This window comes from Chenopodium album, chromosome 15 (genome assembly GCF_948465745.1).
Source record: "Chenopodium album chromosome 15, dcCheAlbu1.1, whole genome shotgun sequence".
In the NCBI taxonomy this organism is placed as follows: Eukaryota; Viridiplantae; Streptophyta; class Magnoliopsida; order Caryophyllales; family Amaranthaceae; genus Chenopodium; species Chenopodium album.
Window position 1 is genome coordinate 44,710,545 of NC_137848.1, and position 72,089 is coordinate 44,782,633.

The 72,089-nt window shown below is 35.6% G+C and overlaps 4 protein-coding genes across 7 annotated transcripts in view; all 4 read left to right on the forward strand.

Moving 5' to 3' along the window:
* The first annotated feature begins 29,106 nt into the window (after positions 1–29,106).
* Positions 29,107–39,682, forward strand: LOC145582312 (DNA polymerase delta small subunit-like). 4 transcript variants are annotated; one of them, XR_014099855.1, is made up of 16 exons: positions 29,107–29,235; positions 29,393–29,522; positions 30,501–30,607; positions 30,748–30,874; positions 31,739–31,846; positions 33,811–33,926; positions 34,006–34,089; positions 36,328–36,396; positions 36,498–36,569; positions 36,653–36,744; positions 36,818–36,945; positions 37,715–37,816; positions 37,930–37,997; positions 38,185–38,263; positions 38,343–38,428; positions 39,255–39,681. XR_014099855.1 is itself a non-coding variant. In XM_081639316.1 (15 exons), the coding sequence occupies exons 1-14, from the start codon at positions 29,179–29,181 to the stop codon at positions 38,242–38,244; spliced, it is 1,320 nt and encodes a 439-aa protein (XP_081495442.1). In that variant the 5' UTR covers positions 29,107–29,178; the 3' UTR covers positions 38,245–38,263; positions 39,270–39,680. The 4 variants fall into 4 exon arrangements, 3 of the variants coding, with proteins under 3 accessions (XP_081495442.1, XP_081495441.1, XP_081495443.1); XM_081639316.1 differs by lacking the exon at positions 38,343–38,428 and having other exon boundaries at positions 39,270–39,680; XM_081639315.1 differs by lacking the exon at positions 38,343–38,428 and having other exon boundaries at positions 39,255–39,679.
* Positions 39,683–44,808: 5,126 nt separating this feature from the next.
* Positions 44,809–51,679, forward strand: LOC145582314 (uncharacterized). Its single transcript, XM_081639318.1, has 2 exons — positions 44,809–45,203; positions 51,364–51,679. The coding sequence occupies exons 1-2, from the start codon at positions 44,811–44,813 to the stop codon at positions 51,451–51,453; spliced, it is 483 nt and encodes a 160-aa protein (XP_081495444.1). The 5' UTR covers positions 44,809–44,810; the 3' UTR covers positions 51,454–51,679.
* A 7,688-nt stretch (positions 51,680–59,367) lies between these two features.
* LOC145582315 (putative protein phosphatase 2C 25) lies at positions 59,368–63,070 on the forward strand. Its single transcript, XM_081639319.1, has 4 exons — positions 59,368–59,975; positions 60,826–61,190; positions 62,148–62,384; positions 62,486–63,070. Exons 1-4 carry the CDS (start codon positions 59,594–59,596, stop codon positions 62,738–62,740), a joined length of 1,239 nt encoding a protein of 412 aa, XP_081495445.1. The 5' UTR covers positions 59,368–59,593; the 3' UTR covers positions 62,741–63,070.
* Positions 63,071–70,918: 7,848 nt separating this feature from the next.
* Positions 70,919–72,089, forward strand: part of LOC145582316 (putative plastid-lipid-associated protein 13, chloroplastic) — a 17,896-nt gene continuing 16,725 nt past the window's right edge. The window contains exon 1 of the mRNA XM_081639321.1: positions 70,919–71,381. Coding sequence (XP_081495447.1) covers positions 71,106–71,381 — 276 coding nt within the window. The 5' untranslated portion in view covers positions 70,919–71,105. The remainder of the gene's footprint in view (positions 71,382–72,089) is intronic.

Genomic DNA, 72,089 nt, shown 5'->3' on the forward strand with positions numbered 1-72,089 from the left:
CGAACAAATAAATATAACCTTAATCAATATAAGGTTAACAAATAATCACAATAATTAAATTAAAAACCCCTAACTATATGTACATGAACCTTTTAAATTAATTTTCATAAACATCATTAAAAATCTGATTTTATATAATTAAAACTACTCATAATAATTTTTATAAATCCCCCATAATAATAATAATAATAATAATAATTGAATAAGAGAAGAGAAGAAGAAAAGAGAAGAAACCAAGGAAAAGAGAAGAACTGGATTTGTGTTGGAAAGAATAGGCAGAACTTGCAGAGGCTGTAACTCCTTTGATATAACTCCGAATTGGGTGATCCTTGAGCCTAACCTCAAGGATTTTTCGAGAGGAACAATCTTTTGTGAAACGTCAATACCCCAAAAACTTACCAGAAGTGCCCGAAAATTGGCTTCAAAGATAAACGGGATGATTTGTAAAAAGAGTAGAAGAAAAGAAGAGAATTTGTGTAAAATAATACAAGAGAGCCGAAAATCTTGAGCTTTCCATAGCTCAAATTTTCGGATTCCCTTAGTAGTATTTAGGAAAATTTTTGCTCGGTTTAAGGAATAAAAATAATTGTGTAAATAATATAGAATAATTAATTAAATAATTAATTAATTAAATACCAATTATTCGCCAATAAATAACTAAGAAAATCAGATTTTCTATACATAGAAAATCCGAATTTCCTAGCTAAATAAATGGGAATTTTCGACCATTTAATATAATTAATAAAATATAATTATGCTTTAATTAAAATATCCGAAATATATAAATAATCCGATTTTTAAAATAAGAGAAATGGATAATAAATCTTATCCAAAATAATAATTAGATTTCAAAATACTTTTGGCGCCAAAATTCAAATATCATTTTGGCTCCAAATAATAAATTTACTAAAATACCCTTTTTATAAAATAATTCCTAATTAATTAATTGGAAAATACGTATGAAAATACGGAGTATTACACGATAGGTGGCACCAGCTTGGTTATCTTTCTATAAATACCCAAGCATGTTTCATTATTAAGGTACAATCTTTTTCTCTCTATCTCTTTCTTACTCTTTCATTCTTTTCATGAGATTGCTAACTTTATCACCAGATCGGTTATCCCCGGATAATCCCCCAAGTTAGCTAATTTGAGATGACTGTGCAGGTGCTAAATTGGACAGTAAACCTTTACCAACCCCTGGACTCACAGTACCGGTGTTAATCCGGAAGAGGTTGCGAAAGTACAACGTGAAGAAGCGAAGGATTCATCTTCCGGCGGAATGAACGGCGGTGGCGGTCATAAAGCCGGAGTAGTATGAATATTTACATATGTAGTTAACGTTTTTGAGCAAAAGAGGCCTAACCCCTCTATAGCTTGCTCTAAACTCTTTTATTTGGAGTTTTGGACTATGCTATGGAATTGATGCTGGTTTAATTTTAACAAGCTAGGAGTATTAATTGACTGTCTTCACTTACTAAACCTCATTGAGCCAAATAAACTCATAGGACAGCAGCTCAGTTGATTGTTAATTACAACATCCTCAAGGAGCAAGCTTAAGTTTTGTTCTTTATATTTAAGTCCTAGAGTATGTGATAAAGTTGCAGACTCCATTGCCAAATTGTTCCTTTCATGTAATGAGGAACTAATCTGGATGGAGGCATACCCTCAATTTGTTCTTCCTCTTGGTACTTCTGACAAGGTGGGCATTGCTAATACTCTGTATATAATGCTATTGGTATGCGGTTTCGTAAAAAAAAAAAAGTAACGACGTAGTGTCACTGTATTAAATAACTATAATTTTGGGTGATACTACAACGTGGAAGAAAAAATATATTTGGGTGTCATATGAAAAAGCCAAAAGTTGACTGTTTAGGGTAAAAATACCCCATGTACGTGGACCAATCCCGTAGCGACACGTGGCCCAATCAAAGGGCGACACTGTAGACACCCATTTGTGTCTCCCCAAAACCAAACCCATTGATGAATACCTTTTGCGTCGAATGATAATTGAATAAAGTAAAAGTGTGGAAGGTCAGGTGTTGCAGTAGGTTTTTATTAAAAATTCTTTCTTTCTGTTTTCGAAAAACAACTCTATTTTATGAAAACAGCCAATCCAGTTTAGTTTGGTCCACGAAAAGGGTCCAACAATAGTGTAGTTGGATGGGGCTTGCAAAGAGCTTTCCAACGATATATTATAAGCCCAATTCCGATGAATAATGAGGAAGTTATGACCAAAATACTAAACTGGGCCCGGTTTGATCTTTACATGCGGCCCGATGATTTAGGGAAGGGCCCAATGTTAATGATTATTCCTAAAGTTATTAGAATTAATTATAGTCTTCTAGAATTTTCTAGAGGGTTCTCTTAAGTCCTAATAAAATTAGAATTAATAATTATATTTTGATAAGTTTTACTTGGAATAAAATATTATTTCATACGTGAAAGGTTATAATTTCTGAGGGTTTGGTCCCAAATCTCTATTTCAATTATTTAATTTAATTGTTTAATTTTATTATTTTCCTTGAAGTTACTAACGCGTGTATTTTGTTATTAGAAAGAGATACGAGACATCAAAGTATGTAATCTTATTGCTCTATTCTTGTAGAAAGCATGTTTATTATTTATTAATTCCTAGCATCATGTTAGGATGTTATTATTGCTTTCTAGTATCATGTTTAGGGTGCTTCCTATGCTTTCTAATATCATATTAATATCATGTTAGTATCATGTTAGGTCTAAAGCTTTGATCTTTATTGCTTAGTGACATGCTAGGATTTGTTATTAACCTTTTTAGCATCATGCCTAGGATCTTGCTATTATTATGCTTTAACATGATTATTATTGTTATAATTATTGTTTTTATAATTATGATGATTATTATTATCATGTTTCTTGATGTGATATATTATTGTTATTGCTTGATCACGCCTTTTATGCATGTTTAAAGGGAATTTGTACTTGTAATCACGCTTAATAAGATAATTAATAATCTTGTTTAGGGCTAATATGATTATAATTCAAGTGATCGCCAATAATAGTTTTGCTTGTGCATTAAATTCAACCAACATAGATAAACAGGTTTAGGATTAATCTAATGTTTGCATGTTAGTCAAAAAGCGCACATGAATACGAGTAGAATAAAGTAGAGGCCTATTATTAGGGCGAGTTCTTTCTTTTGTAGATTGGATTCGTACCCTCATCCCCGAACCCTATTTGGTTCAAGACCTTTTAGAGTTGACGATCTCATGGATCGTTAAGGGGTGTAACCTTCACCCTGTGAACGGTATACAAGATCCTAAAACTTGTTGGCGACTCTTTTGCTTTAGCTTCCTTCCCTTTAGACGCCACCATGCTTAAGTGTATGATCACAGTGGGGCTCAAGTTTGGGGTAATGCTTGAAATATTCCCTACAGACACGTGTCGACTCCACTGGGGAGGATTTCTATTTTAATTCCTGAAATTTATTTCAGCAATGATTTAGAATGAGCGGATGAGACTCGAAAAGTTCTAAGTATTTCATGTGCGTAATTTTGATTAGCATTATTGTCATATGCATAAAAAAGGTCCGCATTGGATAGACCATCAGAAATTAGTCAAAAACATAGGATTTTTACACGTAGGAAACTTGAGAAATATCTTTCACAACTAGAATTGAAATGATACTACGAAATCTGGAAAATTCTAAGAACGTAGATACCTGCTGAGGCATGTAGGAACTAGCGTCTATAAAACAGGGCTTGTCGCCTGTAAAGTGCTTCTGCCGCCTGGCGACAGTTCTGTCGCTTGGCGACAGGGGTACTTTTGCGGCGACATTCCCTGTAGTCTGGCGCCAAGTTCTTCCAATACGGAGCCAGAACTCTGCCTTCTTGTTTTGACCATTTCTAGCACTGTTGGCTCGATTCTACTTCCTGATTGAGTTTTTCTCTCTTTTCTGAAACCCATATGTATTCTACATATGGACATAACCCTCTGGGGGTTCACGCTCCATCTACCCAATCGAACGCTCCTGGCAACAACGAGTACATCCGAGTTTGTGAATCCACCAAACCGTGGAAGCAAGTTTTTAACTTGCGGGGTCCCATCCATACGTGCCAACCCTTCCAAAGGTAAGGCTTCCGCGCGATGCATCCGGACTCATAACCATGGACCCTCTTTGACTAACCCATATCCTTGAACTTTAGAGAACTAGAGCCATGGTTAGGTTGCAAACTCATTGCATCATATTGTGACTATTTGAACTATTTGTGCATTCTTTGCTTGTGCATACCCTATATGTGCTAACCGTTTGTTTGACTTGTGTTTAAGTCTAAATAAACTAATTAATGACTAAAAAGGACTTTGTCTAACTAATTAATTAATTAATTAATTTGACTAATTAAAGACTAATAAAGTAATCAATCTGACTTAGTACGACTGTAGGCATGTCCCCTTAGAGTAAACTTACTGGAAACAGTCCCAGATTAATGTTCCAGCAATGGCGCAGAAGTTTGGGCTGTGGCACCGCAGTTTACTGTTTGTCGCCTGGCGACAAATTTGTCGTTTGGCGACAAGCTTCAAACTGTGGCGATAGTTTTGTTGTTCCGGCGACAGTCCAGATTCTTACTCGAGTCATCACGACGAGTCTAATTAAATAGTTTGCTAATCAGTTCGATTATTTTATTAATAAACAGTACCTTTGTTAAGTCCTTAATTGAGTCTAGTCACATAGTCTAGCCGCATGGTCTTACACAAGAGCCTTAACATGTCACATACACTCACTAGTGTTAGCACACACTTTATATATTCACCATGACCATGTCTTAGGTTCATGCATGAGTCGGTTTTTTCCGTCATTTGAGTTGGGGGTACATTATATTCCTAAATTTTTCATATCTCTCCATCTGCATCATCTTTCCATTCTCTACATGCTTTCCCCATATCAAAATATTCATTCTTCCTACCTTCTTCATCTATTGCATGTTGAATAGAGTTGAGTCAAATAATTAACAATGAATATCCCTTAATTTCCCTTTCCACAATACTTGGTCAAGGAGAGAAGGACGATTAATCAAAGACAACACTTTCGTTCAAGTCTCACTTTTTGATAAACCAATCGGTCGAAAAAGGAAAGCTAAGAAGATAATGGCAAGTCAGGAAGAAGTCAACGAACTCAAGGGACAAGTGGCTAACATGGCTAAAATGTTGAAGAATCTGACTCTTCAAATCAATGACCCTGTGAGACAACAGTAAGTGGAGCTCATCCAGGAAAGTTTGAGTAGATTATCCAATGACTATAGATTCCAGGGCATTAGCTCTCAAGGGGTCTCGATGGACAAGGATCTTCTTCCGCAGAAGTTCAATGCCAACGACATCCCGAAATTCAAGGCAATGGATAACCCTTATTTTCATTTAAGAGCCTTTGAAACTGTAATGAATATTAAGGGAATAGATAAGAAAGCTTTTCATTTTGTGTTTTCTCTATCTTTAGAAACTGTTTGTCAGCAATGGTACTTTTCTCTTGATAAAGAGAAAACCTCTACTTGGGATGCTATTGTAAATGCTTTCATTGATAGATATAAATGTAATATTCCAGTCGAAACTGATTATAGACAACTTGAGATGCTAAGACAAAAAGAGAATGAAGGCTTTACTTCTTTCTTTAATAAGTGGAGGGAAACTTCCGCTAAGATGGTTGAGGTGCCCTCCGAAAAAGAATATGTGAGGATGTTTATCAAGAACCTCCAAGAGAAGTATTCAAAACATTTAAAGTATCAACATAATTTGAATACTTTCAAGGCCGTCTATGATATCGGTATTGAAATCGAAGATGACCTCGCAAAGCAAAAAGCTACTAACAATAGTAACCACAGTGGCTGGAAAGGAAAGAAGAACGACAATCCTTCTTCTTCTGGAAACGCCCACTCTAGTAACAATGTTAGCACCTTTGATAATAACGGTGTCTTAGCTATGGATAATCAAGGATATAAAAAGAAACCCAGGAGAGAGTTCACACCCATTGGAATGACCTACGATGCTGCTTTCGATCGTCTCTACGATCGAGGATTAATCAAACCCATTGGCCCTACCGAGGATCCAACGCCAGAAAAGCGATCTTCAAGATGGGATCCCAATTCCTATTGCAAGTACCATCAAGGAAATGGTCATACCACCGATGAATGCTACAGGTTTCAAAATCTCATTCAAGATCTCATAGAAGCAAACAAGATCCCATTGCCTCTAGCTAGCGAGAAGATTGGGTGATGTTGAAGCAAACGACACAAGACAAAAGGCGAACGTCAACGACAAGATTTCATGACCTCTTTTTCTATTTCTTTTTCATTTTTTCCTTTCCCCAATAAGTCTAGCATAGGCACCTTTCTTAGATTTATTTTGTAGGTTTTTTTCTTTTTCCCTATAATAAAATAAGCATTTATTTTCTTGCATATGATCATTTCATTACATCGCATTAAAAAAAAAATCCATGTCAAACTAAGCACAAGATATACCAATGATTTGAGGCACCCCTTGTAGCCACATCATATCACCTTTCACCCTTCAAATATGAAATCCTTTTTTGATAAACCACTTTGAGCCTCGTCTAATGATAGACCTTTCATTTTTCAACCCATATCTACCTAACCTTGAGATGGGATGGTGTGCAACTTATGCAATTTTCAATTTCATAAAAAGCTTGAGTGACTTCAAAAGATTAAAATAGCAAAATAGAAACAATAAAAGTGTACAAAAGGGCAAGTGTTCCAATGTCTTTGACATGAACATGTCTTTGATATGAACACGTCTCAGATTGCGTTTCTTATCGAGTGCTTGGTACCGTGCCTGAGAAACATGAATGCCAAGTGAGTGATAGACCGCATGATCGGGATTGCCCACACTTATAAAAATAAAAAAAAATGCAAAAGCATAAAAAAGAAAAAAGAGTTAAAACACTCAAGCATAAAAATACAAAGATTCAAAAGCAAGGTTGCACACCTTGGGGGCTTACCTAGGGTGTTGAGCCTTTATACCCTTCTTCTTCAAACCTTTAGCCTAACCACGTTACAACCCTTAAAAGACCTTTTTGAGGTATACACACTTGTGCGAGGTTCGGCTAGAGCTACGTTTGGCCTGATTCCTAACGGATACGTAGGCAACCTCACATTGGGGTGCGACCGTAATAAAAATGCATTCACATTTACGTTCATAATTGATCATATCTAAGAATTTCCAATGCTCATCCTTTTCCACTTAGAGCTAGACTTGGGGGCTTGATCCTCACATCATTAGCTTACCTTGCTTAAGAGACACCATAATTTGACTCTTTTCAATATATTTTTCCACACACTTAGCCCTTGTGGCCTAACCTTAGTGTCACTTTTACACACTACACAGATACATGACCAAATAGTCTTTCCCTTAGGAACCATTTGTCATGAAATCTTAACACAACATTGAAGCATACTTTGTCATAACAAAATCACTCTTCACTCATCATTGCATCACAAAGTATGAAGTACTTAGCCTTCGCGCCTAAGTTACCTAAATACTTTCATTATCGAGTCAACCAGGATAGTCTAAGATGTTACAATCCTTGTACTGTGAGAGACAACGTTAACGGAATAAGCTCATTCAACATGCACCATCAAAAACTTCGCTTCTTTCTTTTTTCGCGCCTTTCTTTTTCGGGAGAAAGTCGGTACCCTCCACAAAAATGACGGAAATTTTTGCTCTTTTTTTTTTGCATTTTCGAGTCGCACAATGCACACATGAGTCATGTACACATTGAATCATGTCGTGTTATCACATCGAGTTAAGTCTACGCACACGAGTCGATTTGAGTACATCAAGTTACACGTCGAGTCAAGCAACACTAAGTCTTAGGTCAACCCTAAAGAAAGATAAGCAAAGTCCTATAGTCCAAAATATAAATGCAGGTACATTCTAGTGAGCAAGAACAATTTTTTCGAAAAACCGCGAATGAAAATCTGACTCCAGCGTCAGACGACAAGGCTGTCGCTTGGCGACAAAATCTGTCGCCTGACGACAGAGCGAGGACGCGGCGACAGCGGTTTCCAGCAGGCGCCAGTGCGGCGATGCAATGCATGGCCCCATGTTAAATTATGCGGACCTCATAAAGCAATTTCGGGTTCCTTGGAACGCCAGTTAGCCCCTATAAGCAAATTGACATGATTAGTAGTCGGCTCGATTACAATCGCAGTGAGAGATTGACCTGACGACGATCGTCTCACTTAGCTTAAGCACCTAAGCATTGGCTCATTACGAGCACCAAGGCATCGGTTCAAAAGCAAGCACTTATACGACAATTTTTCCAAGATTGGATTGTCATCCCCAACTGAAAATGTTTCCAAAAGTGGATTGTCGCGCATCTTCTGACAATATTTCCAAAAGTGGATTGTCGCGCATTGTTCTTAAACGACAATTTTTCCAAGATTGGATTGTCATCTCTGGCAAAGTTTTCAAGCGTGGATTGTCGTGCTCCTGCTCTTTTTGGCAATTTTTCCAAAGATTGGATTGTCATACACATAGTTCCCTATGGCAAAATTTCCCAAAGAATTGTCGTAGGTCTCTACTCATCATAAATTTTGGCAAAGGTTCCTCAACGTGGATTGTCATTCATTTCAGCAAGTGGCAAATTTTCCCGAAGTGGATTGTCGGTCGACTCTTTTTTGCAAATGTACCAAGACGCGGATTGTCAATAATGGCAATATTTTCCTAAAAGGATTGTCTCATAGTATTGGCACATTTCCAAGGTGGATTGCTTTCAAGAGTTATATTCCAATATGTGGATTGTCGATCGTAGCAAAGTTCTTATGACAGATTGTTATGAAGCATTGGCAACTTTTCCCAAAATTGGATTTTGGCAAATTTTCCGAGATACGGATTGTCGCTTCATTGTAGCAACATTTCCAAGGATGGATTGTTACGTGGCATTGACAATTTTCCCTAAATCGGATTGTCATACATCATACAAGAGTCGTGTTGACAACTGTTCCTGAAGAAAAGAGGATTGTCGTCACCCAAAGCATCAACAGCGAAATTCAAGCAGCATTAAGGATCGACAGGCGTTGATCCTTGATAATTTTCTTCGGAATATTATCGCAGCAACTGAAGGTGATTTCAAGTGAAGTTATCTTCGATCATGTTCCCTAGCTTGCGGAAGATGGTCACAAGGCGATAGAGGATCGTTTCAAGTGAAGCAATCTTCGGTAGTATTCTCTGGCTTGCAGAAGACTATCACAGCAGAAATTGGAGGCAGTTACACGTGTAGCAGTCTTCAGGCGGTATCACCTAGCTTGAGGAAGATCGTCACAACAAACCGGTTACCTCCAGAGACGTGTGCTCCACGGTGCAAGATACGTGTTTCTTAACTCTTTTATCTGTTTAACTAAAGCTAGTTTGCAGGTATCGGCGTTACAAGAATGATTTAGGATCGCAAAACGTTCTGAATCATTCTCCGTCCCTATCGATACTTTGACTTTCGTTTTCGAAACTTGCGTTTCTCCAAACGCAGTCAAAGTGGGGGCTTCTGTAGACACCCATTTGTGTTTCCCCAAAACTAAACCCAGTGATGAATACCTTTTGCATCGAATGATAATCGAATAAAGTGAAGTGTGGAAGGTCAGGTGTTGTAGTTAGTTTTATTAAAAATTCTTTCTTTCTGTTTCCGAAAAACAACTCTATTTTATGAAAACAGCCAATCTAGTTTAGTTTGGTCCCCGACAAGGGTCCAATAATAGTGTAGTTGGATGGGGCTTGCAAAGATCTTTCCAACGATATATTATAAGCCCAATTCCGATGAATAATGACGAAGTTATGGCCAAAATACTAAACTAGGCCCGGTTTGATCTTTACATGCGGCCCGATGATCTAGGGGAGGGCCCAATGTTAATTATTATTCCTAAAGTTATTAGAATTAATTATAGTCTTCTAGAATTTTCTAGAGGGTTCTCTTAAGTCCTAATAAAATTAGAATTAATAATTATTTTGATAAGTTTTACTTGGAATAAAATATTATTTTATGAAAAATACGATTTCAGTTTTCATACGGACTTTACAAGTCAATTTTGATTGATAGGTGGACTCAGTGTTTGAAAGCGCGTAGGAATCCTGGATGTCGCTAGACGACAGGCCTGTCGCTACGCGACAAGCCTTGTCGCCACGCGACAGAGCTTGTCGCCAAGCGACAAGTTTGGTTTTGCGGCGACAGAGTGGAGTTTTATTCCTTATCAAATTCTACCTATTTCCGGACTGTTTTCTTATAAATAGGGTCCTGAACCTCCGTTTTTTATTCATCAACAATAAAGAATTCTCATCTACAATCTACAATCATCTCTCTCTTTCTCTATCTAAAAGCTAGAAGCTTTCCTTCTTTCTCTATCAAACAAAATTCCTCGTACATTAGCACTAGACATACCTAGCCGAATTCGAAGTTGCCTTCGCCCTAGACGTGAAAGGTTATAATTTCTGAGGGTTTGGTCCCAAATCTCTATTTCAATTATTTAATTTAATTGTTTAATTTTATTATTTTCCTTGAAGTTACTAACGCGTGTATTTTGTTATTAGAAAGAGATACGAGGCATCAAAGTATGTAATCTTATTGCTCTATTCTTGTAGAAAGCATGTTTATTATTTATTAATTCCTAGCATCATGTTTGGATGTTATTATTGCTTTCTAGTATCATGTTTAGGGTGCTTCCTATGCTTTCTAATATCATATTAATATCATGTTAGTATCATGTTAGGTCTAAAGCTTTGATCTTTATTGCTTAGTGACATGCTAGGATTTGTTATTAACCTTTTTAGCATCATGCCTAGGATCTTGCTATTATTATGCTTTAACATGATTATTATTGTTATAATTATTGTTTTTATAATTATGATGATTATTATTATCATGTTTCTTGATGTGATATATTATTGTTATTGCTTGATCACGCCTTTTATGCATGTTTAAAGGGAATTTGTACTTGTAATCACGCTTAATAAGATAATTAATAATCTTGTTTAGGGCTAATATGATTATAATTCAAGTGATCGCCAATAATAGTTTTGCTTGTGCATTAAATTCAACCAACATAGATAAACAGGTTTAGGATTAATCTAATGTTTGCATGTTAGTCAAAAAGCGCACATGAATACGAGTAGAATAAAGTAGAGGCCTATTATTAGGGCGAGTTCTTTCTTTTGTAGATTGGATTCGTACCCTCATCCTCGAACCCTATTTGGTTCAAGACCTTTTAGAGTTGACGATCTCATGGACCGTTAAGGGGTGTAACCTTCACCCTGTGAACGGTATACAAGATCCTAAAACTTGTTGGCGACTCTTTTGCTTTAGCTTCCTTCCCTTTAGACGCCACCATGCTTAAGTGTATGATCACAGTGGGGCTCAAGTTTGGGGTAATGCTTGAAATATTCCCTACAGACACGTGTCGACTCCACTGGGGAGGATTTCTATTTTAATTCCTGAAATTTATTTTAGCAATGATTTAGAATGAGCGGATGAGACTCGAAAAGTTCTAAGTATTTCATGTGCGTAATTTTGATTAGCATTATTGTCATATGCATAAAAAAGGTCCGCATTGGATAGACCATCCGAAATTAGTCAAAAACATAGGATTTTTACACGTAGGAAACTTGAGAAATATCTTTCACAACTAGAATTGAAATGATACTACGAAATCTGGAAAATTCTAAGAACGTAGATACCTGCTGAGGCATGTAGGAACTAGCGTCTATAAAACAGGGCTTGTCGCCTGTAAAGTGCTTCTGCCGCCTGGCGACAGTTCTGTCGCTTGGCGACAGGGGTACTTTTGCGGCGACATTCCTTGTAGTCTGGCGCCAAGTCTTAATTTGGCAACAATTGTGCAGGGAAAAAATGAGGGCCTACGGTCGTACGTCTAGAGATTTAACCAAGAGAAAGCCCAAATTCATAATCTGCCGGATGAAATGGCTTACTCTGAATTTCTCCGGGAATTAAGGCATAATGGTTTTAAGTTTGACCTGGTAAGAAAAAAGATTCGGACATACGTAGGTGTTTTGCGGGAAGCCGAAGCCTATATTGAGGTAGCCGACTTTTGTTCTCTTACAAAAGCAGAGGCACCGGCCAAGGGAGCTGAGAAGAAACAATCTAATCAGCAAGACTTAGCTGTAAAAAAGAAAGATGGAAACAAAAGGAAAGAAGTCTGGGTGGCCGACGGCCAGCAGCAGAAATTAAAGAAAGTCAAGACGTACGAGCCCTAGTATGAGTTCAACAAGGACTGTTACTCCATTTTAATGGAGATCAAAGATAAGTTTGAATTTGAAAAGCACCATCCGTTAAGAGGCTCGGCTCAGTACAGGAACAAAAACAAGTATTGTCATTACCACAAGGACGTGGGGCATGACACAAACGATTGCATCAATTTGAAGAGATTGTTGGACAAGCTAGCCGAGAAGGGCATGCTGAATTCTTATGTAACGAAGTCCAAGTTCACATATACACGGACAGACAACACATCCGAGAAGAAGAAGAAAAATGATAAAGAAGATGATGGGAACAGTACCGATTCGGGCTTTGTGGCCGTGATATCGGGGGGATTTGCCTCAAGCGGCCCCACCATGAAGGGAATTAAGCAGAACGCCTGGAACTTGGGAAAGGTGATGCAGGCGGACGCTATGAAGTCTGAACCTTTCCCCGAAGTAACCGTGTCTGAAGCTGACCGGGGGGAGGTCAAAGCCCTGCACAATGATCCTATGGTGTTTATTATGAAGATAGCCAATTTGAAAGTGGGCCGAATACTGATAGATACGGGCAGCTCATCCGATATCATCAGCCTGGCCGCCCTGAAGAATTTGAAGTTCCTAGAAGATGCTCTAAAGGACATCACTCACCCCTTGGTAGGATTTGGGGGAAATATCATTCACCCAGTCGGACAGATAGATCTGCCAGTTCCATTCGGGCAAAAAGGAGAAGGGAGGGATATGGTCGTTCGATTCTTGGTAGTGAAAGAATTAACTGGCTACAATGTCATACTCGGCCGTCCCACCCTAAATGCTGCAAAGGTTGTGATCGTCCCCCATTTAATGTTGATGAAGTTTGAACGTTCGGACGGAAAGATTGGTTAGATTCAGGGGAACCAGAAAATGGCAAAAGAGTGCAACCAGTTAGCTATTAAGCCAACGACTCGCGGACATGGAAAGCCGTCCGAGCTGAAGGGGGAAGAACCCCCACTCCAAGCATACCAGGTCGGCCAGAAGCGAAGCAGGTCATGACCGACCAAGCATAGCAACTAATGACTGTCGGCCGGCCTAAAGAGCTGAGACCCCAGCCGGCCGGCAATCATCAAGATGTAGTGCTTGACCCCGATCAACCAGGTTGGACAGTCAATGTTGGCACTAAGGCTATGGGTCTTCTTGGAGACGAGTTAGTTCAGCTGTTGAGAGAATTCAAGGATGTTTTTACGTTCGAAGTCAGTGAAATGCCAGGCATAAGCCCTAACCTGGCTGTGCATAGGTTGGCTGTGAACCCAGCCGTTAAACCTGTCCGCCAGAAGAAAAGAAATCATGGGGAAGAGAGGAATCATGCGGTCGCAGCTGAGGTGAAAAAGCTGCTGGACGCTGGTTTCATTCGGCAATGCTATTACCCTGATTGGGTGGCTAATGTAGTACTCGTAAAGAAGCCGAATGGAACTTGGAGAATGTGCGTGGACTATACGGATTTAAATAAGGCATGTCCTAAGGATAGCTTTCCCTTGCCTAAAATTGACCGTTTGGTTGATTCTACGGTTGGGCATGCCCTAATGAGCTTTATTAACGCATACTCCGGTTTCCATCAAATTCCTCTATGGGAAGAAGATCAAGAAAAGACCGCATTTGTGACTTAGCAGGGGCTGTATTGTTACAAGGTTATGCCGTTCGGTCACAAGAATGCCCCTGCAACATTTCAGCGACTAGTCAACACGGTCTTTAGAGATCAGCTCGGCCGGAATATAAAGGCTTACATTGATGACATGATTGTCAAGTCAAAAGAGCCGGCCGACCATCTAAAAGATCTACGAGAAACATTATCAAACTTAGGCGGCATAAGATGATGTTAAACCCAAAGAAATGTGTCTTTGGTGTTGAGTCCGGTAAATTTCTCGGATTTTTTATTGATCAACGTGGAATTGAGGCTAACCTTGAAAAAATTCAAGCGGTCTTGGACATGAAGTCTCCAAGAACAATTAAAGAAGTGCAAAGACTGACCGGCTGTTTGGCAGCACTCGGTCGGTTTCTGTCAAGATCAGGGAACAAATTCCGATACTTTTTTTTAGACCATCAAAAAGAAAGTTATGTTTGAATGGACGGAGGAAGCAGAGGAAGCACTCGTACAGTTAAAAAGTCATCTACATACATTGCCTCGGCTCGTCAGTCCACTCAAGGATGAGAAGTTGTATATCTATCTCGCTATCTCAGAGCATTCCTTAAGTGTCGTTCTGGTTGCTGAACAGGACGGCCACCAGATCCCAGTCTACTTTATCAGCCATGTGCTACACAATGCCGAGCTTAGGTATCCCCCTGTTGAAAAGTTTGGTTTAGCGTTATACATGGCATCTAAAAAGCTGCAGTCGTACTTCCTGGCACATTCAATAGTGGTGTATACTGATCAACCACTCAAGAAGCCGTTTGCAACTTTAGAAGCAAGGGGCCGCATGCTTAAATGGGCTTTAGAACTGAGAGGCTTCGACATCACGTTCGAGCCTAGAAAAATCCATAAAGGGGCAGGCCTTTGCTGATTTTTTGGCTGAGATGACACGGCCGGACTTACAGTCGGCCGGAGACCAGATCTGGAAGGTGTATGTAGATGGTAGTGCAACAGCGACTGGATGTGGCGCTGGAATCATTTGTCAATCTGCTGAGGGAGATAAGTTTGAGTATGCGCTGAGATTTCAGTTTCAAGCCTCTAACAACGAGGCCGAGTACGAAGCCCTCCTGGCCGGCCTTAGAGTGTGTAAGGCGGCAGGGGCAACAAAAGTGGATGTGAGCTCGGACTCCCTGCTGGTAGTCGGCCAGGTGAATGGTGACTTTGAGGCGAGGGAGCCAGCCATGATGAAATATTTGAAGATAGTCAAAGAGGAGGCCAAGGGCCTAGGCACTTTTCTCTGCAACAAGTTCCTCGTTTGTCTAATCATCAAGTGGAAGCCCTCTCTAAATTAGCATCCTCGACATCATGTGATACTCCCAGATCGGTGTTTGGGAAGTAAAAGAAAAGAGGATTATTGATGCCGAGCCAGTACAGATCATTGATAGAAGCTCTACTTGGATGGACGGAATCATCTCCTACCTAAAGGATGGATTGCTCCCGGCCGATCCCAAGGAGAGCTGGCTGATGAAAAAGAGGGCAGCCTAGTTTGAAATGAAGAGTGTGGAGTTGTTTAAGAAAGCTTTTGTGAAGCCATACTTGAAGTGTATTACCCCTGAGAGGGGACATGATGTGTTGGACGACCTTTACCAGTGACATTGCGGCTCCCACATTGGAGGACGAGCCCTAGCTGAAAAGGCCACCCATCTGGGGTACTATTGGCCGAGCTTGAAGTCGGACGCCATGAAAATGGTGAAAAAATGTGACAAGTGCCAGAGATTTGCAACCTTAATCCATCGCCCAGCTAATAGTTTGTCAGCCATAAGTAGTCCGCTCCCTTTTGCCAAATGGGGGATGGACATCTTGGGTCCGTATACGCCAGCGTTTGGCCAAAGGCGATATGTGTTTGTAGTAGTAGACTACTTCACGAAATGGGTCGAGGCCGAGGCCGTCCGGGGCATTAAGTGGACGGATGTGTCAGCTTTAATATGGAAGAGCATAATTACTCGCTTTGGTGTACCTCAGTCAATGGTGTTCGACAATGGAACTCAGTTTGTAACACCACAGCTCAAGGAATGGTTAGGGGACCAGGGCATAGCTCATTGCTTTGCCTCAGTCGGCCGACCACAAGCCAACGGCCAAGTAGAGGCCTATAACAAGTTGATCTCCAACGGTAACAAGCGTAAGCTTGAAAGAGCAGTCGGCCTATGGGCTGATGAGCCGGTTAATGTACTATGGTCCATACGAACAACAGCAAAGAGTTCCACAGGAGAAACCCCATTCTTCTTGGTCTATGGTGCTGAGGCAGTTCTCCCAATTGAGATGTACGAGCCTACCCTCAAGGTAATGCTATATGATGAAGCAGCCAATTGGGAGGCCATGAAGACCACCCTAGACTTCCTTCCAGAAGCCAGGGGCAATACGGTGCTTAGGCACGAAATTTATCGCTTGAGGATGACTAGGGCATATAATCGCCGAGTGTCAAAGCGTCCGCTAAAAATGGGAGATCTGGTACTGAGAAAAATGGAGGCTATAGGCCGAGCAAATGAAGATGGCAAGTTGACCCCATACTGGGAAGGGTCGTATCGAGTTAGTGAAGAGGTTCGAGATGATACATACCGTCTCGAAACCTTAAATGGCCGTCCAATTCCGCGTACATGGAACACGGACAATCTCAAAAAATATTATGTTTAGAAGTCTTTGTACTTAGCCAAAAAGCTGTATATACAGCTAGGTCTTGCTGACCGAGCCCTGTAATTAAAGCCGTACTGCCCAACAATGTAATCTTGACAAAATTAATGAAATTCAGGCATTGTTATCTTATTTAGTTATTTGTTTTTGCGTGCGTATGTCTCTGTTTTTTGAATAAAAGGACGAGTAGAAGCCATAACCATGCTGCTTGCAACATAGCAACACGGCTTATCAAAGCCAAACGAAATTACTTAAGACATGGCAAAACGGTCACAAAGGACTGCAATAAAATAATAATAATAAATAATATATACTTTCATAAGTATAGGCAAACGTTCGTCTCCTATTGGGGCGGACGGACAAAGGCACAAGGTACCCTAAATCCGTCAAGGACATTTACCTCCTTAAATGGGGGCAAGGGCATACCTAAGCAAAGTAGCCCAGCCAAACTTAGAAATTTTAAAGTTGAGATATTACTTGAAATTTCTTGAGTATGTCCGAGCGATAGATTCAACGGACGGCTCACATGAAGCCTGTAATACGGCCGCAATAGCTGTTCATTCGGCGTTGCACCTAGTCTAAGGGCAATCATTACTATGATTTGATTAACTTGCTAGTAGTCATACCCTTTGAGGTATAAAAACTACCATCAATCAAACCATTCATAGTATGGACTAGGCGAACGCCGAATAAAGGGGCATACCCCCCCCCCCATTGTACAAAATCATAAGAGCATAAAAGCCTAAAAACGTAAAAAGTGCTAAACGTAAAAGTGCTCAAAATTTGCTAAGTACAAAATAGATAAAATGGAAAACCGCTCAAAAGGCGGTAAAATTTGCATTAATTAAAACCGCTCAAAACGCGGCAAAATATCTTACAAAGCCGCTCAAAACAGGCGGCACTGAATAAAAAGAAAAATTGTTCAACAAAAGAAGACTAAAAAGCTAAAATCAGGGGACGGCTGGAGGAGGACCTGGGCTCTATTTAGCCGGATCATTGTCTTGGACAGGCTCCTCGGAGACAAGGGTGGACGCACCATCAGCAGGCTTTTCATTGTTTTCCTCTTCGCCCTCGGCTTCGTCTGCCTCTTCTTCATCTTCCTCATCCTCCGAAGTGGCCGGTGTAACGACCAGTTCGGGAGAAGGCTGACCGGCCTTCTTAGCCTCTTCCTTGAGGCAGACAAAGTTTAGACGCTTGGTAAAGCTCTCCTGATAATAGGCTGCCTCTCCATCATCCACCATGAGCTCAAATTCCTCGAAGAAGTGGCTCTTCAACCTGTCCTCGGCATTTTGCTCGATGCGGACGACCTCGTCTGCGCTAGGTGGTTGAGGTGCCTTCATCTGTTTAATTAAGTCCTCAACGGACTTCTTCAAAGTCTTCACCTCGACCCGGAGAGCGTCCGCCTCATCCAAGGCCTCCTTGAGATTCTTTTGGTCTAGGGCCACGTTGCTCTTCAGCTTTTCAGAGGCCTCGAACCCTTCCTTCCAGCGCTCGCCATCTAGGACAGCCATATCTCTTTCCTACCAAATGGTCTCCCTGGCCAAGGTCTCTTGCTCGAGAGCCATGCCCAGCTTAACCAGGTCCTCAGCTTGCCGCGCCGCCTTGTCGGACATCGCGTTGATCTGAGTTTCGAAGTAGGTGCGCTGGACAACGGCCGTCCCAGTAACGGTGTCTTGGGCTTTCTAGAATTTTTCCCAAGCTCTTCTCAGCTTTTCGTTCTCTTTATCCTTCCATTCAAGGAAGGCGATCAGCCACAGGAAGAGTTGCGTACAAGACAAAGTGAGTTAGCAAAATAAAAATGAAAGTATTCTAAGTATGAATAAGTTGCGGAATGCTACCTCAGCACTGCAATTAATCATAGGGCCGAGGAAGCCCTCATGAATCCCCCGCAGCTTGTCTCGCTGCTTAACAGGGACGGCCATGGCCATGGCTTCCCTCATGGCCTTTTTGTCCGCCCCAATAAGAGACTGGCCGGGCAGCTTCATATTTAACTCCTCCGTAATATCTGCACACGGGCGTAAAGGAGTTTAGTTTGAGTAATAAGACTTAAAAAGACAAAATTGTGCAAGGTTGTCTAAACTAACCGTCCGAGAAGCTCGGAGGAGAAAGAGGGTTGAAGGTAAATGGAGGAGGCGGTGCAGGTTCGTCGCCCTCCTCACCTGTGCGGCCGGGTTAGTCACCGGCTGACTGAGAGGCCTAGAGCCAATCAGATTTTTAGACTCTCTGGACGGGCGGAGTCAAGATGGGTCCGATCGGTTTTGCCGAGGTCGACTTACCCCTATCGTCCGTTCTCACGAACTCATCATGGAGCGGCTTGGCGGCCGGATCCACGGACTTGGAAACCCCGCTATCACCCAGCCGGGGTTGCTCTCCTTTAGACTGCTCAGAAGCAGTCCGCGACTTAGTTTTTGCCGCCGTGGTGGAAGGGGTCTTGGATGCGATTGTCTTCCTTTGCTTGGACGCCTTTTCGTCCTTGTCATCCTTAGCAGTCGAGGACAACTGCTTTCGTTTAGCTTTGGGGGTAGAAGTGGCCAGCTGAAAAAAGCAAGCAAAAGTAAGATATATATATATATATATATATATATATATATATATATATATATATATATATATATATATATATATATATATATATATATATATATATATATATATATATATATATATATTTATATATATATATATATATGTTTGGAACAGCGTCCGTGTAGACTCAGGTAGAAGTCTCCTTCCAACCTAGCAACACGAACGATAGACCTCGAAAAGCTTTATACCTCCTTGGTTTGCTCGTACATCTTCTGAAAAGCCTTGTACCGAGCAAGATCAATCTCGGACATGTCAGCTTCCCCCTTCTGCTCCTTGTCCAGCATAGCGTACGCTTCCTCTGCAAAAACAAAATTTAACCTATAGTTAGAATAATTTCCAACACGAAATGAGTTCGGACGCCAGAGAGAGCTAAAGTCCCACCTTAGGGAATGTTTGTGTACAAGCCACATGCGGACATAAAAATTGGGTCCCTGAGCCAGCCGGCCAAGGGGATCCAGTTCTGGGGCACGGCCACAAACTTTCCATCCCGTCTAACCTTCTTGACTTTAAAATATTCAAGTTGGTGAGCCTGGTCTGGGTGGACGGGTGGTTTGTATGGTCTATGATCCCCTCGGCCGAGTTGGATCAGCTTGGCATTAAACCGATTCATTCGCAAATTGAACTCTGTATCCTTAGTTTTGATGCGGTAGAACCAATTTTTCCAATCACGCCACTTCGACACACGGTCCATCACCACCATATAATCCTTTGTGGCGCTAAGTATGAACCATCCGTCCGTGTGCTTCTCGAGGTGTATCATTGCGTGCATCTTGCAGAAAACCGGGAAATCCGGCTTGAAGCCCTTACGGATGCACGTCACCAAGTACCTAAATATGTTCAACCAGCTGTTTGGCACCAGATGAAAAAGGGCAATATCGTACTCGTCCAGTACTGTACGAATGAAGGGGTGAAGGGCGAAACGAAGTCCAACGTCTAAAGCAGCTCGGTAGACGCTGAATGATCTGCGGCACGGCCGCTCATCCTCCCAGGCGGCCACCGAAAGAGACCTTTTCGGGGCCTTAAGTTCAAATCCTTCTCCCAGTTGGAGAAACGCCTTGTACTTGTCAAAGCCATCATTCAAGTAGGCTAAGGTCGTGTTACCCACCGTACAGGCGTACGGGTCCTTAAAGATGTCTGCATGGCAACGACCTCATCGGTCGTTGCCTCACCCTCGGTCGCATTCCCGCCTTCGGCCGTATCCACTACCTCCTCTTCTCCAGGGTGAGCAGCAGATCCAAACTTAGTGGACAGAACTCTGTCCAGATCAGCAGCCTCGGCCGAGCTCTTACTTCTGGAGCCGTGGCCGCCCCTAGAGACAGCTGCCTCTTCAGGAACTAAGGGACCCTTGCCCTTGTCCCTTGCAGCGGCCGCCTGATTTGTCGAAGAAGGGTTACTGCGAGGTGGCAGGTCGGACGGCTCATTAATAATGACCCCAGTCCTAGGCCTGTCCGTTCTGCTATGTTGGAGATGGGATGGTGCAGGAACTGAGACGGACGGACCAGCAGTGGCCGCCCGAGAAAGGGAAGGAGGCCTCTCACGAGATAGCAACTCGGCTGCTTGCATGGTCGAGTTGGCATGTTGTGAGGACCTGAGTTTCGGGGTTGGCCCGGACACTCCCGCAGAAGAAGAGACGCCCTGTGCACGTTCGCGCTCTTCAAAAGAAGAAGTTACTTCCACGGCCGAGCAATAAGTACCCGTGGAAGCGGTTGTATGGGTAGTAGACTCGGTTTCTACGTCCGTGTTATTTGGGTCATAAGGATTCCTAAGATTGACCAGACTACCGTCTGGATTTCTAGCCTCATGAAGATCATATGTTTGCCTTGTCCTTGCCATGTCCGACTGCAGGGACAGAGAAGAATAGGTGGAGGTGAGTAGGTACGCACTAGAAATGGACCCACTCCCTAAAGGAGACAACTCGTCTCCGTCCACTCTAGACTCCTCAGTCCCAGGCGAACGACCGGCCTCATGAGGAGAAACGGACGAAGCCGAGTGTTGAGCCAGATTTGAAAAAATAAATAACACAAAGGAAAAATAATAATACAAGTAAAGGTGAAGGGAAAGAAAACAGGCGGCCTACCTCTGTTCGTGTAAAAAACTCGAAGAGTTCTTGAAAAGTCTTGAGAGTTGACCGGAAAACTCAAAAATACGTCCGGAAAACTCAACAACACAGCAGAGCTCTTGAAGATTCAAAGAAAAAACACTTTCTCTCTCTAAAAGCTCTGACCTCTCTCTAAAAATCTCAAAGTTCCAAAGTGTAAGAATAAGGTCAAAACCCCTGTATATATAGGCAAAATTTATGGGGGCATATTGGTAAATTCATCTTTCCCGCCTAAGGAAGCTGAACGGTTATAATTTGAAATTTTGACCTAGAATTTAAGGGGGCAAAAGGACAATGCTGTTAGAATGAACGGAAAAAGAGACGGCCAAATAACGGCGCATCCGAAATGACGGACAAAATAGACGAAACTAAAGCTTCCATCTCAATAGGTAGACGTCCGCTTTCCCCCGAAAATTTAGGCGGCGTACCTTGTCCGCTTCCTTCTCAGAGCTAGGCGTCCTCTAGATCCTTAGGCGGCGAAAGCAGCATGCCAGCCTAAGACGAGCAACTTCGAATGGGGCGGACAGATCTATGCACCTCAGCCGTCCGCCCAATCTATGTATACCCATACGCTTCAAGGCAAGTGAAAAATCAGAGGAGGCGGCCGTTATCGTACGAGCCACCCCCTCTGAGGGGCAAATGTTTAGGGTAAAAATACCCCAGGTACGTGGACCAATCCCGTAGCGACACGTGGCCCAATCAAAGGGCGACACGTGTCGCTATGGGAAGATGACGCGTGTCCAAGGCATAAAAAGCCCTTCAAATCAGCATTAAAAAAGGCCTTATTACATCATGGCCCAAATCCCGAGAGATCTTCATGAAAGCCGCAAAACGGCGCCCCCCATACTACACGTGACATCGCCTGATTGCGCAGCCAATTACGTCACGGAATTTTAGGGTACAAACCCTAAAGGGGCACAAACTCCCACCCCTATAAATAGTCCAATCATTAATGATGGGAGGGGTGGATTACGACATTACATAAAAAGAGCATAAAATAGCTCCAACTTCTCTCTACGTTCTCTCTCTAACCTTTCCGTTTTAGATCTTTAACTTGATCGTCGGAGGCGAATATTCCGGTCAAGGAATATTCGTTCATTTTGCAGGTGTCCAAGTCTCGTTGCCGGAAGAGCGTGACCAGTATCCAAGGAAATCCAAAAAACACCCGAAACATTGACTGGTACCATATGAAAAATCCCTACTATTTATAAAAAATAAGTAGTGTGCAAATTTTGCCTATAATATTAGGATTGTACCTTAGATAAACACAAATTGGGGCTCCCCCTATAATTACACTTTCAACAGAAAAAAAAGGAAAATTTGTTATTATTAATTCCAACTATCGATTATTTTTTAATAATCCCAACTTTAGGGGGCATTTTCTTTCATCAGGTCGAAATCGGTCAACAAAGTCAATGACCTGTTATACTGGATTATTGGACACTTGTCAACACGTAATTTGTCCAAAAAATAAAAATAAAAAATTAAAATCAATGTTTTAAAAAAAATCAAAAAAATGAAAAAAAAAATCAAAAATAAAATAACCGGCCCAACCCCACCCTAACCCACCTCTTCACCCGAAACCAGCTTCTCCTTACCCCTGCCAGAAACCGACATCCTCCCCTAGCCCCACCAAGAACCCAACCTCGGCCACTTGAAAGCTATAACCCACCCTAAAATCAAGGATGTGGTGGTTTCAACACCCGAAACCACTTTGAAAACGGATGGGTGAGGTGGTTTCGAGGAACTAGGTATGGAAATTCGGTGTTTTTGGCGAAGGGCAGTGGAGTTGCGGTGGTTTCGGGAGAAGGTAGGGGTGAAATGGTGGTTTGCGGGTTGTTTTGAGTGAAAGGGGGTGGGGCTGCGAGTGGTTTTGGGGGAAGGGAGTGAGGTTGCGAGTGGTTTCAGGGGAAGAGAGTAAGGCAGCAAGTGATTTCGAGGAAATTCGGTGGTTTTCAAAGGGGTTGGGGAGGGAGATCGTGGTTTTGGATGGGTGTTAGAGAGTGAGGCAGTGGGGCTGTGGTGGGATGAAATTGGTTGGGTTTAGGTTTTTTTTTTTAATTTTTTTTCCTAATGAAATTGCAACACGTGGCATTTAAGAAAGATAAATAAAAAAAAAACCTTTTAAAGATGTCATCGGTCATTTGACCTATAAAAGAAAACACCCCCTAAAATTAGGATTATTAAAAAATAATCGATAATTAGGATTAATTAAAGTAACACAAATTTTTATATTCGGCCCGTTGTACCATACGGCATGGATTACTTGAGTTTCTCGGTTAGGGGTTACATGAGTTTTCGGGGTTAATTGAGTTTCTCAGTCAGGGGTTACTTGAGTTTCTCGGTCAGGGGTTACTCGAGTTTTCAGGGTTACTCGAGTTTCTCGGTCAGGGGTTACTTAAGTTTCCGGGGTTACTTGATTTTCTTGGTCCGGGGTTACTCGAGTTTTTCGGTCAAGGGTTACTCGAATTGCTGGGGTTACTCGAGTTTCTCGGTCAGGGGTGAGAAACTCGAGTAACCCCTGACTAAGTTACCCTTAACCGAGTGAACCCCTCGAGTAACCCCTGTTCGAACCCCTCAAGTAACCCTTGTTCGAACCCCTCAAGTAACCCCTGATCGAGTAACTCAAGTAACCTTGTTGAAAAACTCAAGTAACCCCTGACTGAAAAACTCAGGTAACCCCTAACCAAAAACTCGAGTAACCCCTGCCGCATGGTGTGGCCTGCTGCATAAAAAATTGCTGTTAAACAAAGTTGGGATTAATAATAACAATTTTTCCAAAAAAAAAACCAATCTATAATATTATTAAAACACAAAGGGACAACATACTATCGCTATGTGTCATTATTCCCTCAATGTGATTTGGCGCCACATCACCATTATGTGTCACCCTATGTATCAATGCTTAAAACTTTTCATATGTGTAACCTTCGTATTTAAATTTCCTATAGAATGTAACTTGTAAATAATTGCACATTATACTACAATTTAATTTGTAAGAAATCAATCACATGATAATGGTTGTTCCTTTAAATGCTATTTTTCTATATTCAAACCAATTAAACAATTATACATAGTAATATCTACAAGTATTTAGGGGTAGTTTGGTTCGCACAGGGTAATCAGAATGGAATGAACAAAGGGAAAGACAAGGAATGGAATGAAAATACCTAAAATTTTCTATTTTGTTTGTTTTAAAAACAAAGGGAATGAGACCCACCAATCCCACCACCACCACACAGCCACCTGAAACCTTCACTCTCCAACGTTCCCAGCCACCAAACCACTCGTCGCACCTCCCTCACCATTCGCCTCCCTTCTCTGGCTATCCCTACCCCTCACATTGCTCTCCTCGCCCCTCGCAAAACCTCCCTCAGCCCCGAAAAAACCCTAGAAACCAATTGAACTTCATCGCTCAATCGAAACAGGGGCAGTGATGAAGGTTTTCGAGGGATGGGGGAGGTGCGATAACCTCCGACGAGGGTTGAGGGAGGTGCGAACATGGGCAGCGAGTTCCAACGAGGGGTTTAAGAAGATTTTCAAGGTCGGCGAGTGGCGGAGGAGGGACGACGATGGCCAAGGGAACGTTTGTGGGGGAGGTGACATGCGGCGAGGGTTGGGGGAGGGGCGACTAGGGTCAGGGGAGGGGCGGCGAGGGTCAGGAGGGGCGATGGTTGGGTTTTCCGGTGGTGTTGGTAGGTAGGAAGGTGGTGATGTGGTGGTGTGGTGGTGGTAGGGAATGGGAATGGAAATACCTAAGGGGGTAGGGAATGAACTTAGGGGGTGTTTGGTATAGAACGTTTAAGGCATGGAAACGGATTCTATAAAACCCCGTATTTTTATACATATTTTATTTTAAATAAGTATTTTGTGAGGTATTTAAATAATTTGAAATGAATTATTTATGCCATTTTAATTAGGAAATTTTGACTTTTACCACCAAAAAAAATCAAAAAATTGTTTTTTACCACCAAAACTTCTAAAACTTTTATTTTACCACCAAAAAAATTTCTAAAAATTGTTTTTTACCACCAAACGTCAAGAAAACCGTTAAATCTAACGGCTTAAAAAAATTTCCTTCGAATTTCGTGCGCAAAATATGTTTTTCATAGGTTTAGGGGGGCACTTTGGTCCTATGGGTTCAATTTGAGGTCAAAATTGACAAAAAATGATCGAAAATGCCTCGTTTTGCGTGTTCACGCAAATCGAGGTTTTTTAAACACGCAAAACGAGGCATTTCCGTTCATTTTTTGTCAATTCTGACCTCAAATTGGGTTCATAGGGCCAAAGTGCCCCCCAAAACCTCTAAAGAACATGTGTTTGACACGAAAATCGAAGAATTTAAAAAATTCCGTTAGGTTTTTGACGACAGGTGGTAAAAAACAACTTTTAATTTTTTATTTGGTGGTAAAATAAAAGTTTTAGAAGTTTTGGTGGTAAAAAATATTTTTTTGATTTTTTTTGGTGGTAAAAGTCAAAAAATCCTTTTAATTATTTATTTTAAATAAGTTTGGAAATATTTTATAAAAGGAAAGTTTTATTTAATTAATTATTTATTAAGTTGGGATTTACTTTAGGAAAGTTTTATTTTAGTATTATTTTATTAGGAAAGGGATTAGGAAAGATTAAAAAGGAAAAGTTTAGGTAAAAAGGGTTTCTAGAGAAAGGGGTATAAATATTCAACACTTGGGCAAATTAAACTTTTCCTGAAGTGGAGAATACCCAAGGTAAACTTTCTCTCCCTTCTCCTTATTTTCTTTCTTTTCCCCTTCCCCTTTTTGCACGGCCGGCCACCACCACACATACCACCGGCCGCCACCACAGCCACCGGCACAACGGCCAACAGCCGCGGTGGCATCGGCAGGGCGCGGCAGCAGCCCAGCGTGCCGTGGTGGCTACTGCTGCTGTTCGGCCTCCCTCTCGAAAAAAAAAAATTTATTCTTTTTATTTTTCTTGTGTTAATCCTAAATCTAATTATAAATTGTGGTTTTATAATGATTGATTTTAAGTATGATGTGAATTAATTTTCAGATTTTAAATCTAATTAAAATGCCCCAATTTTTAAAACCCTAGATTTATAAATAATTGATTATTGAGGAATATGATTTAGGGTGTTTTAAACCTTTAATTTAAGGGTTCTAAAGTATAATTACAGCAAGTTTTCATGAATTAATATTGTCGGAATTTTGTTAGTATGCTAAAAATTAAGTTTCTTGAAGGAATTTTGACTACCCATTAATTGGAATTTTATTAGTATGCTTGTTTTAATTAAATTATGAGTGGTTTAATAAGAGTATATATTGCTGGAAATTTGTGTGGAGTAGAATTTAATGCCATATTATGATTTTGGTTTGTAGGAGACTTTGAAGTAAGCGATTTCTATTAGTTGTGGCGATTTTAAGATCATATACGAGGTACGTTCGCGTACTTAGCATATTTTTGATGATGTAGTAACATGCTAGGCTTGATTATTTAATCCTAAGTAGTATCATGCTAGATTATGATTGGAAATTGTGAATTGGTGATTGAATTATGAAGCATGATTTATTTATGATGGATTATTGAATGGAAATAATTATTTTGGGCATGTTATATATGAACCACACTTTTATTATTGGCATGATAGAGAGCATATTTAATTAAACTAATTGTTTAATTTGGTTTGGGATATTAAAAAGGAATTTTATTATGCTTCATATAATTTTTATTGATGCTATAAGCATGAGAAAGGAGCTATGTAAGTGTCTATGTACACGAGGAATAAATTATATGTTTGTGCCTTAGTGCACTTAAGGTGTTTCTAACACCGAGGGATAGGAATTGTGGCGCATTATGCGTTTAAGGTGTCTTTGATACCGAAGTAGATTTAAAAAGGGTTCAACATTAAATATTATGTGGTCACTAATTATTCAAGAATTAAATTGGAATGTTTAGTTGTTTGGATAATTATAATGTTTGACTATGTCATGATTTGAGAGTCATTACCAAGTTTAATAATATGTAAATAACGTAAAGTGAAAGAGATTACGCACCAAAACTCTTGGAACGTATACACCTTGAGTATGAACATATGGAGGGAGTTATGGGGTTTTATATTTAACCATAACTTCTGTTGGGAGTACATGACGCTGTATTTTCCTTTTATTATTATGCGTAGGAATTCCGCCACTTACGAGTGGTTATTTTATACTGGCATGGTTAGCTCTCGTGTTAGTACCCCTTTATTGGGGCAGGTTAGGGGGGAAACCAGTTCAATGCATAATCAATACTAAATAAATTATTTAGTTACTTGGTTGAGAAGTCTTGTTGTACGTTGTGTGCTTGTAAATAGGTGCAACAAGATAAGTTGTGTGTTGATAAGTGAAAGCATGTTAGTGTGTTTAATTACGCTTATGTACTCAGCTTTGCTGATTGTGTGTTTGTGTGTTTGTTGGCCTTGTCTATACCTTGGCCCTATGATGACCCATTTTTAATGGAGAGTAGTGGAAACAAGTAGAGAGAAACTTTTTCAGGTGATGAAGCATATTCATGATGGACATGAGTGAAGAGCGAATCATACTAGTTTCCATAAGTCTATGATGTGTTTATTGCTTTCATTATTTTATTATATTATGTTTGTGAGACTAACACAAAGGTTTTGAATTGGTACGGTTTTGTTAAGGGCCTGCAATTGTTCCAAGTTGTAGGTTGACTTTATTTTACTTTAGTTTGACTTTACTTTCGTTGGTTAACTTTTAAGTTGAGTCGTTTTGAATGTTTTTAAAGATAGTCTTCCACTGTGTGTTTTTTATAGTTGCCTTAGGCGTTTTTACGGTGGCGGTAATGTTTTAGATTTTCCTATTTTTGAGTTTTAAACAGAGCAAAACAGGTATTTAAAAAAAAGGAATTTCTAAGGTGTTACAGATTCAAATAACCCACTCCATTACTGCCTGTTTGGTAAGGCTAGAGAGTAACATATACCGTTACCTAGGTGTAACAAATCCCCCCAGTTTGATTATGCTCTTTGACCCAAGGAAACAAATTTCGTTTCCTGCATTCCACAATGTTAACTTCTCTCATTGACTCTCTCTTCCAAGGATCTTACTCACCCAATCTCTCTCTTCTGAATTCGATTTCTCAGCATGTCATTGTTCAAGATCTTGCTTCATTATTCAAGACTTGTCAAAATTGGGTCAAATAAAATCACTCAACAACTCATCATTCTCACATCTCACCCACCAAAACAAAAAAGAAAAAATGAATGAGCTTTCATGATGATCAATGATGAAGGTTGATCTGCCTTTGCAATTATCTGATTTGGGGTTGATAATTTTGATTTTTGATGGTTTGTTGATTTCAATCTAGTGTAGTTGTGATTTTGTGATCAATAAAAGAAAAAGTGATCTAGTCATCTAATTTTTGATGATTTGAATTATTAAATTAGAGTAATTAAATTGGAGTAAAAAAAAAAAGAAAAAAAAAATCTGATTAAGTTGAAGTCTTGAAGCATTTTAGCAGCTTGTGAATTGTGATAAATGTCGCCCACCAAAATTATAATTTTGTTTTTCCTTTTTTTAAAAAAAAAAAAATTTATTTCCCCTTTTTTATGCCAAATAAAAGGAAACGGATTGGTTGTAATAGTTTATGTTTCCTTAGTAATTCCAAACAACTAGTTAGGTTAACACTATATATTACCCTTTCCCCTCCTAATTTGTTTCCATTTCGTTACCTTTACTAAGTTCATACCAAACGCCCCCTTAGAAGGATTTGGGGGATTGGAGGGGGTAAAGGAAATGAGAAAAAACGATTAACAAACAGCAATAAAGGGAATCAGAATGGTTGATTTCCTATTCTTTTGATGAATATCCCCGACTAAAGAGCCCCTTAAACTTAATGAAATTTCAATACCCGACCGCCCAAGTCACAATCTAGTTTAAAAGTTAAAACCACGTTTGGACTTTAGAAGTCCGAAGTACTGAAGCGCAGTGTTCATTGTTTTCCCGCCATGGAAGTCGACGGCGAGCAGATCCTCCAACGCAAGCATTCTCACTACCATAACTTGGTCTCTTTCTCTCTCCTCAATCTCATACTTTTTGTTCAAACCTATAATTAGTTCTTCTTTATTAGCATTATTAACATTATTTTTCTAATGAATTTTGCAATTTTATCCAACATTATTATTATTATTATTCTTAATTTATTCTGGGAATAATTTGCAGGATGAGGTGTTTATGGTACGAAATGAAGTGTATAAGGGACAACAATACAGTCAAATTTACTTTGCGAGGCTTCATATGTTGAGGACTCTTCTTTATTCTCTTGTTCCTCACTGGAAACCCCACATTCCTGGTTTGTTTCCCAATTTTTGGTCTTTTTTGGGACTTTTGAGTATAAAATCATTGAATTTGGGTCATTTTATCATATGGGGTTTGTTTAATTTCTTATTTTTAGTTTTATTATTCGTTCATTTTTCAAGTTAATTGATTTTTGGGGTTATACCATTTACATTTATTTGGGGGTGTTTGCAGTTTGTTTTTATAATTTGAGTTCAATGCATACAAAATTTGGGTTATTTTAACATGTGGGGGTTGAATTGAATTTTACTGGTTTTGTAATTGTAGTTCAATTTGATGAATAATTTTAGCTAATTTTGAGGTTTATACCATATCTTTTTTGGTGGGTGGGTTGGGGCCGGGGGGGGGGGGGGGGGGGGTTCATCATGTTTTAGGTTGGAGAAACAGTAAAGTTTCTGGAGTTATTTGGTAGTGGTTGTCTTAATTATTGGGTATATGGGAAGAATTTAATTTGAAGTAGGGTTTAGGGTTTTGAGAGTGTTTACAACTTTAGGATCATCAGTTATGACTTTCAAGTGTCCCTTTTGATCCTCATTGTGGATGATTGTTGCACTTGCGACCTTACCAGCTGGTTGTGATCACATCATTAAAGTGTTTTTAGTCCGTAATCGATTATTTTTTATTTTTTAGAGAAAAGGTAGCTGATCAAGCTTGTGGGGATGCTTAATTTCTGCTATCTTATGTCATTGTTCAGCAGTGTATTAAGAGAGATTTCTTTGATGTTGTTATATTTGATCGATGCATGCTTACTATCTTACAAATGCTGTTCAATGACTATGGTCTTATCTTTGTGTATCCAATTAATTTTGTTGCTGACTTATGATGCTAGTTTTCTATTTGTGCACATTCATTTTGTTACGGTAATTGTTGTGGTCAAACTGGAGTCAGACATTAATTAATCCAAAACCACAAGTACATGGGGGGAATCTCTTATTCCTTTGAGGATTTTTATTTATTTATTTATTTAAGGTAGTTTGTACGATTTTGGGTTTGGAAGAGAACAAGGAATGTATCGTTGTTGGAACTCTCTACAAGCACATGAAACTCAAACCCTGTATTCTTGATGAGTATGCTAAGGAGGTAAGGAGTTGCTATGAAATACATATCATTTTTGTCTAACTTTGATTGCTAAAACATCCAATTATGTCTAGAGACATGGTTTGTTCTAAATTTTTTTCTCCTTTTCCCATTCTTTCTTTCTTTTCTTTATCAACAAATAGAGGTCTGTGACTTCTCTGGTCAAGCCGCACAATTTTATGCATCCTGATGATCACCTGATCCTAGAGGATGAAAGTGGAAGAGTGAAGCTTGAGGGAACTTCACTGTTTCCTTCTGTTTATGTGACAGGTACTTTATGTTTATTTATTTTTTATATTTATTCTTTGATCTCCCTATAGCGAAAAAAATTCAGCTAGTTAGGAAGAGTATAGGATATTTATTAGTTATTGGACACAAAAATTCCATATCAGGATTTAGGAGCATTAATCTGGCTGGTCTGCCAGAATATATCTTTCCTCTGGTGTGACTTTAATCCCAGAGGATGCATATTTTAGTAAAAGCCTGAAAGGGGATATGTAAGAAATTACTCACCGAATTTATTTATTTATACTTATATGTATATATCTTGGCAGAAATTATGCAGGATAGCTTATGATTATTTCAATAGCTTTTAACAGCTGATATGTGTTATACGTTAAAAAGAGGATGCTGGAAATTATATTGTTTTACATTATTTATGAAATCAACATTAATTGAAAATCTAAGTTAGCCTTCTTTATTAAACACTTCCTGTGCTCACTCTGGTCCCCAAAAGATCAACAAGGCAGTTTCTTAATTGCTAATAGAGTGCTTGTTCCATTTCTTTTATACTTCTCTCGCTTTGATGCATCTATGGTTAATATCATTCGTCTGTCAGGGTGTGAAATGACTGCTCATCATTATAACTGATAAGAGCAACTATGCTGCAATTGTTTTAAAAGGCCATACTAGTAATATTACTAACAGATAACACATGGATTTCTGTTGGCCTTTGCATAAAAAATAGGAAATGCCAGCTAACATTAATCACTGGATGCGATTACGATTCCATCTTATTCCTTCTCGCTTTACCATCTTTTATGTCTGGTCACTTGTAAGCCAAACCTTCTAGCATTTATATGAATAGCTATAAGTATTTTCTCGTGACAGTATTGCACTATTGCCATTTTACAGGGGTTGTGGTTGCCTTCCTTGGAAAAGAAAGTGGAGCTGGGTCGTTTCTTGTTCACGATATCCTTGAAGCTGGACTACCACCCCAAATCGAGAAGCCTTTAAAGCTTGGTAATGTCACTTGATGCTCTTCCAATCTTTGCATTGTGAAGTTACTATATGGAGTGGCCATCTTGTCCTTCATTAGATGTACACTGTAGTTGGTAAGGAATAATAATTTTTTTGGATTTAGTTCCATGTTATTGATGTTTGTGGAATAGTATTTAGGAAAAGTGCTATTTTTTATATTTTTGGTTTGTGAAAGAGAACGGTGGGGGGGGGGGGGGGTGGTTCTATGTATTATATAAGGCAATGGTTTGGAGGATATTGCATTATAAACAATCAGCATTGCTCACACTATGTACCCCCTCTCTCAACTTTTTTATTTTTGAAAACAGAAACAAATTTGATAACTGTTAGTCATACAACATACGAAGTATACAACAAAAATCAGAATCGACCATACACATATGTGATAAAAAAAATGTATCTCACTCAAGAACCCTAACATGAAACAGTTTTGTTACTTTATACAACCTTGGTGTAATGAGGTCCAAATTAATATTGCATAGTTCCACCAGTAGAGATTTATAGGCATAGTCTTCAAGATATTCACTTTTTTTTTTTGGTAGAAAGCCAGGGATAATCGATGCCCTTTTAAAATAATGCCTTAACATTTCTGTTGTTACTTTACCTTGATGCAATGAGGTCCAAATCAATCTTGCATAGTTCCACTAGTAGAGATTTATAGGCATAGTCTTTAACCTATAGCCCTTTTTTTTTTTTTTTTTTTTTTTTTCCCCCCCCCCCCGCAGTAGAAAGTAGTGGGATAATTAATGCCCATTCTAAGTTCCTGAGGAAATTACTCAACAAACCTATTCTACCATAAATATTGGTTGATAATAAGGACAAAATATTCCTGTACGAAGGGATAAATCCCATCACGAAATGAGGACAAAGAACTTTCTCCAGAATGTGGTACAAGAACGCGAATGTGGAATGCATCCTCTAGAGTTCCTTGAACATAGTTTTTTTTTTTTTTCTATAAATCATGATATAAAATAACTCATACCTTCTGATTTTAATAATATTATTTCATCTAACAATCCAAAATTTTACTCTATCATTATATATTACATAAAAAAAAATCATGAACAGAACATTAATCGTCTCATTCGTTTCATCCCCAATGCGCCCACCCACCTTAAGTCATTAGCTATTGCATTCCACTCTTTACCTTTTTGTTTTCTATTTTTGGATTGAACTTATTCTTCTCTCTTGTTCTTAAAAAGCTCTGGAATTCAGTCATTGCTATGATATTTATCTCAATGGCTGACAATATCATGATTTTTGTAGCCTCCAGAATGGACCAACTATTTTTTGTTTAATACCTCTAAATTAATATGGCCACAACAGGTCAATTACCTTTATAATTCTGTAACAGCAGTTTCATGAAAAGTGCTTCTAGGAAGTTGAAATTGTTTTCCATAAACTTGGCCAAACATAATTGTTGTTGTTGAGGTAAAGAGTAAACAGAGGGTCCAAAGGCTAATCTAACCGTGAGGCTAAGGTATCTGAGGAGGTGGATCATGGTTGTTGGAAGCTCTTCTTTAGAGCCTCATTTGGGTCTCATCCTTAATTTTTATAGAGCGTTATTATCACCTCATGCTTTTACAGGGGTGTTGAATCTTTGGTGAAGCTATGGTTTAGGGTCAGGATTTTGATGACCATGAAGAAGTAAACGTTACTGGAGAAAGATGGGTTATAGTAATGTATGCGTTTACTTTGCTGTTTGTTCAAGATTCAGGCTATCTGTGCATTTCTCATTCCTTAGGACTCATGTTCGAGGTTTTAGACAGATGCATAAAGTCCAGAGATGTTATCATCTTAACTTCATACCTTTTTACCTGCAACTAATTAGCGACGGCCCCCCTATATAATATACCATGAGAATTATGTTTTATCTGCTGCATTTAAATTCTCTCTCTCTCTCTCTCTCTCTCTCTCTGAATCTCCTTGGGTTTATCTGTTCACAGGTGATGACAAGTATGTCGTCTTCGTGTCAGGCTTAAGTGTTGGAAATAGCACGTCAAATCCTCTCCAGTTCCAGCTGCTTGTAGATCATATAACTGGCCATCTAGGGGATGAAAATGTCTTACTCTTTTGTACCTTATCCTGCATCAACTATTGTTGTAGAGTCGCAACTAATCATTGCTTTTAAATCTGTGCAGGAGCAGAGAATTGCTGCAGAGATAGTTCATGTAGTAATTGCTGGAAATTCTGTAGAATTTGCCAGAGGACTATTTAACGGACAGGTAACTTATTATTTTGTATTAAATAATCATTGAAATGTTTGCTTCATGTTTTCATAATTCATATATCATGGTTAGTTTACTCTGTAGGTTTTTGCTTTTACATGTTTGGTAATATTTGGCATCTCTCTGGGTTCTGGAAATAAGTAATACTTCCTCTGTTCTTTTTTAGTTGACACATGTTGACTTTTGAATCAATAGACAAATTCATCTTTGACTAGCTTCTATGATTTATACAGTAGTTATGATAAAATAGTCACTTGGGATCAATATCTATTTTTCAAAATTTACTTTTTAACTTATTAATAATTAGCGATATTAATTGTTGAACAAGTGCATTGGCAAATAAGATAAAAGAAATGTGTCAGCTTAAAAAGAACGGAGGAAGAAAGTCAGTAACATGTTAGTCCAACTTTACAACTTAGGTTTTTGTGACTAAGGTTAATGCCGTGCTTTATACAAATTAGCTTAAGGATCGTTATGAAGATCATCTTTTTGTTATGAGGTATCTTCTATTTTAGCTTGTACCTTCTTTCCATACTAGTTGTAAAATATATTAGATCAAGGATTGTTATGAAGATCATCTTTTTGTTATGCATTAGGTATAGCGGAGGGGTATATTAGGTAATGGCTGTGATTCTGTTATGAGGTAGCTTAAAGAGGAAGTAGGGGATGGAAAAGAGGGAGGGAGAAGGGAATTACGGGTCTATATATAGAGGAGATTAGAGTGAGAAAATGTGAGTGTTCCTTTTAGTTTCAGTCTGTATTTAGGAGAGAACCAAGCCTCTTAAAAGCTTGAATATCTTCTTCATATTCTGTAATTATCATATCTTAATCAAATTCAACAACTCTTAAATTTCTTCCCAGAATTCCCCTCAGGAAAAATTTCATACTAGCCACAGTGATTAAATCTCCTGATAATAAGTTTTACTAGCACATTCAAATGGCACTTGTCTCTGGTAATTAGGTTTCCCTTGTTTACTTTATTGATATAATAGTATCTATTGTTTTCTCTCCTATTTCTGATGATTATGTTTCTCTTCATGACTGAATTTTCTTTGACTTTTATAATAACTAGGGTGGCCTACGCGCACGATGCGCGCAAAGGGCTAGCTCTTGCAGAGAAGTTGTATCGGCGTGTATTTACACCCCCTGGTAGTTTTAATACGTACTATTTGATTTATGTGCCTATCTGGTGGCTATGTAGAAATATAAGAAAGCTACCAAAATCTTTTATCACAATTATTTTTTAAAACCCTCAAAAGTTTGATAGTGTTATTTCAAAATTATTATTAAATAATATTTAATTGATTTACATCCGATCCCTTCATAATTTAAGCGGCAATAGTCAGTTTAGAACTCTTAATTGATTTGCATGTTTCAATAATACCTAGTGTGTTTTTCTTCAAATGAATTTTTTGTGAGCTTTGGTCATACGGAGTTTTAAAATGTGAAATGTTCGTTGTAGCTAAAAACTTAATAATGTAAGTTCTTCACTTAGGGGTACTTTTCCTCTTAAATTCTCTCCATAATTAATTAATACCAATTTTTTTTTTCCTATCATCGATTTCCCTTGATTTTAGGAATTTTTAAGGTTCTTTATACTTCTTGATAACATCTGCTTAAATATCACTTTTTAATATGAATCCCATTCAAATTCCATAATGTTGTTTATGTGCCATCAAACAATGTAGATTTCAAAACTAATAAACCTTAACAATAGTTGCAATTAAATGACGACAAGATTGTAAATAAGAAGAGTAACCACGAAGGGGTAAAAATAGACAGTCTCTTGGTAATAAACAATTTCTTCGTACATACAGTTTTTTTATTTTTTATTTTTTTAAAAAAAATAATAATAATAACATATGAAGTATAAAGCATTAGAATTTTTTTATTAAAAAAAAAAAAAAGCATTACAAGTTTTTGCTAAAAAAAACTTTAAATTAATTGATGATAGGTTTAATTAAAAAAAACATTAAATATATTAATGAGAGTAAACATTTTAATGAGGGTAAAAAAGTAAATACATATTTTTGTACATATTTTTGAGGGTATAGTTGGTAGAATACTATTCCTAAGAGTTATCTTCTACTTTTTATAATGTATGGATAGGTAACTATTGTTTTTGTTTACTTATTCATTTTTGTTACGAAGCTTTTTTGTGGGGGGGGAGGTTAAACACTTGAACACATATTCTTGAAAAAAATGGGACCTTTTAGATTTTGTTTGTTTCTGCAGAACTTGGGATCAAAGGATCAATCTAAGCTGTCTGAACCATTTAGAGAACTGGATATCTTGCTGACTCAGGTTCTTACATCTCCTCAGAGAGTGAATTTGTTTTGTTTCTTATTTCCTATTCTTTTATGGAGAATGCTGAGGTTAATGTGGCCTGTAATTTTTATTTGCAGATTGCTGCTGGTGTACCTCTGGATATCATGCCAGGGCCAAATGATCCTGCAAATTTTTATCTACCACAGCAGGTGTTTTCTCTAAATATGAGTTTGATTTTAGGGCTATTGCAACTTTTGATAGCCTTTGAATTTATCTTGACTTTTTGTTTCAGCCTTTAAACAGATGCCTCTTTCCTGGGTCTTCAGCTTATAACACCTTCAGATCTTGTACTAATCCTCATTCTTTTGAGCTTGACAATATCAGGTAATATTTGGCCTTTTGTTCATTTTCATCTGTTTCTGAATTGGATGTGTACTGAGTGGGCTACATCTTGTAGATTTCTTGGGACATCAGGCCAGAATATTGATGATCTTGATAAGTATTCAGAAGCTAAAGATAAACTTGATTTCTTGGAAAGAACATTGAGATGGAGGCATCTTGCGCCATCTGCACCTAACACTCTAGGTGAAAGCAGTTCTATTTTTTCTTTTTTTAATCTTCTTTTTTCATTGAAAGTTATCTGTGCTGGGGGGATATGAACCAAGTAATTGTTTGTGAACAGTCTGAAATCTGAATAGAGTAGCAGACAACTAAAATTAACAGCAACTACTACTAGTATGCTTACAATCATAGGCAATTGGGTTATGGAAATCAAACTAGTTTTGACCCTGTGCAATGTACAATTTTTGATTTGTAGAAATTGAATTGTTTTCTTATAGCTTCATAAAATGACCAGATGAGTTATATTTCGTTTTGTGCTTTAAAAGACTTGTCGAAATTGGTAAATTAGTTATAATATTTGAATGTTTAAAAAAATTTACATTTCGTGCTTAGATATATAATATGGAAATCTTTGCGATAGTAAATTATTGAATGTATAGAGAATGATATTAAGGGATATGATTATTGTATGAAATTGGAAGATGAAGTGAAATAATAACTATTCGCATTGATGACATTGAAAGGGCATGATAACTATTCAAGTTGAAGAGGCATGAAGTTTGAAACAAAATAACCTATGTATTAAAAAAAGGAAAAACAAATTGAAGACAAATGAACTCTAAATTCCTTCCAAATTTTCTTGTAATAATAAATTATTAGCATGGATGGATGTTATTTTTATTCTGGGGATGAAATAGTTTCAACTGTAATTAAGCTGCTGTACTATTGGATTTCAAATTGTCCCTTCCCTTCCAAATATCTTGATAAACATTTTTTTCTTTGGAATTTTTAGGGTGTTATCCATTTACAGACAGGGATCCTTTTGTAATTGAGAGTTGTCCTCATGTTTACTTTGTCGGCAATCAGGATATGTTTGGAAGCCGTTTAGTTAAAGGTAATCCCTTAATTGTGCCCTCCTTTTAATATAACTTGAACTTTTGAAGTATTTGTCATTCAACACTCCTATATACGAAGTGTAGGATAGCTTACTCATTCATTTGCACACAGGACCAGAAGGGCAATTGACGCAACTAATTACCATTCCTAAATTTTGCGAGACAGGAGTTGCGGTTGTGGTAAGCATATTACATGCTGCAATACCCGTGTTTGGATATATATATATATATATATATATATATATATATATATATATATATATATATATATATATATATATATATATATCTGCGTAATTGTTCTAGAATATATATGGCATTCTCTTTACAGGTGTTGCAGCAGTAATGCCTTTTTCTTTTTTGGCAGCTTAATTTGAGAAATCTGGAGTGCCATGCTTTGAGTTTTGGGACTCAATTCAGCTTTTAATTATCATCATGGATTTCAGGTACATCCGTATGTTTTTGTATTTTGTTATGTCTTTTTAGCTCGTGGTAAGACTTAATCTTCTTTGCCTGAACTCCCAGTCATATCTTGGTCTTTCTGGCTTTCCCTGGTTGTGCTGGCATTAAGCTCTCGAGGGTGATTGATCTGGACACTCACCCCTTATTAGGTATTGTCTCATAGAAAATAAAATATGGGCCTCAAAAGTTAAGCTTGTCAATCTCCATGGTTCTGTATTTAATGTCGGCTACTTTTGGAGACCTGCGCATATTACATGATTGAAACTTATCATAGGCATCTTAGTAGTTTGAATTTTGTCTCAAAATTCTGCTTGTGTACTCGTCAAAATGTACTAGGCCATGCGTTACAACTTCCATTAAGCCACTATCTGGAAAAAACCGTCAAATATTAGAAAGGAACTTGCTTTCAATGGTAGAATTGTCTAGTAGGATCCAGCAAATGAGATGTTACTTGAATTCTTGATCCATTGAAACCCTAATAAAGTTTTTAGAGCTTTAACAATTACTAAGCATCTCACAACGCAAAGTTATTATGCATGAAGAGTTTTAACAATTACTAAGCGTCCCACAACACAAAGTTGCCTTGTTGAATGATGTGAAGAATACAGTGCCAATAAATCAATGTTGCTTTACTCATAACTCATAAGACCGTCACCTAATCGTTATTTATCTGTCTGTTTAAAGCAAGGCACTTATTGAATATTTTACTTGCTTATCACTGAATCTAAATCTTATTTAAAGAACAGAGAAAGAAATTGCTGGAATGTCTTGCTTTCTTAAATTCTATAAGCTGTTTCAATGACCGCTTTCTGTCAACCACTCTTGTGCAAAATTTCAATCCCAGCATCAATAAATTTCTCTTGGGAGTTTCTCGCATCATCTTATTTATGTTATCCTTTGTATCATCTTGGCTTTTGTGCCCTAAACACTATATTCTATGCAATTTCATTTATGTAAAAATATCAAACCTTGCAGACATTTTTCTATCAGGGAAGGTCAAAAGTTATTTTTCAACGTAGCAAGGCATTTTCTGGAACTTTACTCAATTTGGAGGTTGTGGATTTGTGGTAGCTTATTTTTTTTGCCATCCTACGGCCAAAATCGAACCTAATATGTTCAACTCTGAATTGTCCACTACAATATCGAATATGCTTCCTCTGCAATTCTGCATCATGTTTGCTAGCTTAAGTTGAAGGATATTGATCCTATTTCTTTACAAGAAAAACAAATAGCCTAAGCAAAACCTTGATGAAGCCATCCTTTGGTGGTTGTTATATTATAGCCTTTTCTGACTTGTGCTTGCGTTTTGTACTCCCTAGTCCATGTATACCTGTAGTCGTAGGTAATCTTGTGTTATAGCAATGCTCTAAGTACCTTAGTCATAAGTTTATTTATGTTACATTTTTTTGCCATCATTATGTGAGCCTTTCCTAAGCGTTATTTATTCTCTTTAAATAAGGATTTAACTTTAAAAAGGGGATGATCGTCAATTAATCAATAACATAATATTAAAACAGATATCAGGATTGACCAAGTGTTGTTTCCTGGTGCTGTTTTTCCCTCCAAAACTCCTCTTTCATGTTTAGCAAAACTCTTTATTTTTTGGAATATTTGTATAATACAACTATAATAATATTATTCCTAATCTTATATATTATCTTTATAATAATTGTATTACTTTTTATTTCGTGTTCTTTTCACTTAAAATAGTTACACAAGATTTTGAGACTTTTTAATTTAATTAAGGGAAAATAAGCTATAATTTAAAAGGTTGAAATACGGTGGACTGGTGTGTAAAATAATGGAGCCAAAAATACAATATTAATTTAAATTACCATTATATATATATATATATATATATATATATATATATATATATATATATATATATATATATATATATATATATATATATATATATATATATATATATATGTATATATATATGTATATGTATATATATATGTATATGTATATATATATGTATATGTATATATATATGTATATGTATATATATATATATATATATATATGTATATATATATATATATGTATATATATATATATAGCTATACAATAGTGAAGTTCAATGAAAAAAAACATTTATATTCATGGTGTTGATTTAAAATCTTATTAACCAATACAATTGAGTTAGTTTTCTATTAAATATTTCTATAATAAATTTATCAACTTAAACCTTTTTTTTTCCTTCAAAAAATCTACATGTATAAACTATTACTAACAGGTTATGCTTACATCGATCACTTTCAATATATGTCAAGCTATCATTAAAAAATTTCTTGCCAATACAATATATGATGTCAGCTTTAAGTTTATTTTTTATTTTTTTCAAGTTATTATTCCACTTAGCTTTTTCTTGGAAGTACATTGTATAGTTTTTTTTTTTTTTTTTTTTTTTTTTTTTTTTTAAACTAATTTAATTCATTACAGGTAATAATTAGACATACGACATCTACATTGTACGTAGTATAGTTTTATTGGGTATAACTCATTAAAGTAATATAGTCATAGTGTATACTATTTTTAAATATTTTTAACACAACTAATCAACAATAATATTATTTATCGATTGTAGCTTTAATAATTTTTGCCTTATTATTTCATTTTTTTATGGAGCTGTGCCTAGTTAATTCTTTGTTTATCTGGGGGTATAATCGTCTTTTCAGATACCAGTGGAAGGGTACATGCGTCTTTTCATGTACTAGTTGAGGGGTACATGTGTAATTTCCTAAATGGCAGTTGCAAACAGTAATTGAACAGCTCACCAAAAATACTGAATAAATGACTACGTTTTTTCAATATAATTACAGAAATGCCACCAGATTAAATTCGTTTATCTGGCAGATAAACTTGTATTTGCAGTTTTTTATGTGCATTGCATTTGTTTTCAAAAAAATTAAAAAAAAAATGTATTGCATTTGTTTATTCTACATGAGTTATCTTTTTTATTACTAGGGCGGCTAATGTGCGCCGTAGCTAGCCATACCCAAAATCTCTTTCGATTTGGCCATACATCACAAATTAAGTTATTGGTCAATTTAGTGATAGAAAACATGTAATCAAATATATTTAGGGGTATTAACACACTATTTTTAAAAGTTATAAAAAAAAAAGAGATAATTATCATTAATTTGGGTAAATAAGTAATTAATATTTTAAATAGTATAATTGTCCAAACAATATTCATTACAAAAGGTTGTACACATTAATTAGGGTATATGTGTAAATACACATTTTAAAGGGTACAATTGATATCATACTATTTATAAGAGTAATCTTATACTTTTTATAAGGTAGGGATATTACAAATTTTATGAAAAAAGATTAGTACTACCGTGCATGCACGGACACTAATCTAACAATACAAATTTAGGTTATTTAAGTGGCTATACATATACGAAGTATGAAGAAGCATGATAATATTCATTAGCTATTTTTTCCAACTAATGAACATTTCTAATAATACGAGGAGCATCATTTGAGCTACACTAGTTTTCGATGATAAAGAATATTCAATAGCTATATTCATTAGCTCAAATAATACAAATGTCTTTTTCCCACTTAATTTAGGGCCAATTATCAGGTGGTTTTATAACCTAAACATTTCATTAATGTCCAACTTATTTAAGTGGAGTAGGAAAATATAGCTAATGAATATTTAAAATGGTTAGATGCAATGTCTAATTCATATTTTATTTCTAAATTAGTGTGTAGTCTAGGCAATTACCCGGTTGCTAGTTTGTACTTCTTTAATTTGATAATTATGTTTGATTGTTTGTATAGATAATGTGTGGTTTGGGTGTTTGTCTCGGGTGTTACTTTTTTTTACTATATATGTATTTATTTTCTATTCTTGTGAAAAATAAATAAATTATATAACCTCTAATTACTTAATAAATGAAAGGAATATATAATGTTTATTATATGTAATTTAAAACATGGTAAATGTATGACATATATATGTTGGAGGTTACGGGTTCGAATCTAGCTAAAAACATATTTTATATGGTATATATGTTATTAGTTATTACTGTTTTAGGGTAAGGTCACACGTGACACATATACTTCTTTTTTAAATTCATTTTTGATGCCAATTAGTATACTTGCCATTGATATTTGATAGAAGGTATCATGGGTTGCTACTCACCCATTTGTCATAATTATTGCCCAATAATTAAATATCTATACTGGAACAAACCATTTTAGCACACATTAGCATATTAATACAGACAAATAAAAGCTATAAAACCACCTGATAATTGGCCCTAAATTAAGTGGGAAAAAGACTTGAGCACCTGTTTTAGCGTTTCTATCTCATGTTACTTCATAGTTTTTAACTACTCGATTATATTGTTCGGTCATATTCATGATCCATACTCGCACGTTTAAGTTTTAGTTTTATACTCAAATTAATTATATACATTATGCATTTAATCAACAAGTAAAATAGTTTTTTGTGAAATTAATATTGAGGATTAATAGCACATTGGACAAATTGACTAATGTGCTATATTTGAAACATGTGGATTAATCTACACATTACAAACTAACAGATATATAAGGAAGTTTTATTTTTTACAAAATTTATCGTAAATTGTAGGATAATATTATGGATTAAACGACTCCCCTGCCGAATTAACTGCAATAGATCGTTAGGCTTGAAATTCAACATAACAACATGTGAAATATACGTTACTGATTCTAGTGTTGGATTAGTTAAGATTGATCGAAAGGTGGTGTTACTACTTTGATAGTAACACGTGCTCAAGGAGTTCCATTTCATTTTCTAAATGCTTTAGATGTATCTCCGAGTCAAATTTAAACCTATTTTAAAGTTGAAATAAACCTATTGTTTTTAAGTGAAGTGAAAGTTGAAATTAAAGTGAAACATGCTTCTATACACGAGGTTTTTCCAATTTATAAAGAACGATATTCTTGATTTGTCGTGGGGAAAAATTTTAAAAATTGCGTGTACTGACAATGTTTTTGTAAAATATGAAGTATATTACTTCTAAAATATTAATAAAAATACTTTTACTTTTTCCTTTTATTAATGATAATCAAGATGATTTAGGAAAAAAATCAATTTAAGCATGAATTGAAAAGCGAGTTATTTTGTAAAATATTAATTAATGAATAGCTTAATTTTAAATACTGCCTCCGTTTCCTCAAAAAAAAAAAAAAAAAACTCTACCTCCGTTCCTGAAAGTTTGACTCACTTACTATTCATGTGGTCAAATTAAAATAAAATAACTTTGACTACATTTTATGATTTATACAATCAAAATAAATTAATTTTAAAAAAATTTATTTTGATTTTATTCTAATAAGTTCCCATGTGTTAGTGCTACAATTGAATATTCATCAGTTATATTCATTAATAATTTTTACTTATACAATCAAAATAAAATAACTTTAATCGCATTTTGTGATACGAGTCCAACACAATACATACAACATGACTTTTTCTTGACTTGTTATAGAAACAATCTGTTTGACAAGCCACACCAACTAATTAATGAAAAAAAATTATTACAAAAAAATAAAATAAATTAAAACTAACAATTGAATTTATTTTCATGTTACGTCTTGAAACTCCCTTCTTTCGTACGTCGTAACTTAAAAATATAATGCTTGATCTTTTATAACTCTTTTATAACAATTTTTACTAATATATCAAATTTTTTATACTCCTTTTCGTCCCATAATAGTGATCGTATATTTAAAAATGTTTTTTAAAATATATGTTAACAAAAATTATAAAAAGTGATATTATAAAACTACACATTCAGAAAAAAAAAAAAAAAATGTTTACAATATGAAACTACACATGATCTTCAAAACTAATTTCAATTGTTCATGGACTTCATTTATAAAAGATTGACACGAATCCAACACAATACATACAACATGACTTTTTCTTGACTTGTTTGACTACCTCCGTTTCACATTTTTTTGCAACTTTAGGGTATTATTTGTGAGATATAAAATATTCAAAAGTTGCAAAAACAATAAAACGGAGGTAATAGAAACAATCTGTTTGACGAGCCACACAAACATGACATGTCAACACAAATAGATCTGATCCATTCCCAACTCTAGTAGGAAGTATTGACTACTCCGTAATTTGTATGGACATTCACTCTTTTATGCAAAATAAGAAAGGGCAACCAATAATAGAAGAGTATTCCCATGTGTTAGTGCTACAACACCCAAAGTCCCAAACCCAATTCAAAAATTACTTAATTAGAAGTACAACACATACTCAACAAACAAACAAACACTCCCATTTCATAATTAAAAAAATTGATTTTAATTTAATAGCACATGACGCTCAGAAGTAACGGCTATATTGTTCCCGCCCCCACGCACGCGCACCCTTGTCCCTGCCTACCGCACCAGATCCAATCATTCGCCCACCCTCAACGGTCCCTTTCTCGCACCCATTAAACCCATCAAACTCACACTCACACTCACTTCACTTCTCTCACCACCTTTTTTACTAAAACAATGGAATCTCCTCAACTAGTTCAACATGTCACAAAAGCCTCCTCTGACCAACTCCTCCGTAAGTTCGCCGAAATCGACTCCGATTCCGACTACGATCATCCCCCCTCCCCGCCTCGTAAGCGGAGGACGACTCAGAAGAAGAGGAATGTTGTTTATGGTGATGAGAATGATTGGGAGACGTGTATGATGATGAGTCCATTAAAACAAGTAAATGTTGGAAGTTATGCTAGTTTAAGGGTGGTGGAAAGGAAGTCTCTTCTTCCTCAACATTATAAGACTCGGCGTTCTTCGTCGTCTTCTTCTGGGAACTTCATTGTTAAGCATTTAAGGGCTCATCGTTTTAGAGGGGCTAGAGATTTTAGGACCAAGTGTGTTCTTTCTGCTATTGAGAAGGTAATTACTCTGTTAATTTCAATCAACTCTTCTTTTTTTTATTAATTATTCTGCATGTTTCTTGTTTAATTTACTCAATTAAATTTGATTGCATCTAAAATCAATAACTCGTTGTTTGTTAAATTGTTATCACATTAACTTTATGTTATTCATGTTAATTTGAAACATGTCGATTCTAGGTGAGGTGATTGAAACATTACACATGTTTTGTTTTTTGGGTATGGGTAAAAGAGCATACAACTATATATATACAAGTTGTGATATCATAGGTATAAGAGACGGCCTCCAAGACTTTTATCAATTGACTAAGCTAGTTGACATGTACATATTATATTTTATGATATTAATAAGACCATAAAAATTGAGATCATAGAAGTAAATAATTTACGTTTAAGGTGAAACTATTTGCCCTTCATTAATATAGAAGATAAAGAACAACTTCTTCATATGTTTTGTGACTTGTTAAAGTGCTGTCAATTCGGGTAAATGAGTCGGATTTGGGTTGGGTAAGTGTGCGTCTGGCAACTCGAGTCGGGTCAATTCAGGTTAATGTCGTAACTTATGCGGGTCGGATTCAGGTTGGGACATGCTTAAGTCGGGTTACGTCGGGTCATACATTTTATCGGGTTTGGGTCTGGTTAATAACAGGTCGGATAACTTCGAGTCGGGTGAAACATTGGTCGGGTTTAATTCGGGTTTTCACTGGTTAAAACGAGTTAGGGTCATTCTCGGGTCCGAGTCAGGTTCAGTTTAAGTCAATAATTTGCGAGTTATAATCAGGTCGGGTCATTCTCGGGTTTGAGTCGAGTTCGGTTCAAGTCAATAATTTGCGGGTTATATTTAGGTCGGGTCATTTCCAAGTCCGGTCATTCTTGGGTTCAAGTCGGATTCGGTTCAAGTCAATAATTTGCAGGTTTGGTTCAAGTAAAGACAAAATACTTTCAATATTAACATAGAGTAGTTTTAGCCTTACGAAGTTATGACTTTACTAGTTAATATCTACAATAATAAAGATGTATAAATAATAAGAGTTGATTTCGGGTCGGGTCAATAACAAGTCGTTTGATTTCGAGTCAACTTTGTGACAGATCGAATTGATCAATTTTGAGTCGGGTCAGTAACAGGTCGAGTTAAATTCGGGTTGGGTTAGGAACAAGTCGGGTTGAATTCAGGTTGGGCTAAATTTGCGTTTTGATGGGTTAAAACGAGTTTGGGTCAATTTCGGTTTAGGTCAATAATTTACGGGTCATCTCCAGGTCGATTCGGGTCTCAAATACTCGGGTTAACTCGGGTCTAGGGTTGGTTTCAAGTCGGGTCAGATCGGGTTCGGGTCACCATTTTTCCGGGTTCAGATGGGTTGGTTAATAATCGGGTTCGGGTCGGTATTTTCGGTCGATCAGCTTTTGACAACTCTACTTGTTATCAACAGAATTTAGGATGAAACTAGTTTTTAGGCCTGTAAGATGTCTGTAGTTACTGCATTAATTTTATAATGTAATTCTTTATTTATATTTAATTTTATTTAAAGAATAACATATTATATGGTAATAGTTTAATGACTACTAGCCTAACATTTTAGGTTGTGGGTCAAATCTTATAAAAGTCAAATTTTTAAACGCATAAAATAATGAAAGTCTCAATTAGGGGGCGTTTGGTTTGCAAAGTGGTATGGGGTTGGAATCAGGAATGAGGTTAAGGTGATACTAAGTTGGAACTTAATACCATGTGTTTGGTTCAATTCTGGAATGGAATATCTCACTATTCTCTCCTTTTATTTGATATCTAAGGGAATGGAATGAGTCAAATCTACCTTCTCCCCAAGGTGAGGTATAGGTTTAAAATTCATACTTTTAACAACTAAGGTATGACTAAAACCCATACCTCATACCTATATTCCGCGAATCTAAAGCTTTTTAATTTTTAAGATAAAGTATAGATTTCACAAACCTCTCGGTAGAGCGGTTGTGAACTTGTGATTGGCCCAATAAACATTGGGCACATCAGGTGCACTATTAGTACTCCGTACTCTTTATTTGGTTGTCTGCAAAAGATGATGGTCTCACCAATAACCCGGCAACATAGTGTCTACACCCCTTAATGCCGGAAATAGAGTTTAGTGATGTGGAAGCTAGCTTAAATTTTAAAACTATTTCAATTTTTATACACAAATACTTGTATGTGATTATAGAATCTAGATCCATACATTTAGGGTTGTCAATTAGTTGAACATGTTTATGAACCGCAACAAAGCCTTAGCCCAAATTCAAAGCCGAGGCTTGCTCAAGTTGAGCTCGCCTTTCTTGAGCTCAATGAGCTTCGAGCTAAATCGGACTCCAAACTCACTATTGGATAACCCCCCCCCCCCCACCCCCCCACCCCCATCTCTAACCAAGTACATCGAATTGTACATATATTACATATATATGTCAACCAGATTTCTCACATTGTTGGACTTCTAACTTTTTAAGATCTAATGTAAATACTACATGGTGCTTAGATAGTTAGATTTGATCATAAGTATCCTGCCCGAACGTAATTTATCCGAATTTGGACATTATTTTTAATTTTTTACAGTTTAGACAACCTTGAAATTGATATTTTATTTTATTTTATTTTAGCTCGACCTATAAAGGCTGCTATTTTTTGCTCAAAAAGCAGGGTGGTTATTTTTCTTGGCTCGAACTTGGGCCTGACTCAAAGGGTTTAACTCGAATTAGGCCAACTTTTTTTTTTTTTTTTTTTTGCCAAAAGTAGAATCTAAAGTCTTATTAACTGATTATCAATCTGACAATTATTTACAAGCACTTATTGTTTGACTTAAGCATTAAGAGCATTTTCAATGGCTAAGTTGTAACTATTAACTTGCTTGTAATTTTAGAAAGGAAAATTTGAAAAATACCACCATGTATAGTAGTCAATTTTGACATTACCACCTCAAGTTTTTTTTTTTTTTTTTAATCATACCACCTAGATTTTTCCAAAACCTTTAAAACTCCCACCACTTTTGCAAGTGACATCATCATGAGTTCCACCTTTTCTTTTTCCCTCTCTCTTCCTTCGACCTCCCTCGATTTCCCCCGTTTTCCTTCTCCCTTATTTCGATCTCTTCTCTCAAATTTGATTTCAATTACACAAATTTCACAAATTAGGTATTAATTTCTACAATCTAACCTTCAACGAATTGAATTGATTAGTGTAATTAGGGTTTGGGTAATCAATTTGGGGGTTTTTCTAAATTCAAAAAATTAGGGTTTATGAATTGAAAATTGAATAAATAGCTAGACAATTAAAACAAGTAATTGGGCGAAAACACAATTAAATCATGCAATTGGGGCGAAAACACTAACATTGTAGTGGTGATTACTCATTTAGATGATCATGTTCATATGCGAAAAAAAAATACACCACCACAGCCCAAAATACCAAAGTGATAGTGCCCAAAATACCAAAGAAAGGAGAGAGATTGAAAGATGAGTGTTGAATGTTAGGGTTTCACAAAGAAAGGAGAAGAGATAGAAAGAAGGGAGAAGCAAGACAGGGGAAATCGAGGGAATTCGAGGGAAGAGAGAGGGAAAGAGAGGGAAAATGCAAAAGTGGGACCCATGATGACGTCACTTGTAAAAATGGTGGGGGTTTTAAAGGTTTTGGAAAAAACTAGGTGGTAAGATTAAAAAAAAAAACTTGAGGTGGTAAAAAATTGACTACTATATATGGTTGTATTTTTCAAATTTTCCTTTTAGAAATTTCAAGCGAATAGCTTAATCATTTAAATTAATGAGAAATTAGCTTGACATAAATTTGGCAAAAAAAACAAAGAATATATGCAACAATATTGATAAATGAGACTCGTTTAAATAACTAGTTCATTAGTAGTTAACCATTGGGATACAAAGTAGTATAAACGAAAATACTTGAAGTATTAAGTGAGCTAGCTAATTTGGTTATTTTTTACTCTAATTGTATGAGCCATTGTACTTTTACGGGAAATTAACTTGACAATAAGTTGGCAGAAGGAGAAACAATGGTAGTCTAAATAGCAAGGTAACAATAAGCATTGGGATACAAAGTAATAGCTAAATAAGGGAATTACTTGCGTTTGATGATACTGTTAGCAATCTTATGATATACTGTAGGATTATGGATTTACAATTTTACTCTAATTATATGTAAACCATTATATATCTTCTTATCTTATAGATAAAAGTTGATGATTAGAATTGAATTAATATTTCTAACATAATTATAATTACCTTATCTGCTATGTATCTCGTAAAATAAAGTGTGTTTATTAATTGTTAATTATAATAACATAACAAGTAGGTTTATAAACTTTGAAATATTTATGCATTATAAAATACAGTAATTATTATACACATTATAATCCTCACTCAATACTTTTCAGTACGCGATGCCCCAAGTTACTGCATTATTTTCATGATAAAAATCCTTATTATATTAAATTTCGATTGAATGACATGTAATAAGCTAATAGCTTAGTGGCTAACATGTTAGAGTTTAAAGTTAAGGTTATGTGTTCAAATCTTGTAATCTACATATTTTTAATTATATGGAGTGAAAATTATTGGATTAAATGAGGGAGTGTCACGTGGCTTAAACTAACATATATAGAGTTAAAACTTGATTAAATGAGGAGAGCACCACTTGGCATGTATACTTATTTCGAAACGTCTTTTAATATTTAGTATAGATTTTGATGTCTACTTACTTGCGTTTTATGGGGTCTCCAATTACATTTTTTAACTGATAATGTCTTTAATTGCATAAAATGAATACATTAAAAAAAGTAAATAAAATTTTTTTAAAAAAAAAATCACAACATGAAAGGGAAGATGGCAAGTTCAAAAAAAAATCGTCTTCAATTATTGTAGAATAATAATTGTCGTTACTACTTCCTATAAATCCTATGAATTACAATAAGCTTTATAAATTTAGATAAATTCAAAAAACTTCAATGATAATAATCCTAAATACATGCTTGTGTTATTCATACTCAACTACATTATTACTTCTTATAGATTCCAATAAGCTTTAAAAATTTTGATAAATTTAAGAAAGATCAATAATATTATTAGTCCTAAATCGCACACTCGTGCTATTCATACTAACCTATACTAAAATACATTTGAATAAACTTTAATTTATGGCATTTATATGATGCATGCCTTAAATTATTGTACATGCATGAGAGATTTTTATCACCTAAAAAGTATGAGATAAGTCAAAAACATAGGGTGCAAATTGCAAGCTTGTGTAGCATTATTACACAATAAGACATAACAATATAAGCTGATATGAGAATTTTAAAGACAATAATTGAATGAAAATAGGAGCATACATTATTTTATATTCGCATCTTTTTCTTCAACTTTATGTGACAATTAATGAAAATAAGAGTCAAACAAAGTACATATTTTGTACATCTTATGAAAGTGTTGAGGCTTTTCATGTGACATTGATAGGAGTATTTAGCTATATAATCTGACTTACACAAAATCTCACACTTCTTACTTCTCGTGTGAGATGATTACTTTACTTCATTTCATATCACTACATTTACATGTCACTTCTCTTATACCCTTTTTCTCTTTTTCTTTGTCTTTATTTTTATTTCATTTTCTTAATGTAATCTTGCTATATGCCTATATGCTTAGTCAAATTCAATTTTCTGCTTGGAATATTGTATGTGACACTCGTGATTTTTAATTTTATTTTTTAATTTTATATATATATATATATATATATATATATATATATATATATATATATATATATATATATATATATATATATATATATATATATATATATATATTTGCAAATACTATAGTACTATATATGTGCTTGTGAGTTATATGATTATCACATTCATTGTATGATTTATGTTAGCGACTTAATATACCTTTTAAAACAATAAAAGTTTAGAAATTCACGATTAATCACTTGTCGATCAGTGTTATTAATGTTTCTAATTTCATTGCAACAATTGTTACGTATATCACTTTTGTGATATAATTTGAAAAGATTAATACCGGTTTAAATTTGTGTTCTTCAATCTTTATGATCAATAACCTTTGGTAAGGAGCTTAGTTTTAAAGGTTATGTTGAGTTATAATCATTTTAAGTTGCTTGTGCTATGTAGACATGGAGCAAAGCTGTTAGAGGCGCATCCAAGGTTTTCATGGAGAAGCATTACAACCGCCATAGAAGTTTGATTGATGATATTGTTTAGTTTTTAATACTCCTATAGTCCTATGTATGGAAGGAAATATGCATCGTCAATTGACATGAAAAAACTCACATACTCATGTGGGTAGGAAAATGTAATAGGTCCCCTTTCTATTTTGTAAAAAGAACTACTGTAGTTGAATTTATTGTCACCAATTATTTTATTCGTTTGATTAATTATATATGTTCAATTTCCACTACTTATCTCTTTGGAAAATACACAGTAGTGTTGTAATATGTAATTGTGCTTTATCTCGGTCAAGCAAGTGGCAAGATTGACTTAGGACCTGTTTCGATTTATTGAAAACAATTGAACTGAATAGAGTTGAAATAAATTGTTTATAAGAGAAGAAAATTAGAAACTGAACTGGACTGAAATTAAGCTAAATAGAACAGGCCCTTATGTATTTTAATTTAAGACAAAATCGTAAATCTTCAATTAATTTTGGTATAAATAAATGTGCTTTATTACTAAAAAAAAAAAATCAGATCAAACTACACAGAAACACTAACACCCAAAAGCAGGCAACAACCAAACTAAACAAATCAAACACAACCTACTATTGTTTAGTTCATCTTATTTTTTACTTATTTTAGAAAAAATAAGTTCAGATCATATCAGAAAAAATAAGTTCAGATAATATCATATTAGAAAAAATAAGTTTAGATCAGATCATCGTTTTATGTGTAATTTTTTATCGCTAAATATATTTAATTTCGTAATAAAAAATTTATGAAAATTACATATTAATAAAATACACATTATTACTAATCTAATAAGATCTCACTTGATACATTTTTTTCCTTACAGATTATCGTACACTTAAGGTCAAAATTTGGTCAGATCAAACAATAAGATCAGATCAGATCAGACCAGAGCGAATCAAATAAGTTCAGATAAGCAAAAGTAAGGTGAACCAAACAGGGCCTAACAGAGAAGGTCACTTTGCAATCTCTAATACTCTCTATTGCAGACTTCATTCACGTTTAATTTTGAAATCTTCTCTGATTTCTCTCCCTCCAAATCAAATAAACAACAACATTGACAACCGTCCTATCAAAGAGTTGGCTTTTAGCATATGAAAGATGTTGCATACTCCTTCCATGCTTTTAATAAGGGTTATACTTGACTTTTTTTACTATTCATATAATGGTTTTGACTTGATTAATTTACTAATATATAAAAAATTGTATAATACATTGTTCGATTCGTTATAATATATCTTTTATAATACTCCCTCCGTTTCATAATGTTATTCCCACATGGAATCAATCACATAAAATAAGAAAAGAAATATATTTGGAATCTAACATTAAAGTACAACATAATTCATAATTAGTGTATCTTATTTAACTTTTTTTATTAGGAAAGCACAAGTCATAATTGCATAATTTAAGGTAAAGATTTCCTTACTTGGAGTCATGTTATCAATCCACAACCAATTAATTCCAAAAAAATCAAGTTATAAATGAAATATATTCAATATGAATAGATCTTTTTGAAACGCCCAAAATAGTATATGGGACTAACATTATGAAACGGAGGGGAGTATCAATTTTTCTATAATTTTACTAACTATAATTGGATAAATTAATGGTTAAAGTTGTGTCTCGTCCGTATTTATTTGGTTCAAGTGTAATACTCATTCAAACACGAAGGGAGTAATAGTTAGAATTTGCAACTTTTAAACCCAGTCATTTATATAAAGATAAAACTTATTGATAAATGATTTAGTCTTCAATTTTAATCAATTGAAAATCATAAGTCATAATTTAGAAAAACTTTTGTATACACCCGGTTTACACTAATATTAATGTAAATCGAGCAGTATTAGGGTAACTTTTAGCTAATTTTAGGGTAACTTTTTGCCCTTTTTTGGGTAACTTTAAACATAATACAATTTTTATATAAATAGACAACAAGAAAAGTTTGATAAAGGTAATTTAATTACATTCAATCACTAATAATTGATTTTTAGTCATTTAAAATGTGGTTCTTTACTAATAAAGCGTAGATAATTTTTATTTGTATTGGGTTACTTTTATGCATATTGGGGTAACTTTTATTCATTTCAGGGGTAACTGTTACTCATTTTAAGGTAATTTTATAATGGATGTACAATGTTTTATTGTACATCCGATTTTTTTAAAAGTTTGTCCATAATTTAATAGTAGTTTAATTAATAAAAATCATTTGTACTCAACATATTTTTAAAAGAATGATTCCAGAGTCCAATTTCACAAAATTGCACACCCCGCCTCTGCTAGAAACTACGCGCTAATACAGCTGTCTTCCCTTCCATATTGTTTCCATTTTGACATATTATGTGCTTGGTGCTTCCATATATATTGTTGTAAAGGGATGAGATGGTTGACAAAAATGCAACATAAGCATATGAGGAAGTTAGAAAAGCAAATGCAGTTCTAGTTCACAAGCGACCTGTGTTTTGTGCGAATAGTTTTGATGATAGAAACATGCCCCTACCGCAATGCTATCTTTCATGATTTCAACAACCAAGTATTAATAACTTTGCTATGCCCAACTCACCTACTTCTTGCTTCTAGTATTTGCTTCTTTTCTTTGCTACCCTTTTACTATTTTTATACTTCCTTCGTTTCATTATTCAGAGTTTCACATTTATCAAATACCGGTTATCAACTTATCATACAAATTTTATAAAGTTCTCCGTAGTTTAATATACATTTTATTTATTGTAAATTTTTCCTCGAGAGTTTTTTCTTAGACTTGACCTTGCACGGATGCACCTACTCCCCCCTCCCCTCCTTTATTTCTCTTTAATTTAATGTCATATACTCCATATGTCAATGGGTCGGGTAAAGCTAATACTTTATTTTGCTCATCTTATTTTTATTTCAGTAAATAATGGTTACATATTTTTACTACTTATCACCTTAAATTTACAACAAAAAATAAATTATATTATGCTCAAATAAGTTTAACTTCAGATAAGTTCTGATACTGATAGATTATTAAAACAGGAGAATATAATTCATCGTATAAGGATTGTCATGTTATGTAATTAACAAAATCCTATGGGGTAACTAATTACAATATGTAGGGTTTGTTATTGAATTAAAAGGCCTTACATGTGAAGGAGATGTTGAATAATAGTCTTCCTTAACCGCACATGTAAATGCCCAAATTGAGAAGTTTAGTAAGACCATAATCTCTTCACCTTAATTCAAATAATAGTCAACAAAAACAATTTTAGTTTAGCAAAATTAAATTTAGTTTAGCAAAATAATTTCAGTTCAATAAAATTAAGGTTTAATCAGTAAAATTCAGTTACTTTAAAGAACACATATAATAGGGAATCGGTAAAATTAAGTTTTAATCGTTAAAACAATTTTAGTTTAGGAAAAATAAGTTCAAGTTAGTAAAAGTTATTTAAGTTCACTGAAAAATATTTAGTTCAACAAAAGTAAACGGAAAAGAACATGGCTTAAATATAATTAAGCTAAACAAAAGTAATTTCATTTTAGCAAAATAAGGTAAAGAGAATAATGCCTAAGATATGATAAAATAAATATAAAAAAAATTATAGTATAAAATAACTTTAGATAAAATAAAATAAGTTATGATAAAATAATTTTAGACATAATCAGACTAACAGACATATCCTTATTACTCCTTCCTCACAAGTTACTTGCCTGATTGCCTCATAACCTATTGTCCTAGTCACTTTGTTAATTTTATCATAAAATTGTGTGAGTTAGGGCATGTTCACATTTACTTAATTTTAGTTCAGTTCTGTTCAGCTCCAATCAATTCAGTTCAGTTCAGTTTAGCTCCAATCAGTTCAGTTCAGTTCAGCTCCTAATTTCTCTCTCTCATAAAATATTCATTTCAGCTTAGTTCAGTTCAGCTTCAATCAGTTCAATTCAACTTAGTTCACTAAATGTGAACAAGCCCTTACTTTGTTAATTTTATACACTAACCTATCTATATTTAAAAATATTTTTAAAAACGTTACGTTTACGTGCCACATAAATATGCACTATCACTTTGACATGTCATTATTTAACTAGTATTGCGACACATCACCATTCACCACTACCATTGCAACAATTACTCCATGTCATTATTTATGATGAAAAAACATCACACAAGTTACATATTAATCACTAAACCTCAAGGATATTAATATAGGATCACACTTCTTACAATTTCAATCAATAGTAATTTATATTCTCTATATACACATAAATAAATACTTCTTATATTATTAAGTAAGTACAAAAAAGGATAAAAAAAAAAAATTATGTAGCTCGGAAAAAATGAATATAAAAAAGGACACAAAGTATGAGTGCGGCAATGTTTCGTGCTTCAATACCTTCTCTTTCTTAAACAAAATCATTTCCCTCACTACAAGAAATGAGTCAAATACCGATGGCCAAAAACCATCGGTAAACATGCCAAAAACCATCGGTATCACATTTACCGATGGCAGCCATCAGTATTTGGCCAACGGAAAACCACTCATCGGAAAAACAAGAAATTCCGATGGAAAAGCCATCGGTAAAATTGATACCAATGGCTTTACCGATGGCAAAATCACGTAGTATTTTTTTAAAATATCGATGGCAAAAGCCATCGGAATTTTTTTTTACCCATGGCTTTTAGCCATCGGTAAATCGTAATAAAAAAATAAAAAAAAAAAATTAATACCCTACCCCCCACCCCCTTGCCCCGTACCACCACATACCTCCCCCTACCCTCTACTAACCCTAATAGCTCTCACCTCCGCCTAAACCACCTGCAACCACCACCTAAAACCTCTCACCGCAGCGTCGACCACATCCCTTTTCACCTCCAACCACCGTGAACCACCAGCCACCACTTAAGACCACCAACCACCGTAAACCACCTACCACCACCCAAAAATCACCAACAAATTCAAGAAAACAAAGAAAAAATATACAAATTGTAGATCTGACAAAAAAAATGAAAAAAACCCACAAAAATGAATCCCATAAAAATCAACCCACAAAAATTAATCCACAAAATCAAATTTAAACCCACAAAAATCAACCCACGAAATCAAAATTAAACCCACAACAAAAATCAACCCACGAAATCAAAATTACACCCACAAAAATTATACAACAATCAACGAAATCAACCAAAATAAATCAAACAATGTAATCAAAATTTAAACCATACAAAAACGAAAGTAACCCACAATCTTAAAATAAAAATCAACATACCTTATGATATTTCACATTTTTTGGGTTTAAATGGTCAAACTCGACCATGAAAATTCCAGATTTGGAATTTTCATGGTCGAGATTGAACAAAAAAAACCGTAAACTTTGATTTAAAAGTAAATGCTCTTGATTGTGATGCTAGTAACCACATAAATTCATAAAGAAAATCAATGGCTCGTTATGGTGGTGGTGGTTTTGATGAGGGAGAAGATGGTGAAAAAAAGAGTGCTAAAATAGGAGATAGGAGATGGAGAGCAGTGAAAGCAAAAGAGAAGGAGGAGAAGGGGAGGAGAGGCGTGAGGAGAGAGAAGAGAAATGAGAGGAGAGAGGCGGATTCGACTGAAAAAAAATTAGGGTTCCTTAGGATTTTAGGATTACAAAAAAATCCGATTTTTTTTTTTTGTTTTTTAAAAAATTACCGATGGCTTTTAGCCATCGGTAAAATACCGATGGTCTAAAACCATCGGTATTTTTGTTTTACTGATGGCTTTTAACCATCGGTAAAAAATTAAATTTTCTTTTTTTAAAAAAATAATATTCCGATGGACGAAAGCTATCGGAAAAAATATACCGATAGCTAGGCCATCGGTATTTCTCTAAATGCCGATGGCTTAGAAAAACCTTAGGTAAATTTCATTTTTACCGATGGATATTAAAGGCCATCGGTAATTTCCATCGGTAAATGAGTTTTTTCTAGTAGTGCCTGCCATTTTTTCATCATATCTTCCTTTGTCTCCACCAAGCACCATCCATCAATGGTAGCTACAACTACAACAGATTTTTCTATCACCTCCACATCTAAAAAATCCTAAATATATTAACAATATATCATCGTCATCTTCTTGCGATGAAGAACAAGTTTTCACCCGATGACAAGATTGTGGTGGTTACAACGAATGAGAGAAGCGAGGTCAATCATGGCGGAAGAGAGCGAAAGTTTAAGAGAATTAAAGAGGACGGTGATGAGAGAAAAAATAAAGATTGTTAATTATATTTGCCCATAATTTACGCTTGAATTATTTTGATAATTGCTTGAGATTCTCAGATTTTTCGAAAAATGTCCAAAAAATTGAATTGGGGCTTTCTTATGTGATGTATAATTGTTGAAATTGATTGTCCCATATGATTGTATGTTGAATTGTGAGCATTTTGATAAGAGATGCATGTATTTTGGTTGAGAAATGAGCAACTTATGTTATACCCATGACCTTTAATACGAGCTCTTCAATGGAGGTTCTGCCATTGTTATACATATTATCAAATAAACAAATTATACATATGCTCAAACAAGTTATATATATATCCTCCATCAAATAATTTATATCCTCCAATAATTTATACATATCGTCTAGTGGCTAGATGATATCCTCTATTGACTATATGATATAATTTATGATTGTGTCTATGATATCCTTTATTGGCCGGATGATATCCTCTATATTGGTTATATGATATCATCCAACCATGATATCATATAGCCAGTAAAGGATATCATCCATCCGATAGAGGATATCAAAAACATGCTGGAATGACGAAACATTTGGTCAGTCCGGACTGACGCAATACCTTCTCAAAAAAGTATAACCTTGACAATTCCAAGACAATGGAAAATTATACTTTTTCAATCCCCTTTTTTTTTTTTTTTTTTATACTACCAATCCAATGTAATACTAGAGCCACAAACTAGTTCTTAATTTATAAGGATTTTGCTAATGATCGTTAGAGATTAGTTAATATATAACCTAATATATTGTTAACTTTGAAATGCACCAAAATCACACGTCACATCAATTAATGTTTATTTTACCGACTTACCCGAATAATCCAATTTTTAATTCTCTTATCCAATGTCGCGGAAGCGTTTGTTACCAAGGGCCTGTTCACATTTACTGAACTGAGTTGAACTGAACTGAACTGATTGGAGATAAACTGAACTGAACTGATTGGAGCTGAGCTGAACTGAATATTTTATGAGAGAGGGAAATTAGGAGCTTAACTAAACTGATTGGAGCTGAACTAAACTGAACTGAATATTTTATGAGAGGGGGAAATTAGGAGCTTAACTAAACTAATTGGAGCTGAACAAAACTGAACTGAACTGAATTGAACTGATTGAAGCTGATCTGAAGTGAACTAAACTGAAATTAAGTAAATGTAAACAGACCCTAAGTAACTTTTATTAATTTAAAAAATGGTAATAATATATGTAGCCCTTAAGGCTATTATATAAGTATTAAATATCCTTCCTAAAATGAAATTAAGTTGAAAATTTATGACAATATCACGCGTAAATCGATGTAATTAATATTAATTCTTTCTCAATATTTTCTTTTTGTAACTTCTTATACATGATTCTTATATTTATGATTTTCCTTTAAAAAATAAGATAACCATTATTATTACGAGTAGGAGACCTAGGAGTTATTAGGGATCTGTACTAGTGTTTTGAGTACAGCTGTACAAGTATCAGTTGGTAAACTAACAACTCACTAAATCCAGTCAATACCACCTCAGCATCTGCCCTATTTTCCGTGACAAAAATTGTTTCAATTTCTTAAATTAAAACATTTTGTTTTTCTTTCAAACAAATCTTTCCACTAGAATAGAGGTTGACCTTCCATTCATAATTTTTTTCTAATTTACCAAAATCAGTCAACCAATTAAATAATTTTTCCTCTAATTTTTTTATTTTATTAACTTCTTTAAAACACTTCCTCCCTCCTCTCATCTTCTTCTTCTTCAAAAAAAAAACCATTCTTCTTGTCTGATTTTTTTTTTATTAAAAAAAAAAAAAAAAAAAAAAAAAAAAAAAAAAAAAAAACCATTCTTCTTGTCTGAATTTAATTTTTATAGAAAACCCAAAAAATCTAGAAAAAGTTTCAATAAAAGGGTATTGTTTTTGAGGGAAATGAGGGATGTTTTCAGGGGTAAAAAAAACTGCTTCATCATGCTGGCGACCTGTTCGACGATATGTCCGAATGAACAGAGATAATAGTAATAGTAAAAACAATAGCAATAACCATTGCAATTACGACAGTGATGATTACTCCGGCAGTAGTTCTAGTGGGGGAGGAGGAAAATCTGTTTGTGATCATCATCCTTTACTTTGGTCAAGAGATTTGGAGAAGCATTTTCTGGGTGAATTTTCTTTTGCTGTTTTTCAGGCTAATGAAGTTCTTGAAGATCGTAGTCAAGTTGAAACTGGTCGTAATGCTACTTTTGTTGGTGTTTATGATGGTCATGGTGGACCTGAAGCTGCTCGTTTTATCTCTGATCATCTCTTTTTTCATCTCATCAGTTAGTTTTTCATCTTTTTTATTTCTCATTAATTTATAATTTAATGGGTTTTTTTTGAGATATTTCATGTGGGTGTTGGTGATTTGCATTTAATTGACAATTTATGATGTGGCTTTTTGATTTTGCATGGTATTATTGAGTTTTTGGGATGTAATTTTTCTGGGGTTTTTGTAGTTTGAAGTTCTGGTTTTGTTTTCTGGGATTTTTTTTTAATGATTGAGTAGTGTTTGTGTTTAGCTGGGTTGCAATAATATACTTGTATGTATTTTATCATGTGTGTTTTTTTTTAATTGGGTTTTCTGGGTTGGAATTTTTTGCTAATTTTGGCTGATTTTTTGTGTATCGGCTTTTTTTTTTTTTTTTTTTTTTTTTTTTTTTTTTTTGAGATAATTAATTTGTTTGTTATCAAAATAGCTTCTTGTTTAATTTAGTTGGTTGATGAAAATTTATTTGACTATTTTTGTACATCATCTTCGTCTTTTTCCTAGAGAGCAAATAGTTAGCTTGTTTGGACGGTGTAATTGACACTTGAACAACATCTAATGACGTTGATTATTGTTTTTCCTTTATAAATATTTGTTTTTGAAAGTTGGGGCGAAAATGATGGTTCGGGTTGTAATCATCTAAGGTTTTGAATAACTTATTAGAGCCTACTAGGGTTGACTGGTTAAGTAGAAGATGGAAGTTTAGCTAATACAACTAAATTGTATGGTGTGTATTTTTTTTATCCTGTCATTCAGTTTTCAAATGTTTGGTCATCTCAACCGAGTTTAATTTGTGTCGTATTCTGCTGTTGTGACTAGATTGAATTTAGTTCTAATGCATCCGGAATGTTGTTAATATTGTGCAGAACATGCTCAAGACAGCAAAACCATTTCAGAAGATGTCATCAGGAATGCTCTTTCTGCAACAGAGGATGGATTTCTTACTCTTGTCTCCCGGACTTACAAATTGAAGCCCTTGATTGCTGCAATTGGATCTTGCTGTCTAGTTGGTCTTATCTGGAACGGGACATTATATGTTGCTAATCTGGGTGATTCACGAGCTGTAATGGGTACTTTAGGTCGATCAAATAAGATTGTTGCGGAGCAGTTGACTAGGGAGCATAATGCTTCTATGTCAGAAGTTAGAGAAGAACTTATGTCTACACATCCTGATGATGCATCCATCTTAGTTCAGAAGCAAGGGGTTTGGCGAATCAAAGGCATTATTCAGGTTTACCAATGTGTACCTTTTCTTTGCATTTGACTTTTTTCCATCTTCACATTTATCTCTCTGTGTTTGGTAAAGGGGTTTGTTTGCTAATCTGAAGTATGAGATGTTCAGTTCTTTATTTCTATACCTTGGTGATGCTATATCTAAACGGCCTCTAGGGCTGCACATCATGGTGATCATTGTCTGAATTTCATGCTAATTACGTTCTCTAATTTGATTTTGAATGACACATGTGGATGTCTAATATTAATGTTATACTTGGCAGATGCAAAGGTTTTCCTAGTGTTTCTTGGGTTAGTTAGTTGATAACTTGGGGATATGAAGGAAGTATGTTTGAGAGTTAACTGTGTTAGGTCCACTGTATTAGGCTCCATTGTTTAGGAGTAGTACTGCTCCCCACTTTCTGCCAGTGTTTAACCTGAGGTGAAAATTCATTAAATGCTTAATAAATTAATGATCAGTTCCTAAATAGCCCAAGTTTTTAGTATTAGGATTCGAAGTACTTTAAGATTTCCAGAGTATACTTTAATATTGAGCTGCCTCATTATCTAGTTCAGATGATAATTCAAATTTGGTTTTACTCACCATAGCCGATGAGTTATGTTAGATAATTACTCTGTAGAATTTTCATAAGGATTTTTAGTTAGCTTGCCATGTCTATTAACAAAAAGCAACTGATAGGTTATGAATTAAGTGCATTCTTGTCTAAGGAGGGGGAGTATTAATTCTATTCTAAGGCTCTGCTTGCATGTGAACATTGTCTTTGTCTGCATCAATTAGCTATCTAAATGATCATCTAGAATTACTCAAAATATTTTTTATATAGGTTAAAGTGGTTTTCTAAAACAGGAAAGTTATTCACTCTGGTCCTTATCATTTTCATTATTGATCAATTGTTTGGGACCATCCTATTACATTATAAATTGACAATATTTTGTATGATTTATTGATATATAGGTCTCTAGATCCATTGGAGATGCATACTTGAAGAGTCCAGAACTTGCTCTTGATCCCTCATTTCCACGATTTCACTTTGCTGAACCTATTCGCCGTCCTGTGCTAACAGCTGAACCTTCAGTTCACACCAGAACTCTAAAACCTAATGACCAGTTTCTGATATTTGCCTCAGATGGTCTCTGGGAGCACTTCACTAATGATGAAGCTGTCGAGTTTGTTCACAATAGTCCTCGAGCTGTATGCACCCTTAAATCCTTTATTAGCTGCATCTAGCATTAATTATTTCATCTTTGCCATTTAACTGTACTCATCCTCATAATTCACTCTCTGACATTCAGGGGATTGCAAAAAGACTTGTCCAGAAAACACTGAAGAGGGTTGCAAGAAAGATGAACTTGAAAGATGAAGAACTGAGGAATGTGGAAAAGGGGGAAAGAAGAAAATATCATGATGATATAACTGTGGTTGTCATCTATTTAGACCACAACTTGCTGAATCAAGAGATGAGTCTGTCGATACCTGAGCTGTCGGTGCAAGGATTTGTTGATACTTCTGGTCCATCCAAATTCAACATTCTGCAGCAGACAACCTGAAGGACCTGCTGAGTCTGAATGGGAGTATTAGTAATACGCGGGCTTGGCTTAAGCCAAATCTGAAGGACCTTCATTCTTTGGCTGTTCATGCTGGTTAACTGGTTTCAGTGCTACTTATTGAACCTGTATAATATGCATACTTGAAGACAACCTGCATGAGAAAATCTAGGAAATTTTTTTCAGGCTTAAAATCAGATGATAGTCTGTACAAAAACTAGTATAACACTATAACATAAGCTCCTGGAGCATGTCACCAATTTTGTTTAATTGAATGTCATCGCTAATTTCCACTTTAACTTTCAATTACATGAATTCATCTTTCGACATACTTTGGTTTTGGAGTTTTATTAAATGTTTCACAATATTCTATTCTCCCTGTTTTATTAACTAATGAATTAGGGACAGACCTTTGTTTGGGCTGGCAAGGGCTAGATCCCCCTAAATATATTGGAGTTGTTCGTTATAAGTAATTTGATGTTTATTTATTACATATAAAATGTTATGGCGTTGAGTATTATTATTTTTGAACAAAAAGTTAAGGGATGGTCCAAGATCCGCCACTGATTAAATGAAGTTATGCTCCTAAATTAGTGCATTATTGAGTCTTGAGCTCACCATTTTTGTATATTTCTAGTTAATATATTTCGAGTTAACTTAGAAAAGCTTAAGTAATCTTATTTTCAGTTAGACTTTATTATATGGTCTAATGAAGTTGTGTACGTAGTGGACTGGTTTATTTTTTTTACCTTATGGGCTATGCCGTTTGCGTCTGGATTCTTTGTTGTAGGTTGTTGATTTCACGAGCGTGGATGTGAAAGGTCATATGCCTTATTTGAGTATACGAAACGTCACACAACAACAACTTGATTAACAACCTGGTTCCATTTACAAAGGAGTCGTGTGTGGAGAGTGCACAGTCCTTGAAAAACATATGTAGACTTTAAAATATGTGCAATTCATACTAAGGAGCACGATTTTGTTATTTGAAGAGTCACCCCTGAGTGGTTAATTTTAAGGTCACATGGAAATTCACATGACTCATTTGCATCGGTCTAAGAATTAAAGAACGATTGGGTCCGTGGTACTCGATTTACAGAACTCGACAATGACACATTCTTGTCTATTCTTATGAATTATGATTGGATTCAACGTTTGAGTCCTTAAATAAAGCATTAATTCTAGGTGGTTTTAAAAGTGCTTTTAATCACATATATAAATGCTAAATTTAGCTGATCACTTTGATTTAACAACTATTTCACCAAATGCCACTGAGCACTTTAATAATTCATCAAATGCCATCAAGGTTTTCAAAATTCACAAAATGCCACCGAGTTTTTAAAAAATTCACCGAGTGCCATTAATGACTAACGGTCGTTAACTCCGTTAGTTATTAAATCATGACACATGTCATGATATGATTGGTTCATTTTAATCACATATTTTACTAATAAAAATAGCATTTTTTTTCTCAATTTTTGTGACGAAAATTGTTCGGGTTAAGTTTTGGGCGTTATTTTGATCCTTTTATGGATTCAAATTAAGTTCAGAATTGGCAAAAAAATAACACAAATGCTCCATTTTGTATGTCGAGAAATATCAAAATTGCGTGTCGGTTTTTTTTAACTACGTAAATTGTCCATGTAAGGTTTTGGCGGTCATTTGGGCCCTTTATGAGCTAAAAATAAGCTCGAAATTCGCAAAAAAAAAAATTAATGTAAATGCCCAGTTTTGCGTGTTAAGATCGTAATTTTTTTACTGTAAAAATTGCAAAACGGGGCATTTACGTTATTTTTTCTGCCAAATATGAGCTTAAATTAGACCCTCAAAGAGTTAAAGGATCAAATGATCCCCATAACCTTATCGGGTCAATTTTAATGGTGATAAAAAACAACACGCTAATCGAGATATTTCTCGACACACAAAACGGGAAATTTACGTATTTTTTTTGCTAATTCCGAGTTTAATTTGAGCTCATAAAGGGTTAAAATAACCTCCAAAACCTTACCTGATAAATTTTCATGGTTAAAAAATAATGACTCGCTAATCGAGATATTTTTTGACACACAAAACGAGGCATTTTCGTTATTTTTTTGTCAATTCCGAGCTTAATTTGAATCCATAAAGAATCAAAACAACGCCCAAAACTTAACCTGAACAATTTTCATCACCAAAAACGAGAAAAAAAATACTATTTTTATTAACTTAAATAAATTATTAAAATGAACCAATCACAACATGACATGTGTCATGATTTAACCATAATAACTAACGGAGTTAATGGTCATTAGTCATTAATGACACTCGGTGAATTTTTTAGAAACTTAGTGTCATTTGGTGAATTTTGAAAACCTTGATGGCATTTGATGAATTATTAAAGTGTTCGGTGGCTTTTGGTGAAATAGCCGTTGATTTAATCGAGATTAACAAGAATTCAATGCCGGTCATAAGAGAGACAATCCTTGTAATACGACCTCATTCATTAGATCTTGTTTAGCATCCAATTGGTGATCAAGCAAGTCAAGCTCAAAAGTTCACAACCAATATAACATAGGGGATTAGGGTTTAAGAGAGACCATGGCGAATCATGGGCCAAAAATTTAGGAGATCAAGGTTTGGTCCCAACCTTTTGTTTAAAAATAACAATAATTAACCACTATGCCACAATTATCAAAATGCATTTAATATGCATCACACTACTAGAAACTAATACTCTAATAGTCATCAAACTTATTGAATCAAACAACACAGAAGTAGTTCTTATAATCACAACACATTCTTATGAAAATATAACAAAGGTAATCACACACCTTAATTCAAGAGTACTCCCTAATTTTTTAAAGGGAAATTCTCAATGGTGACCCTCAATTTGTGTAACACTGAAATGGTAATCTTCCATATTTTTTATTATACAAAATGACCCTAATTAAGAAATTTATCCCAATTATAACCTTATTTCATTAAATAGTTAATTAAAATAAACTATAGTTAGTTTTTTATTTAAAAAAAAAAAAAAAAAAAAAAACACTTCAAAAAAAAAAAAAAGAAAAAAGAAAAAAAAAAAACCTGCCAACCAGCCATCCACACCACAACCTCCACCAGTCAGCCACCCGTTCTCCCTCACCCTTCGCTATGCCGGCGCCCAGTCATAGTCTTCCCTCAACCACTAGCGACCCTAAACCATCGGAGCACCGCTGTCTAAAGCTCTAAAATCAAAACCCCCAAATTCCCTCCCTCGAAAAACTCAACTCTCTTTTTCCATTCTCCATTGAAACAGGAAAAGCTTGAGCAACCCATCAATGGCGGGGTTCACTTCTTTAACCTCCTCTTCTTCCTCTTCCTCCCCATATTCCCCCTCCCCTTCCCCTTCTCTCTTCGCTACTAACCTTAACTCCTCCGCCTGAAACAGAGGAGGCAAGGGGTTTATGGGCGCGCTGTGGTCGAGGTCAGAGGTTCTGGCCTTTTAGGTACGTTCGCGGTGGTCAAGGTCAAAAAGTTCTGGGTGCGCGGTGGTCGGGGTTTGGATTAGGGTCGGGTCTGGTGGTGGCTGAGTGAAGGTGAGGGTGGAAGTTATGGAATTGTTGGCTGGGTTAGTTGGTGGTGGTGGTGTTTTTTTCTTTTAATTTTAGTATTTCTTTTTTTTTTAATTAAAAAACTAACTATAGTTAATTTTAACTAACCATTTATTAAAGTTAGATTATTTATGAGAATAAATTCATAAGTAAGGTCATTTTGTATAATAAAAAATAAAGAGGGTTACAATTTCAGTGTTACAAAAGTTGAGGGTTACCATTGAGAATTTCCCTTTTTTAAATAAGTACTTAGCTTTGACTTTCACGTAGTTTTAAAAGAAAAGGTTAAATGCATTATTGTTTATTCAAGTAGGGTATATTGAAGAATTTGAAAGGAAAAAAAAAAAAAACATTAAAGGGTTCTTATAAGGAGGAGGGAGAGAGAGAGAGAAATATTAAGAAATACTTTAATTCAATTAAAAAAAAAAAAATTAAGTCCAGCAAAAATAAATTTCAATTTAGTAAAAATAATTTTGGTTTAACAAAAATAAAGTAAGGTAAACAGAGCTCAAGTCTTTAAGTTTTTTTTTTTTTTTTTAATTATTTTTTTTATTGATAAAGTTCATTTAAAGAAACTTTTAGGTAAAAATATATATTTGTTTTTGTTTTTATATTAATAATTTTTTAAAAAAAATTTACAGAACATTTGAAAGTTCAATATTTTCAGTTTTTTTTGGAAATTTTTCAACTATGTAAAATGTTATTTCCAAAATTTTAATAATTATAGACATTACACTACCTTCGTTTTCCTAAGTGCTACTCAGTTATTGTAGCTACGCACTATTAAAACTCGATATAAACATTCCTCTCTCTCCTCTCCCCTCCTTCCTCTATCCAAAACCCTAGCCTCCATTGTTGAATTTTGAAGAGGCTTCCATCGGTTTTAACCGGTGGAAAGCCCCAATTCTGGTTTCTTTAAAGTTTTTTTTTTTTTTTTTTAGGTTTATAATAATGCTTCTTCCTTTTAGAAGGAACTTTTCTCCCTCGAAAGAAAGGGTTTCCGATCTCCTTCGAAAGACAAGGGTTTTTCGACCTCCTTCGAAAGACAAGGTTTATCTCCACTTTTCGGGGGATAAATTTCTTAATTTTGAATCCATGATATTAGATCTAATGGATTGTCGTGAAATTATTTCGTTGGTGAAAAAGTTATCAAGTTTTCGAATACAGACAGATTAATCAGAAGGAAACATCCTCACGACTACAAAGGATCGTTAGACTGTCTCTCCAACAAGGCTGTATTTCCAGCGATATAAGCGGGAGATGCTCCACAGTGCAAGATCTACTCGACGATCGTAGTTTTTATGAAGGAAAATTTTATTTGATTCAATATCTTATGTATTTGTTAACGTCGAATCTCTATTGTAGATGCCGTATGACTTTTAATTAACGGAATTTTCACCAAATGCCCCTGAGTTATTTTTTTTATTCACCAGATACCCATAAAAATTTTCAAATTCACCATATACAATTAAGTTTCACACAAATGTCACGAAATGTCCTTAATGACTAACGACGGTTAACTCCGTTAGTCATTAAGGCTAAATTTGCCACGTGGCAGCATCTGATAGGTTATTTTTTTAATTATATAAATAATTATTTTAAAAAAAATAAAAACACCTAGCCCAACCAGCCACCTTTTGCCAACTACCAAACCCCAACCCAGCCACCTCCCCAAAACCGCCGGCCTGCCCAGCCTCCCTACCACGCTGACGCTGCACCTCCCCCTAACCCCGTGACGGTACCACACCTCCCCGACAAACCACCTGACCCAAAAATCAGGCAACCACCCCCGATTCCAAACCACTTAAGCCGGAAACCACCCCCGATTCCAAACCCTAGATTCGCAACCAACTACCTTGAAACCCCTTCTCCGGCAGCCAGGTTCCACCCCCACGTTTCCGCCGCTCACCTTAACCAAAAACCACCACCCCTAAACACTAAAACCCCAAATCGAAACCTTAAAAATCAAATCTAGGGTTTCGATTTTGTTTTTTTTTTATTATTTTATTTTGGGGTTCGGCGTGGTGGTTCAGGGGATGGATACAATTGGGGGGAGGTGCGATTTGGGTTCGCTGGCATGGGGATGTGAATTCGGACACCGACGGTGGGGAGAGGAGGGGTTTTCGAGGAAGAGATGAAGGGGCTTTTAAAATTGAGGAGTGGGTGGTTTAGGTCGGGTTTAGGGTGGCGGTGTGGGATGGTTTGTGTCGGGTTTGGGGTGGCGCCGACGCTGGGGTTTTGACGGAAACCGCGCCGGCGGGTGGTGGCTGGGGCTGGGCTGTGGTTGTGGTTATGGTGGGTGGGTTATTTTTTTTATTTTTTGATAATTAATTAAATTATTATTTTAAAATTTAAATTATATAAATAACAACCAATCGATCATAGGTTGCCACGTGGCAAATTTAGCCTTAATGACTAATGGAGTTAACGTCCGTTAGTCATTTGGGTATTTTGTAACATTTTTGTTAAACTTAGGGGCATACGGTGAATTTGAAAATTTTCATGGGTATATGGTGAATAAAAAAATAACTCAGGGGCGTTTGGTGAAATTTCCGTTTAATTAATGAAATATTTTTGCTATTCAAAAAAAAAAAGTTATTGTAGCTACGCAAGCTAAGAAAAAGTGAAAATAAAAGAGGACCATGCATGTGAGTACTTTTGTTTTAAAGAGAAGGGAAACAGAGAGTATGAGTTTAATTATATATAATTAGGCTCCACAAAGTAAGGTTGTATATGAAAAAAAAAACGAATAAAAGGTTGTCGTAATAGAAATAACAATACGCTTTCTGTGTGGCTGGCCACCAACTGAAACACACCAGAACGCTGACCAGGTAACTTCTAACTGACTGAATAAACCCTGATTGAGTAACACCTAACCAACCGAGTAATCCCTAACCAACCGATTAACCCCAATTGAGTAAACCCTAACTGACCGAGTAACCCTTGATCCAGGGGCGGAGCCAGGGGGCTGGCGTAGGTCTGGCCCAATCACTGGTATTCATTTCTTATTAACTGGCCCCCATAAGAAAATCGATATAGAACAATAAGTTATGGATATTAGTAAGCAAGCAAACATATAGCTCAGTGGTTGGAGCAACTATACCAAGGCCCATCAAGTATGCACGCAGGTCACATGTTCGAGCATTGTTACTTGCAAACTTCATTTTACTCCCTTCATTTTTTTCCCTTCAACCTAATCTATAAGTGTTAAAGCTTATAAGTTTTCCCAAACATTTTTATTTCAATTTTAATTTATTCTTTTCCCTATATTTCTAATTAAATGAATTGCTTAAAATACAATTTTATTAAAATTTTAATTTGCCACACTTGTAAAAGTCAAATTAAATCCAACTTATAATAGTGTTAAAACAAATTTTTATAATGAGAAAAATTTATAAAATACAAAACTATTTTACTTAACATACTACCTATATATATAGGTCTCGGCCCCCTTAAACTTTATTTTCTGGCTTCGCCCCTACCTTGATCTAGTAACCTCTGACCAATTGAGTAAGTTTTGATTGAGTAACCCTGGCTACACGGGGTGGCTAGCCACATATGAAACTGTAAAAAATCCAAAATTTGACTTTCCTAGCTTCACCCCTACCTTGATCAAGTAACCTCTGACCGATTGAGTAACTTTTGATTGAGTAACCCGCTACACCGGGTGGCCAACCACATATGAAACTGTAAAAAATCCAAAATTTTCCAACAAAATATGTTTATAATTTCATTAATTGTCAATAAGAAAATTACTTATCTTTAATCTTTATTTAATTATTAGCGCGACTCACGTGATGCGTGCGTCATATCTAACCATATCCGGGAAGTTTTTTCGATTTTTTAGCATTTTTTTTATAATTTTAGTTGCTTGTAGCATTAATGAGGGAAGATATATAAACACAAAATTTTAGGGGTATAAATCTTCACATAATATTTTTAAGATTTCAAAAAAGAAAAAAAAAACAATTAGCATTTATGAGGGAAAATATGTAAATATACAGTATAGGGACATAATCATCTCAACACTATTCATAAAAGTGTAGCCACACTTTTAAAAAGGTTAAGGGCATGTTCACTTCACTTTAATTTCAGTTCAGTTCAGTTCAATTCAGCTCCTAATTTCCTTCTCTCATAAAATATTCTTTTCAGCTTTATTTAGTTTAGTTCAGTTCCAATCAGTTCAGTTCAGCTTAGTTCAGTAAATGTGAACAAGCCCTAAATACATAAACAAACCTTTTTAGGGGTATAACCGTGTCAACAATATTAATAAGAGTTTACTCATATTTGCCTTCAATAATGTTAAGAATATTAATAAGAGTTTACTCATATTTGCCTTCATTTTTTTAAAAAATACTTTTAAGAATAATATGCGGACATATATACCATTAGAAATATTTGTTTACATATTTTTTCATTAATGTTACCAACAACTAAATTTAAACCGAAAGAGTTCACCCTAATCTAATTGTCGACACACGTATCACATGCTTATTAGGCAAGTTTATTACTAATCTAACATTTGGCTAGAACAACTCCGATAATTGATGGGCAGACAATGGTCTAACCGTCTAAGAGGCGTCCAAGCCTCATCTTACACAAATTAAATGTGACAAACAAATTGACAGCAGCAAACAAACCAAGAGAAGAAAAAATCTCAAATTCTCTCTCCAAAAAAACTAACGGCTTTTTCTCTTCAATTCACCAAACTTCCATCTTCTTCAATTACAATTATTACTAATTTTTTGCAATTCAATTCAACCACATTCTTCATTTCTCTTCCACAGAAAATTTTCATGGCTGCTTCTTCTTCATTGCAAGCTCCGATTCTCACCTTCAATGGCTTCCGAAATTGCGACGCTTCTTCCTCTCGTCCTTACTGTCTACTTTCTCTCTCCTCTTTTCGGGGAAGTAGTGGGAGGAATTTCAATTGGAGTCGTCTGAAGCAGAAGAAGGTTGAAAATTGTGGGAATGTTTGTCGGGCGATGGTTCAGCAGACTGTGCAAGGTCCTTCTGCTGCTTATGCTAGAGAAATGGAACGGCTTTCTGCTAAGGAATCGCTCTTACTTGCTGTGAGTTTATCTTGTTTTTCGTACTGTTTCCAATTATTGACCTAATATTCAATTTGGATTCAATATATTGTTGTTGATTTTTTGAATTTCTTGCTGAAATTAGTAAATAATTTATGTCGGTTTATGATTTTTATAAAATGTATTTAGGTTTCATAACACAGTTGGGAAGTTGAGTATGATGTTGTGGATCAAGGGTGTACTTGGTTTATCTATTTTGTAACTCTTGTAAGCCACTAATGTTCTTCTCACCAAGGAAATGAGGAATGAAAGAAAGTGCAAAAATGGATTATTTTTTGTTTTATAGAAAGTAGTGTGTGAAAATAAGTGTGTCAAACAAGGGAATAAATCATCCACTCCCTCCGTCTCTCTAATATTGCCTCATTGGAATATGATTACTGTATTCTAAGTTTTGGTTGGATGGAATTGATGAGTTAGAAAATTGGTAGAACCGGAAGTAGTGTATGTGAGAGTGGAGCTGTGGAGAACTGGAGACAAATCAAAAATGGGAGGAACTATAATGAACAGCCCTAAATGGAAAGTGGGAAGAACTTTGAGGAATGGAGGGGCTAGGGTCTTGAAAAATAGTTAGTTGAATACATTGGATTATTTTTGAGCAATGAATCAATGATTGAGTAAGAGTGCCCTAAATGTGCTTGCTGGCTTACTGCCTTGCTAGGTAATGGCCTCAAATGAATAATGGAAACACTA

Excerpts from the sequence above, each read along its gene's own strand:
- LOC145582312 (XM_081639316.1), top strand. The coding sequence starts at position 29,179 with ATGGAAGTCGACGGCGAGCAGATCCTCCAACGCAAGCATTCTCACTAC. Across the intron at positions 33,927-34,005 it reads GCCATCTAGGGGATGAAAAT|GAGCAGAGAATTGCTGCAGA; the intron begins GTCTTACTCTTT and ends AAATCTGTGCAG. Across the intron at positions 34,090-36,327 it reads GAGGACTATTTAACGGACAG|AACTTGGGATCAAAGGATCA; the intron begins GTAACTTATTAT and ends TTGTTTCTGCAG.
- LOC145582314 (XM_081639318.1), top strand. The coding sequence starts at position 44,811 with ATGGAATCTCCTCAACTAGTTCAACATGTCACAAAAGCCTCCTCTGAC. Across the intron at positions 45,204-51,363 it reads TTCTTTCTGCTATTGAGAAG|ACATGGAGCAAAGCTGTTAG; the intron begins GTAATTACTCTG and ends TGTGCTATGTAG.
- LOC145582315 (XM_081639319.1), top strand. The coding sequence starts at position 59,594 with ATGTTTTCAGGGGTAAAAAAAACTGCTTCATCATGCTGGCGACCTGTT. Across the intron at positions 61,191-62,147 it reads GAATCAAAGGCATTATTCAG|GTCTCTAGATCCATTGGAGA; the intron begins GTTTACCAATGT and ends ATTGATATATAG. Across the intron at positions 62,385-62,485 it reads TTCACAATAGTCCTCGAGCT|GGGATTGCAAAAAGACTTGT; the intron begins GTATGCACCCTT and ends TCTGACATTCAG.